The sequence below is a fragment of the Calonectris borealis genome, chromosome 14 (assembly GCF_964195595.1).
Source record: "Calonectris borealis chromosome 14, bCalBor7.hap1.2, whole genome shotgun sequence".
Lineage (NCBI taxonomy): Eukaryota > Metazoa > Chordata > Aves > Procellariiformes > Procellariidae > Calonectris > Calonectris borealis.
This window is the reverse complement of record NC_134325.1, coordinates 18172496-18233443: the sequence shown is the minus strand read 5'-3', so window position 1 is coordinate 18233443 and position 60948 is coordinate 18172496. Positions and strand designations below refer to the sequence as shown.

At 41.0% G+C, this 60948-nt stretch overlaps 1 protein-coding gene across 6 annotated transcripts; it reads right to left on the bottom strand.

The window, feature by feature from the left end:
* Nucleotides 1-3882: 3882 nt before the first annotated feature.
* Nucleotides 3883-53542, bottom strand: ANO1 (anoctamin 1). 6 transcript variants are annotated; one of them, XM_075163350.1, is made up of 27 exons: nucleotides 53364-53492; nucleotides 49380-49706; nucleotides 47010-47108; nucleotides 45299-45450; nucleotides 43955-44009; nucleotides 41050-41101; nucleotides 38295-38360; nucleotides 37741-37796; nucleotides 36159-36200; nucleotides 32550-32614; nucleotides 31862-31996; nucleotides 30375-30535; nucleotides 26527-26609; nucleotides 24718-24729; nucleotides 23796-23867; nucleotides 21803-21880; nucleotides 20645-20719; nucleotides 19124-19325; nucleotides 18282-18393; nucleotides 17586-17643; nucleotides 17376-17476; nucleotides 16785-16930; nucleotides 15158-15310; nucleotides 12847-12899; nucleotides 11011-11195; nucleotides 9128-9233; nucleotides 3883-8122 (listed from the first exon to the last, which is right to left on the bottom strand). In XM_075163350.1, exons 1-27 carry the CDS (start codon nucleotides 53469-53471, stop codon nucleotides 7862-7864), a joined length of 3015 nt encoding a protein of 1004 aa, XP_075019451.1. In that variant the 5' UTR covers nucleotides 53472-53492; the 3' UTR covers nucleotides 3883-7861. The 6 variants fall into 6 exon arrangements, with proteins under 6 accessions (XP_075019451.1, XP_075019450.1, XP_075019454.1 ...); XM_075163349.1 differs by lacking the exon at nucleotides 21803-21880 and having other exon boundaries at nucleotides 53364-53542; XM_075163353.1 differs by lacking the exon at nucleotides 38295-38360.
* Between the last annotated feature and the right edge of the window lie 7406 nt (nucleotides 53543-60948).

Sequence of the window (60948 nt, the reverse complement as noted above, 5' to 3'; positions counted from 1 at the left end):
GCAGCTATAAAAAAGGTTAGGATAACTTAAAATACAGGATAACTTAAAGTACAGCAGCACTCAGTTGCCTGCTACACAGCATTGCAGTTCAAAAAGTAGCGGCAGGGATTTTTGTTTGTGTCTGCGAATATTCCAGCTCTAATCTCCTCTGCATTAACAGGCTCTGCTTTGGACCTGGTCATTGTCATGAAAGTGGTATGAAAACCGTAACCTTTTTCCCAGCCATGTCTCTGCACCCAGCCTGCAGAATGGCCTCGTCACAGACCAGAAAATACCTTGGCCTCTAAATGTCTCCCAGAGTTACTAAAATTTTGCTTTAATAAATATATATGAATGAGCCTGGCCACGCTTGCTTGATTTCTGAGTTAAACTCAGGTGTTGTGAGCGCACTACAGTGACTAGAGAGAATGAGAAACCAAGGTGGGGTGGGGGATACATTTCCTAAAAACAACTGTTACCTTAGATACTGTGATTGGCAGTAGAATTACCCATTAGAGGAAAGATCGGTGGATTTTTGTTCTTCCCCTCAAGAATGTGCCAATACAGTATTTTCCACCTGAGTCATTATCTCACCATCACTGAAGTTGGAAGGTGTAAGTTTTATTTCAAATCCCATTAGAGAGGGAGTGCCTTGTCTGCTCAAACACAGTACGGCTATTATCCGGAGCGCTCATTTCCTTTTAAAACGTGAATAGTTTTATGCAACCATTATGTGACACCGGATATGACTAGGTTAGTTACTCATAGGGATTTAGATATAATAAATAAGAAAGCAAATCTGGTTTCGTCATCCCCCTCCCTTGATTCTTGGGGGGAAGGGGGGGGGGTGGAAGTATTATTTTCTGCTCTTTAAAGAAACACTTTAATTTGAGCTAAGTCCGCAGTGTTGTAGTCAGAACCAGATACAAGTTAGTCTGAAGCCACAATTTGGAGTTCATTTTCATACACAAACATAATGGAAACTTGTTGCATTTGTTCCCAGAGATGAAAAGTCTGTGAAGGACTGTGACTTACTGAGAGAAGAATGGATTAATATAACACAATATATAGCATTTATATATTTTCCTTACACTCCGTATACTTTAGAAGAACTAAGGAAGTTACACACACCACAGCTTTGTCTGCCTACCCTTAAAAAATTCACGTACTGCATTTTCTTTTTTCTTGACAAGCTCTTGTTCAGCGATAAGACCAAAATGAAATGACTTGCAACATAAGATCAGACCCAAGCTCACCCTCTCTCGGTACCTCAAATATACATATAACCATACGGCTTTGCTGTTATTCACCAATTTTGGAGCGAGGCTTTTTAAAGCAGAAGTAGCTTGTATCACATCTTTGCCAAGTACCTGGACCTGGAAGCGGTTAACTGTAATTTCTTATCCACAAGAAGACCCGAGATGATTACCAGCTCAGCTCTACAGCTCTCTTTGGTCAGAGCTAAAAGACAAGCATCGTAAAGATGCGGAGAAGTTTGGTTTCAGAAGTAAAACTCAAAAAGACAAAAGTGAAGAAGTTTAGTAGAATTTCAGAACTGACTCTCGGTTTTACTTCTTTCGCTCTTTGAAGCCAGGAAGAAGATGTAGCTGAAATTCCCATTAATTTAGTCTCAGGACTTTCACTGTCCCTTCCCTGCTCCCAACTCCCCCCCACTCCCAACAGTGCCCAAGTAAAATACCTAAATAACTCTAGAAGTGTGGCCCGAATCCACCAGACTGCAGAGCCGTTCCGTTCTGCACACCGTCGCTTGCCGACCTGAGAGGTCATGCAGTAAACCTGGAGTTGTCTAGCCTGCTAAGATTTATTACTTTCCCACTTGATGGTTAATTACTTGTAATTACCTACCTTCTTTACCTACAGATGTATTTTCAAGATTAATACATTAAGAAATGTGAGCTGCTCATCTAATTACATGCTCCTACCAGGACAGATGGGAATTCCGTGTTTGTGAGCACCGTGCCGCGATGACGCAACGCTGCTGCGATGATGCAACGCTGCCGACTCGGTTCAAGGCGGGCAGCACAGGCAGATCATTACCTGCACATCGCTTTGGGGCTGGAGAGACTTACCTACTGCAGAACCAAAGGGCTTGTACCAACTGGGACCAGACTTCAATGTTGGAAGCTGTGTAAGAGTTTACAAATCATTTTGATCACCGTTAAGTGTGTTCCTAGAGGAACTGGTTATTTTCGGTTGCCGACGATCATGGTATTATCTGCAATTCAGTACGTCAGTGGAGAAGGCACGGTCAGCGAGGCCTCACTCATGCCGGAGAGGTCTTCCCTTTCTTGCTCCATTTTCATCCATTTCCTTCCAAAGGACCAAAGCCTTCCAGCTTTCATCTGAACAGAAGATGGCCAGTATTGCACCACTTGGCAGGGTGAGATTGCAAATTGCTACAAAAACATTGGCAAAGGCTACCTGATAACCTATCTACGAGACGGCCTCGCCTTAGGAAGCGATTCTCTTTCCAGAAAAACAACTTCTGTGGCTCACCTGCCAGCTAACTTGGATCTGAGGACATCAGGCGAAAGCCTTTTCTTCCTCCCTTCCCTATCTGCGCCTTTTCCCAAGACTCCAACTCTTACATTTCAACTAGAGAAGATGGCCACTCTTTTTTCATTTAGAAGTAAAAATAGAGAATAACCTTTTCTTCTGCTCTAAGAAAGATTGCTTAACTACCTGCATTTAACTCTTGCTCTGAAAAATGGACTTTTTTAAGCTTTTAAGTTTGTTCAGCACAAGCAGAATGCTAAATATTTTGTATTTTCATTCTTTTTCTCATGAGCATTTGATGGATACATTTCCCATTTTGGCAGGAATTTTCTCACGCAGGTGGTATTCAGCAAGATGAAAGCTATGACCTCAAAACCGTCAAACTTGTGTAACTAAGTTCACATGAGTGTGTCGTGCCTGTGATTTCCTGAGCCCTTTACCTTGTGCAACCTAACACAACAGCGCGCAGAACTCTACGGCTTGCACAACTCACCTGCATCAATATATTTTGGCTTTAGCTGACACTCTGGGTTCTAAAAGTACCCTCGAGTAAGTGTCACAAATTTTTATTTAAGTGGAACCGATCATTCAATAAGCAATGCTTAGTCTCATGCAGAGTGCGCTGCAGTCAAAGGGAGTCAAAGGAAATATTTTCTTTGGCTTCAGATGGCCTCAAATCGGGTGGCATGCATGGTATTAAAAATCCAGGAAAGAGCTTAAAATTAAAAAGAAGACACATGAATAATTAGTTTCTTCTTCAGAAAGGCCTGTTGGGCTAAAAAAAGGTGGTGGTTAAAAAAAGAACATTGGTTTTTCTCTGCTGTACTAAAAATGGCATATTGTGTTTGGTCATGGAATAAATAGTACTCAAATGTGAAAAGAATTGAACCAGAGTTTGAATGGAATCCATATAAATTTTAAGACATGGTTTCTTCAGGGGCAAAAGGAAAAAGAGTTGTTTACTCTGAAAGCTTCCTAGGAAAATATAATTGGACTCAAGTGATCTATGAAACTTCAGGAGAGTTCACTCTCCTGAGGTAACAAGATGAAAAGTAAATTGTTTTATTATTGCTTATTGGAAATCACAACAGCCAAAAAGATCATTAACAGCTCAGGACCAGAGAGCACTGAGGGTTTAAAAATAGAAATGTCTCTGTGCCTTGACTTGAGGCTTATTCACCCTTAAGCTATTTAAGACTGCAAAATATTTGTAAGACAGTATCTTAGAAACACAATGACATGGAAATCCAGAAGATTCGGACTCGTACTGTCAACACAATAGGGTGGGTATGATTTCCTCCTCAGATGTACCAACTGAAGTTGTGTCTTTGCCACAAACTTGGGTAGCAAAAAGCAAAGAGTGTGTTTTAGCAATGGTTCAAAATGGGCTGCGCAGCCACTTCCAGCTGGAATCTTTCCTACTGTTGTTGGCATTTGCTCTTGGACTAAGTAAACCAGATTTTCCTGTTTAATACATTGATACATTGGGGTTTGGTGTTTGGTTTTTTTTTTATGATTTTGATCAAAGCGGGGCTGGGAAATGGGGTTTTGTACTTACAATTTTGTGGTAGAAGCATGCCAAGAACAGGCTGAATGCACATCATGGCGATACTGTGAAATCAATACAGAATTCAGCTGTATTTGTACAAACACAGATATTGCTATCTTTCATCAAACCTGGCCCATATGGTAGCTGTGAGTCACATCGAGGTATGTTCAGTTATTTCTTGGTCACTTCCAGATCCCTGCTTCTCTGTATTAACTTTCTTTTTTTCCCCCCTCTTCCAGTGAATCCTAATTAGCATAATCCAACAGTATAATTTTGCTGTTGGCAAAACCAAAACTTGTTTCTACTTGCATCACAAATATGAAAAAAAAAACTTTCATGAAAAGTACCACAACCGCAGTGCAAATCTCTTTCTGGAAGGCATTACCTTATATCTAATGAGCTCCTATCTACTATTTTGTCTTTAAGAACTGGCAAAACCAAACCAGTGATCAACTAGGCAGTGATTTACCTGCTTCTGGTTTTCATATCCATTATCTCGGACCAGAATACCCACCTTCTTACTAAATTTCATTAGTTAGAGCATTAATATTTTCTGGCTAGACAGGGAGAATTGGTGTGAAGCCTCATGCTTTGCCTTCGCACAGAACAGTTAAATGGGAGGAGGAGAAAAAATGGGAAACGGCAAGTCAGGTTCTGAGCCCAGCTCTGCTTGTCCAGGTCCCACAAGGCCATAAAAACGTGACAGACAGCGCAGCCATTCTGCTTCCTCAGCTACTTCCCTTCAGAGCCGAATTCCGCAAGACACAGTCGAAGGAATCCCTGAGTTTCATTCCTTTAGTTTTACCATTTCATGTTTTTCTTAATAATGAATACGTTTTCCAATTTAAATGAACAAAGCAAATAGCATTCTTCCCCGTTACGAGCCCATTTCAAATGTCTTAGTGAAAGCTCTTACACCTTACATTCTGCTAAACGCCTAAGACTAAAGTCAGAAGAAAATTGAAGCTCCCAGGATAAGATCCGTCACTTAATATTGAGTGCCTGTGGTGCAGCCATCTACCTCTGTGCTAGAAGCCAAACCTCCCTTTGTGCTCACGGAGACAGACGCGTCTTAGGTGGGATTCACTTAATCTCAAAGTGGGTATCTAAAGCAGCTCGAACACAAGATTTACCTTCGACGTTGTTAGGAAGATGTCTATAAACGAGCAGTCAAGGCCTGCAAACAAATCTCAGTTCTGGCCTCTGCTGTCTGAGTACACAAGGAGCACTGGAAAGGGCATCGCAGATCCAGTTTTAGGCAAACTGTAACAGGAATTACTGTATTTCTCAAACCTAACAGTATTCGTAGTTGCACACTCAGAGCACAAGGAGGATTGAACCTGTCCCACAGGAGAAACTCTTGCATATTTAAGTTTATTTCAAATAAGTGTTCAAAGAAAAAAAAAAAACGAACTAAACAGATGTAGTATATATTCGCTTTTCTTAAAAAATGATTCCATGAAAGAGTTTTATAGTTATCTAAGTAGCAATACAGTTTTTATATACAAAATTCCATTTCAAACAATTTACTGTACAAAAGAAAGTATAAGCAACTGTTACTATTTCATGATTTCAGCAAATAATGAAAAATTCTGATAAGTATTTGTTCAGGATATAGCTCTACCATTTACAGGAATGTCAGCATTAAGTTGGGAATACTTTCGGATAAATATTTACAGATGAAATTCCCTTCGAGGAAGTTCCCCTAGGATTTCTCTTCAGAATAGGCAGCTCACGTTTGGCTTTCTTCTGGATCTTTTGGGCTACCAAGGAATGAGAGGAAGAACACTTTTTCAACAAGATGTATGGACAGAATTCTGCTTGATTTATTCCCACTCACAGTCCTATGCAGTCAGGGGGCCTGACCTGGTAAACACTTACTACCAGGCATAACGCTTATTGTGTGAATAAATCAGGCAGGATTTGGCCCTACAGTAGTAAGCTATCATAAGTTACAAATTTTTAAAATAGTGACATTCCTGCAAGTCAAAATACAACAGAAACAAGAGTTAACAAAATATAAGCCCTTTATTAATAAAAATCTTTGGTTGGATCAATATCTTAAATAAGCTTCAAGAATATTTGGTTAATACCATTTTCTTTCTTCCACATAATTTCTTTTCTGGTACCTTCCTTGGACAGACTACAGAAAAATATCAAGTTTATCACATACTTTAAAACAAATAAATATATCAAAAGCTAAATATGGCATTTTTTTAAGAGTTCTAGCATTAATCTTTAAATTAGTTTGGCAAAGAAAAAAGAAAAGGAAAAAAGAAGTAACTAACTTCTCTTGAAAACAGTCTTTTGACGTTTGGTTTTGTAACAAACCATACAGTAGTTAGACTTTAAAGAAATCTTTCATTTTTATTTTATTTTTCAGTTTTATATTTGTAATGCAAGTGCCATGGACAAGACAAAGCAATAAAAGAAATTAGGTTAATTGCACCAATATTATTTGGAAGTGCAGTTTGACAAAGCAAAACTAAAATGTACTATGCTTAAAAAGAGTCGTACTGATGGGATTTAGCTAGGATTAGGAGAGTAAGTAAGGATTTTAGACTTATACTTTAAGGAAGCTCCTTGTACAAAAGATAGAGTATTTTAAGACAAAAGAAAAGTCCTGTAACTAACTGAAGGTCTGGTCCTGTAGCCCCAGTGCAGGCAAAACTTCCATTGAAGACAGTAAGCGGGACGTGGTTTGGATTTACTCCTCCGGCACAGCCTCTGGGAAACGCCACTCAACGGCAGAAAGTCTGCGGGAGCAACTGGCTGCGAAAAACGGGTGCAGACTCCCTTCTCCTGCAGAGGATGGAGGGCTACAGAGAAAAAAACTGGCTAAGAAAGGGACGTGCTAAAACAACGGGAAAAGGGGAATTTCCTCAGCGACAACAGTGTCCGAGTACTAGGCAGGGCAGTGTGAGTCACTGTAGCTCTACGTGTGCTCGTTAATTCAGGGCATTTAACAAAATGCTCTGCGATCCTCTCCCTGCTGGGAGGATCTCCGAAATTGTGCTGCTGCTGCCTGGCCATGAGCGAGGAGCCGCCGGGGAAGTGCTCAAACACAGCTGATGCAGCCTTCATCCACATCAGTCGTTCACTGGTAAAAAAAGAACTTTTCCAGATTCACTTTTCTGATGTTTCTGAAGAGAGCAGTGCCCCGGCGAAGGTCTCGGGTACACAGCAGATTGCCACAAGTGCCCCACGCACTGTTTGACTCTGAAGCTCGGCTTGTTTTAGACCTGCAGGTTCAAAGACAGATGTCTGCCAGCAGGGCTAACCCCTGTCTTGGAAAGCAAGCCAGTCTGGTAGGCTTTACGTGGTTTCTCTCCTGCCAAAAGGAATACTAGGGCACACTCTAAAGCTGATTTTGCATATACTTTATGGAGTTACCCCACGGACCTTCAAGCCTGGGGTTCCAAAAATATTTTAAATTAGTAGTATTATTATTACTTAAAATTTACCTTTAGTTAGTTAGTTAATTAATAGGCTAAGGTCAAATTCTCAGAGAATATCTCTATCAAGACGTACTAAGTACCTGCATTTATTAATGCACACCAACGTCAATAGTGTTATCTATCAATGAAATATAAAAATTCCCTGCATTACTGCTTGTGCAAAAGAAAAAACAACAACATTATCAGAAATAGAATGTGGTCCTCCATATTTGTAAGAAGAGCATTTCTCACAAAGATGGGAGCAAAATGGCAGCACATCCTTCAACATGCACCAGGTTGTCCATTAATCGAGTCCTGCCCTTTATGTGATGGCTTGTGTATCAGTGGAATGCCCCGACATACTCAACTCCCTCCTCTTCTATACGTCAAGAGGATACGAATGGCAGGAGGACAAGCTCCCACAGTGGCTCCTGGAGAGTCTGGGGCTGTGATTGTTACAGTTTTCACCTTTTTTCTTGTCCTTGTCTTTCCAGGTTTCTAGCATTTGCAGCTTCCCTTGCTCTTCTCTCATGAAGACCTCCACCATGAGAACTTTCTCTTTATGAATCTGCTGACTAATGTCCTTGGGAATGTCTGGGATAATCCAGTCAACAAAGTCACTCATAAACATGACCAAGTTCTGAAAACGAAATTGTGAGAAAATGTCAGCAAGGTCGAATGAAAGGATGACTGTAGGGGAAGGGGCCATTTTTTGTGTACTTAGGAAGGAAGTGTGAAGAAAGGACAATATTTGAGTTGGGCTCAACTGCGTGTCGCAAGGCTGATACTGAGCCAAACTTACCTCATTGTTCATGCTAGAAGCAGAGAAAAAAGGCAGGCACAGATCTCTATGATTTATGTACAAATACCGTCACAGCCACTTAGAAATCCAAAGGGAATACTGTCATTGATAAATGGCTTATGAGGTTTACATCAGAAAGGCAAAAGCAAACAGCAAGAGGTAAAATGATGAAAATTGGTAAAATACATTCCAATGAAACATTTGTGATTTAAAAACCTTAATTCAATGAAAGGGAGATCTTTCACAAAAAGATACATATTTTGTCAAAGAAAAAAAAAAAGTAAAAAAGGTTTTGAACCAAGTTGTTTAGATAAGGCAGACTTAAAACACTTGTGTCACAATAACCAGCATCACTGTTGTGATCAAATAATGTCATTGAGAGAAAAATTACAAGATTTTGCCTTCTTGTTCAGATGCGAGATAAACTAACTGGGAAATTTTGGAAATTTCATTTCTTGGCTAGGTCTAGAAATGAGTTTGGATGAGATTTATGCTGCTTCAGTGAATTTGTTGTTGATGTCCTACTGGAGAAATTGGTGGGACCTAATTAGTATCAGCCTTGTGCTTTGCTGCTCACTAAGGTCATTAAATTGCTTCTGCATCAAACCAGTTCAGGGAATCCCTTGGGATGAATTTTTCCACTGGGGATATACCTGGGCCTGGGTGGGTGGGAGGAAGAGGGTGCATGAGGATGGGCAAATTTCTTTGCTTTTCCATGAAACAGCTGAGAAAGAAGGTATTTTCTTTGGGCTAACAACTTATTTCCAAAGATGGCTTGCTTTATGTAGCTGAAGAAATACAATAACTCTTTCTTATATAAAAAGTGCCTGCAGGATAACCTACCTGGAAGACTATCACAAATGCTAATCTTGCTGCTAGGACAGCCCAGAAATCCTTTGAAATGTCATACTTGTTTTCGGACCAGGGGGGTTCTCGATAATCTTTGTATCTGCAAAATAAGACTCAGTAAATCAGTGATGTCATTCAGAAATTCTAGCACCATGAGGAATTAATACCCAACAATCAAACAGTAAATCGAACCATCTAAAAGCAAGTCCACTATTACAGCATGACGCTGTATTAACCTCTCAGAAATAAGACACAGCTGAAAGCCTCCCACAGCCTTCAAGTTTTACTCAAAATTAAAGGTCTTCAATCTTAATACCCTCTGATTAGTACAAATAATGTTAATTCTGCATAAAGATGGAGTAAACTACACAGCCCAGATAATTTATTTTCTTTTAAGATTGGTAAAAAAAAACCCCGTGTATTTTTCAGACTAATTTTAAAGACACAAATACTGATCTCCGATCCATAGAGTGTGTTATGCTACGTGGTGTTCTCCTTGTTCGTGATTAGCAAAAGCTCACAGCTAAATTTTGCCGTATAGAGAGAAGGTGAGAATCAACAACAACTTGTTAGAAATTGGACCAAGAAAATACGTTAAATTTAAAACCACAGCATCCTGTCAATATTTTGAAAGAATTAGGGTTCCATATTTTAAAATGATTTAAAAATCCCTGGAATATGGAAGAAATGATGGGATGGGAAGAAGAAAGAGGCTGTGACTCGAAAGCAAATGAACTTGGCATTTTTGTATTGGACCATGACACTTAACACTTCTGTTCCGTAAGTTCTGTGCTAAAAACATGCTTGCCAACCTCATTAATCCTGTGCCCAAAGATCACCAGAAGTAAACCAGGAGAAAGTAAAAGCAAGCAAAGCTAATACATATGCAATTTTGGTTGTTTTTTTCCTTCATCTCAGAGTGATTTTTCTGTTTAGCAGTCATTTCAGCAGATTAACTTGCGCTATTCAAATTTATAAAGAATATAAATGAAAAAGTAATATGATTATAAAGGTGGGGTTTTTTCCTGGTCAGTTTGTGTAATTTTTTAGTGTATGTATACCAAAGTAATCTTTCTTTTTTTTTTCCCCTGGAACGTCTCTTCCCTCCTCGTTCTCCTCTTCCTCTTTTTATCCCATTGTCCCCCTTTCAGTTTTGCTGGTCTAAGTGCTTTCACTGTTACATTTGGCGTTGGTCCCCAATTCTAAGCGTTAAAACATTTGTTTTGAAGATGATGTGTGTCTATGGAAGCCTAGGCAAAGCATGCATTTCAGCACTGACCTAGATTGCTTCATAAGCTGAAATACGCAACAATAATTTTCCTTAAAAATGAAAAGAATATGTAGAAATTGTGACAGGCATGCAGCTTTCCTGTACGATGACACTTTAAGTAGGTCTTAAGTTCCAGTGCAGATAAGGATGCTATTACTTTCATCAGGAATTGCTATAGAAACTGGACAAAAAAGAGAGGTGTGCTGTGAAGTCATGGTCATCATATCAATAGCATGTGATACAACAATAGGACATCAGAGTAACATCATTTGTTCCCTTAAAGCATCATTGTGCTGTTTATCATTATTTATCTCCTTTCCTGAAAAAGGGAATACATAATAATAAAAATCTTTGCACGGACAAACACTGAATTTAACAACGCTAATCTCTATTTCCCAAAATAAGCAGTACTTCACATTCAGGTTTTGTGGTTGCTTAATATGTAAGCCAAGACGTTCAAGGCAATGGATCCATCTGATATAAAAGGCCACCACGGTGCTAAAAAGGTATTGAAAATACAAGGGACCTGCCCCAGGAATGTAAAAGTTTGTCCCGTTCTCAGTGAGCTGTGAAAATACTTAAAATTAGTTATCATTCAAGGGAGTACCTGCATATCTGAACCTCGTAGCCAAGATCCATGGGGTCGTTTGGAGCTGTTCCTGCTTGAAAATCGCTGACATTAAAAGAGGATAGTGTATGGTTCACGAAGCCATGCATGGTGCCATTCTCACTGTACATATACAGGTACACGAGGCGTGGAATGAAGTCGGATGTGAATGAGATCACAAATGCCTAAGCCATAAGAGTAAAGAGTGAGCGCAATATTCAGGCAGTGGTTAAGTTAATAATATACTTGAGTACGTCTTGCCCAAACAACTCGCGCAACTTGGACTGCTTCACAAAACAAGGGGGGAGACTGCAGCCCTCGGGGCCCTAAAAATGGAGTATTCACTGCTGCAACAAGGTAGTATCTACTGCTTACTCTTCCCAGTTGCAGAACATTAGATGGAGTAAGTAGTTCCACGCCGACTGAGATTTCTACGTGGACAACAACTTGAACTGCCCAGAGAATGAAGCGGCCGTACCCCCCAGCACCAGAGGAAAGCAAAACACGGCGCTGTCTCCCCGTCCCCCAGTCACAGCTTGTCCCTGATGCATTGTGTAAGGTCCAACTGATGGATTTCCAAGTACTTTTCTGTTCTGCAAACAACTGACAGTGAATTGACCCTTTAAATTCTCACTGCACTACAAAAGGCCATTAATCGTGGTTTTTAACTCCATCGAGATAAAAGGATGAGCAGATTGAGCCCAGATTTATTTTTATGGTAACAAAAATTGCATTTTATTTGGTTATTTAAAAAGGTTTTCTAAAAACGTCATACAGAAAATGCAAGACAGCCAATTCGGCTGAGTTCTTCATAACTTTAGCCTTTATCATTATTATGAAACATTCTCACTGGCATAAATCTCATGTACATGTGGAACAAACACAGTACAAAATGTTTTACTTATTTTGTGATAAAGAGGGGTAGTACATAGATCAAAGAGGGAAAAATAACACTGGATAATGACGAAGAGAGACTACACGAAAGAAAAGAGAAAAAAATAGAGAAATTATTTCCAAAGGAAAAGAGGAGAAATGGTAAAGACAAATTAAGGCATACCAAATAACCAAAAGAATGGTTTGGCCATAGCCCAGCAGTCACCTGTGGGCAAAACGAAGGGATTTCCAGTCTGGCTAGTGGCGAAAAAACTGAGAGGGCCCACGGACATGTGGCCGAAAGCCCTACACGGCCCCTGTTTTGCTGCATTGCAAAAAAGCTTGTCATTCAGCTTTTTTTTTTTTTTCATTTTTCCCCAGGTGGGGTGCAACGAAGATGATCATTGTGGACGTCTATTCATATAGAATATTAGATAAGTACATAAATGGATATATTAAGGTGTGCTAACATTTTCTAAGGGCTGGGATGTTCACTGTTGAAGTAAATAAAAATATTTTCATGGATTTTCAGAGCTATCTGGAGTTCGAGGCCAGATTTTCAATGAAGGGACACTGCGCTCTGATGAGCTGAACTAATTCACATCCAGCTGACTACCGAACCCTAAGCAGGTTTTAGCATTGAAATTAAAAGTCCATCATCTCAGTGATGGTATTTCAAAAGAGCTACAGTAAGCAGCTGTGGTCTTATTTCTTTGAAAGGCAAAACTGGTTTATGAAAACATTCTGGAAAAAAGCTGCGAGACTACTTACTATTTTATATTATTGCCACTACTATCACAACTTTAAAATAAACACTGCATCCGATTCTCTACTATTTCAGAAAATTTCTAAATCATATACTTTCACTTGATTTTAAGGGATTTATGCTGAAATAAAACTAATGGAGCAGAATGGAAAAGCCAGCCTATTGAATTAAAATTTTATTCATGCCGAATTACTTACATTTATGATGACAGCAAGCTTTCCAATACCTCTGAGGATATTATACCAGATTCCTGCGGAAGGAGACAAACATGTAAATGCTGTTGCAGTCATTAAAATTAGATAAATTACATTTTTAGCTAACAGTGTTAGGAGCACTCATGACTGTGCCGAACTAGAGTTATATTTTAAATAAAAAAAAGAACAAATTTAAGAGATTAATTTAATGACCTGTAGGCAAAGAGAGCCCAACTCTGTCTTCCAAAGCTCTGTTTAGGCACCTATTTTTTTTTGAGGTTTTAAGCTAAAAGCTTCTTTGAGTAAGAGGAAGGTAAGTGTGAGACAGAGGAATGCCGGCATAGGTAGAAAAGAAAAACATCATGAAATTTCATTCAAACTTCTCAAAGCTTGAGGAGAATGAGAAAGCTACAGATAGGGAGCTGGAACCTCCACACATATGGTGCAGAACATACTGGTCTACCAGTTTTAAGGATCTGAATCTGTTTCTGCACTTTCTCATTGCTATTGATCCTACCTCAGTTTCAAGAAAGCAAAGCTCCAGTGGAGCCACTCGATGGGTTTTTTCCATTTGCATCTGGAAACGGTATAGATACGGGTTTCCACAGCATGGGCTCTGTGCATCCAACATGTAATGCCAACCAACCCCGTATTGACTCAGGTTCAAGCCCTCTGGATTTAGTCTGAGGATGATGCATGAAGTCCCTCAGCTCTGCCCCTTCCCCATCTCCAGATCCCATTCCTCATGGAAGGGCTTCTCTGAAGTCTACATAAAGTGGTTGTGCACCCTCATGCCTGGCCTCTCTAACAGTCTCCTGGTCATTAGTGACAGCCTGAAAATGTCTCCTTAGTCGAAGTACTCAAACTGCAAGATTCAGTCGTGATGGAAAAAACCAGGGCTGCTACCAGATCGGTGTGGTTACAGCCCTGATGAGCCACTCTCCTATTCCGGGTCTGAGGAGGAAGGAAGATGTAGGAGGTTTTACACAGGGCGACATCCCTGGAAGACTCCTCCAGCCTGGCCGAATCATTTGCTTGATAACTAACTCATACTTCATATAGCTTTGGTCTTCTGGCACAGCATACACAAGCCAGCCTGGACAGAGTACAGAATTGAACTTCAGGAAAAGATATTATAGTATCAGTGGAAGCAGAGATGGACCTCTGTTTGCTGCCAGTGGTTACCCACTGCCTTTAGCAGGTGGGACCTTCTCCCTTTCCTGATTCTCCTGACGCCTGCCCTAAAAACTTGTCTGGTTTGTCTGTGGCCATCTCACAGTCTCTGACTTTGGGATGTCTCTGAAAGAAGCGGGGTTCTTTCACCCACAAGAGTGGGATTGAATTGCAATAAATTGCAATTAACACCCTCTCAAAAACAACAACAAAAAACCACTCAAAAAACCCACCCCAACCAAAAAACCACCAACAACTCCCTAACATCTCCACCAGCAACCTTAGCCCGCAGCATCAAATGACCCAGCCACAAAACACCCTGAAAGCAATGTCGTAGTAAAGGCAATAGCATGACAAAACATGATGTGTTCTTCAACTCTAGGATGATCCTAGGGCACAAGGATGAGCCCAAGGAAAAACTCTGCTGGCACAATACCAGAATGAACACCGGGTTTGGTAACAGATCGTAAACTTCTCTGCTCTTGCTGACTGGCTCTGTAATACGAACAATTATTTTAATGACCTTTTTACTCATAAGTAAGCAACATTTGGGAGAAATATGGGAGAAATAGCTTCCTCGTTACATACACCTGTAGCTGTTAGCCCCCCGCAGTAAGGGGAGGACTGGTCTGTTGTCACCGTACAACCACAGAGCCCAGTTCCAGCTAGATTCACTGCAACTTTCAAGCTTCACCCTTCCGACATTCATGCTGAGTAAGGACGAAGGGATACATTTACCCACGGACTTTTGAATGTCCTCTCATTCCCAAGTGTATTTCTTCAGCCCAGTCCAGAGTTATTAAATGCAGAAATTTTTGCTTCTGCAAGAAAATTGCATTGCCAGGAAGAACTGTTGATGTGCAGAACCTATGCAAGATATTTCGCTATGCTATTGATCATTTTGATTTGAAAAGTGATATTGTTTACTTAATAAAATATTAATCTGAATTTAAAGCTCTGGTCATTCTATTTTAAAAGTAAAGCCTCAATAGGTTATGACAGTTCACAGTTAAGCCACAGTCTAATGTTTTGAATTTTCCTATAAATGTCTTCCTGTTAATGAAACTAACTCAGCATAATAATATCCTGCCATCAATCCAGAAATAAACACACAGGGATAACAATAGCAATGTGCACTTACCTATGTCCTTTGCTCTGACTGCTACCGGTCTCCTCAGCTCAGTAACAAATTTTTTTGCATCTAGACGGATTTCGATGATGTTGTTCAACAAAGCAAACAAAGGCGCCAGCGGGAAGGATGCAACAAACAAAGTTACAAATCCAAACTGAATAACTGAAAAGAGAAAACCACCATTTCAATGGCTCTGGTCAGCATTTATGGAATGCAAGCATCATCTCGCCAGTGCCATCCCCCCAAATTCTAACAAGGTGACACTTGCTGGGAGACTAAACCACATTTTCTGTGTCGGGCACGGTTTGCCTGACCGCTGCTCCATTTGGGCATTGGAGGCCAGTGGCCCCTCTTGCAAAAGCCGGGGCTGCTGAGGCAAGGCAAAGCAGCCAGAAGGATGGGGAAGCTCCTAAAACAATTTTGCCATGGGCGAGGCTGGCACCGGGGCGATCTGAAGGAGTGGGATTATGGCAATGACCGTGTTAGCTCTGCATAAACTTGCCATGCTCCACCCAGCAGGTTTTTAGCCCTCACTAATCCCACTGGAAGCTTTCTCTTCTGAAGCATAGAAACGTGGTCTTTGAAAAGGACAGGACTGGTTCTCCACCTTTACTGGGAATAACTTGCTTCCTACAACCCGGGGTCATACTTGCTTTTGTTTGATGAGGACATCACATCGATATCATACCCATCCTGTTAGGGTCCCATCTTTCTCTTCCTCTGTTATTTCCAAATGCTGATCTCACTAACTGCATCTTTTCTTATTTTTAGGAACCGACAGCATGACCTTGTAGTTTGTACTATTAAATTTCAATCTGTTTCAACTACTCTGAACATCAAGGTCATCAGATATTCTAATTTGCTTTCGCATTTGCTGTGCACGCCAATTTTGGGTATTAGTATACTTCATTATCCTGTACCACTATTTTTGCCTAGTCATTCCTTAAAATACTAAATAAAGTTGCTCTTTTAAGACGGATCTGTCAGGAATGTCTGATATTGTAGCAAACAGCATTATGTCAAACAGTTCTCAGCCTTTCCAAGATTGAAAGTAGGAAAAGAAATGTAGCTGTACAGCCACAGCAATGTAGAGCTGATATCCAGTGCTTAATTTCCATATCACTCACTCAACATTACTTGAAAAAAAAATTATATGTGATCTGTCAAGTACAACCTGGTCTACAGGCACATATGTCTCTCAGAAGATTTAGTCCAGATTTCAGAAAACAGAAACAATCTGCTGTAAGAATACGCAGTGGGAATTGTCAGATCTGAATTAAGTAACTTATTTCCAATGTAGGGTGCAACTGATTATAAAACATGCCTCACAATCTCAAGTTCATGCCATTTAACCGTGTGCATTTGAAACTTGACAGTGACGTGTCACACGGCTTGAAAGAAAATATCTAAAATACAGTGCTAAAGTAAGGGCTCGTGAACAGCAGAGAGCACAATTCATCCCTGAAGCAGCCCGTGGTTGGCTGAAACACGCTGCAGTCCGAGACTGTACACTTTAATAATGAAGTGATGCCTCGTATCGACTGTCCACTGAATCTACAGTTCAAAAACCTCAGCTCTCCATCCCAATTAGTCAGAATAATTATGGTTTAAAATGCCTTCTTTCCACCTCACTCACTCATTTCCATATATTCAGGGGTAAGCCCAGCAAAAGGCTCCAGGTTATAGTCCACTTCATAACGCTGCTTTTTTTTCATGTGCTCTTCATGGTCTAAAGAACGCCGACGCTTTAATTTCATGTATCGTATGAATTTCTTCATTTTTCTGGGGGAAATGAAAATGATTCAGTTAGCGTGCCATTCCGGTCACAGTGCCCATTTTTCAGTTATTTTACATGAACAGACACAATAAGCTCCATACCTATTGTCATAAAAACTGTGCAAGAGCCAGAATATGTTAAAAGTATCAGGGATCAGCATATACAGGTACTGAAACACGGTTATAATTGAATCACACGTTCAGTATTACACCTCCTGCTAACCAGCAGGAAAGCAATAGATTGCCTAACACTTTTCAAAGACATCTGCATTGCTGGATGCAGTTGCAGCGACGATGCAGGTATTTGCAATACAGCGGACACAGGCTTACTGCAAAAATCTTGCAGGTAGCCTACGAACCACGTTCACGTCAAGGGGCAGTGGATACACAGTGTATTGCACGCATCGTAAAAAACGTGTTTAAAAAAAAACGAACAAAAGTCGCTACTTACGGGATGCCAATCTCAAATAAATTGTTCTGAATCAGCTGCTTGCCCAACATGATAATACTGAGCTGGATACACAACTCCATTAGGCAACCGCCTGGAGCACACTAGGGTGGACAGAAGAAACGCCAGTCAGAACATCTGCTGCATCCCTCTGGCAGGGGAAGATGGTGCTCCCACCCGACGTGATCACAGACGGAGTGAAAATGCAATTACCTCTTCCATTCGGAAAGAATGGAAAATGTAGACGTAGTCTCCCGGACGTCCAACAAATCTAGGGCACAATGGTTAGAATGATAAACTTCATATGTATTTTATACTTTTAAAATTCCATTCCTAAAGTCATTTATGTCAAACTCTATGCCTTTGAGTGGGACCACCTAATGTTTAGTCCTGAAAAAGTGAATGAGAATAATTATCTTTGGTTTTGTTTGAAAAAGTAAGTCCTGTTTACTGAGTAAACAACTCCATAAAACTGCAAGTCGTGTGTCCTACAATATTATAGGCACATCTCGGCAGAAATCCTCTAAGGTAACCCTCATTCCTGTTGCATTAGCTGGAATGTGCCACACAGAGTATTTATTTTAGCCTTGTGCTTTCATGCTGGTTGCAAGAAGAGGGATGATACTCGCTATGATATAAAGTTAAGAGTGGTAAATACACAACGGTAAATAGCCTGATGGGCGATTGTATCTGAACGTACAAAGTTATCTTAACAAAATGGCTTTAACAAATTTGAAATGGCAGAGTAGCAGGTCCCTGCTTTATCCCATGGGGCTGCAGAGTTTTGGGGTCAATATTGAGGAGTTTTTAAACTAGATTTACTTTATCTTCCAACTATGGTCTTAGCTCAGCTACAGCTGTCTCATAGGCAACAAGCTGAAACCCTGAACAGCCTTTTGCATTACTCACCGGCCTTTGAAGAAAGCGACGTAGAAAATGGGTGTGTAGGCATTGACAAATTTCAGCAGGAAAGCCTTAAAAATCAGCCGCTCTTCAAAATTCTTGTCAGTTTTTGGCACCTCTGGAACCAATGTGACATGGATAAGAAACGTTAAGAAATTATCCTACCTGCAACATTTCAAGGTCTTATAAATGCGGACTTTGGAAAACATCAGCCATCTTTTAAACAAAGAGGTATACATTTATAGCAATATAGATGTATATTAATGCCATACGGCCTCACTGAAGTCAGTGATCAATCTGCTGAGGATCCCACCGTTCAGAAGTGTTACAACAGTAATTCCAATTTCATTCCACTTCTGGCTGACCTCCATGACAATCATTTGCAGATGGACAAGAACTTATCTGAAAAGATTTCTGGACCTTTTGTCACTGATGCTTTTTGGAAATGATTCAAAAAATGTTTTTCTACAGTGTTTTTTTACACTCACAATTTTGTATTTCTCAATATGTCTTACACCAAATAAAAAATGGCAGAAAATGAAAATAGTAATTGGGTGATATAGAACAGTGAAGTTCAAGATTAGGTATAGGAATTTTTGCTGTGTCCCGTATCCCCGTTGCCCATAACTGGATTAGTGATTAGTACTACCACTGCTGAAAGAAAAACTTTAAAAGCAAAGCTGAATCCATGTGCTCTTTGATATTTTTAAGCAGCTGGTTAGATCTTTAGTCACACATTTGAATTTCCTGGGTTTGCTCACCCGTTTGAAGATAATCATGAAAGCCAGTCATTTGGGTCCTCTTATTTAAACTCACTTAGCAAATATCAGTTGAAGATTTAAACCTACCAATCTGAGTTAGCCACCTTGCGATGCAGCCGTATACTTCATCCAGGATGATGATGACGACCAAATTGATAATGACTGCGGTGGCAGTGACGGTGACCCTAACGCTTGACCGGCCCGAGGGAGTTGAACTGATGGCCAGCGCCGCTGCAGTCGAGATCCTGTATATGATGACTCCAAACACTATAGCGAACGTCAGCCCAACCTGCAAGCAAGAATAGCACAGCCTCTTATGAAAGATTTAACTATAAATACTTTGCGTGGGACTTAGCAATGACCTTAAAAATGGGATCTCTGGGCCACATCCCAAGTCCACCAAATTCTGCATTAAGGCTCCCAATCACTTTGATGAACCGTGGGAAAAGATCCTCTTTTGCTACTAATTTGAATCATCATATGAAAAAATTGATATAATGATGCCACAATCACATGCAAAAGGTTTTTTTTAAAGGCACCTAAATGTAAACTACTGGCTTATATTAAAAATGTTAGTGGGCTTCCTTTCAGCCCTAATAGCACCAGCATTTATACATGGTATTTGCTCTATTATAAAAGAAAGGCAGGGTTGAAGCAGAGAGGAGTATTTCAGTTTAATTCTGCACACAAGCCTTCAAATACCCTACTCAGGCTTGTTACACTGTCATAATCCTAAACTGAAATCAAATCTGATTAAATCAACGCACTTCCTGGCAACGTCAAGGTGGACAAAATCTTACTCAATTTTTCATTGCTTAAATAGAGGAATAATTTAAAAGTGTGATTCTTCTAAGGTACTGATTCTTCAGCTGAGAAGATTAGATTTACTGCATTTCCATTCTCTGAAAACACAAATATTAAAAAAAAAAAAACCAACCCCAAACCAGAATCCCTATCCCCAGAAAACCAAATGAACTGAGTTAGTCTGGTGTATTTTACCTTTGGAAAGGGCTTAAGCTTTTTTATCCATCTGCCAATCTGTTCCAAATTTTCTTCAAAATTTGTTTTAAATGCTAATGCTTTATCAGCAAATGGGGAAAGGCTGTTCTCATCATTATTTTACCTTTTTCGTGAATTAAGTGCTCTGTTTGCAATTCTTATATGGTATAACCTCAAGTTTGACTGATTTATTAAAAATCCTTGCAATCAGGATTGCAATTGGCCACATTATTTCTTTCAGAAAAGTTTGGTATAAAAATGAGGCCATTCTCTACTTCCTGACTACTTTCTGAGAGGGCTCTCTCTACTTTTTAAGTTTTGTCCCAATGGTGGTGGTAATTTCCATTTCCGTGCCCTCATTTTTTCCCTCCCCTATTTAGGTATTCTTATTTCTTTACTGGAAAGAGAGAGCAAAGTAGAAATTCAAGTGCTTGAAAAGATTTTAGATTGTAAAACAATAAAATGCTTGAATTTTTTCACTGGGGAAAAGCCATTGCAAACCATATCAATCTGATAAAGTCTGTCACGGCTTCACTAACATTTCCATCACTTCTGTTCTATACAATGACTCGGTTACATAAATTTCAGGTTTTGCCGGGTGATGCTTACCATGAAGATAATGCCAACAAAATTGGTTAAATAGGCTGGAAAACGATCCTTCCACGTCAGCTTTTCTTTATCTGTCTAAAATTTTGGGGGAAAAAAAGGTACATTTAATAAAGATAGAGCGTGTGATTTTGCACACGTGACAAAAACAGAGGGGGAAGAAAAGCCTAGCAAATACACAACCAGTTAGAAGATGCAGACACAGTGTTTACAGTTACAATTCCACACAGGCGAATTGTTTACTCCGTATCTCAGTTCAAATTGGTCAAGCGCCTGCACTGCCAGTATAAATAAACCAGATTTTTCTGTATACTGTTTGAAGGAAACATGCAAATAGGCTGTCATAAACCATGAAGTAAGATCTCTCTTACTGTTAAATATTTTCTTTTGCTTTCCCTAGAAGAATTCTCCTTCTTCCTCTCTCCCTCCCCCGTTAACATTTGCAGTTTTGCAATGTTCCACTGAAATACAGATTAAGTATGCTACTGAGTAACTCCAAGATGAACGCACAGTTGACAGGGAAGATCTTGTTTTGGTGTGTGATAAGACGTGCAATTCCTCCAATATGAGTGATTTTTAACTACCTGACTATGCTCGTGGTATTCAGTGGACCACGCCAATAGGAGTTAAGATGCGCATGTATAACAACTCCTCCTAGGCTACCCTAAATCCAGTCAACCAGCCACCGCCTGAATTTGGCTATGAAAATTTCATTTAGCACAGTATTGCTCATCTACAGTCCTTCATAAACTTCGATGCCGGGAATTGTTTCTAAACACCAGAAAATAAACAACGAAAGGAACATTACGGAAGATGACACACACGTTATAACGAACATAAAAATATTACTCAAATTCTATTTTTATTACATGCACGTTGTCTCAGGGAAGTGAAAGCAACTCTTGCGACACATGGCCCATGCTCCACTGCAAAACGTAACCTCAGGCCAGGATGGTAAATCTAAGATTAGCCATGCAGTGCCATTCCCAATGCATAGAAACAGTCCCAAAGAGTGCTGAAGAAACAAGGGGAGGAGGGGGAAGAAACCCAGAACTGAATGTGAATATTAAACAAAGGTTCAACAGCCAAAAACCAAATTGATTTGTGTCTTCCATAATTACTCATAATTTGAGTTTCTTCATAAGTTTGAATAAAAAGAACCAATTTCACCCCAGCCATGACTGTCTTAACTCTTTGTCTCCATTTGTTTGCTGTCTCTTCCGGAAAATACCGATGCTTCTGATGGCAGTCAAAGGAAACAAAAAGAGGATGGGGCAATATAGCGTTACAAAGCATTGCTAAATTCATCTACATACTCTCTACTGACTCTGTACATAGCAGGTTAGCCACAAGGGAAGGCTCTATTTGTTTGCTTAAGGCTTTGTGTTTCAGCTTTAGGTTAATAAAACATAACAACAACAAAAGACAAACTCTTGCCCCAAATCCTGGGGTAGATCAAGCAATCCTGCAAAGGCTATTCCCTTTTTAATTGAGGATTGTGCCTGTCTCTTTCCTTTATGATGTATAAAGAATGTCCAAAAAGTTTTCCTTTAAAAAAATATTTTCTTTTAATTGGACTTCTCTTGAAAAAATATGAGCAATTTCTGGTTTAGCTTTAGATATTTTGTTCTTTAAGAAGATTTCCAAGTTGTCTTACAACTGTTGAATTTGAACTTTAACACTCTAGATCCCAATGAAAGATAATTATTGAGTCTTTCAGAAAAAACTCCTTTTCTCACGTTTCCCAAATTAGTAACATCCACATTGAACACAGGCCAAAAAGTTATAAATAGTCTGGTTAAAAAAAAAAAATCCTCTCTTAATTGCTAAGCTTTCATACTCCGATATTTGGAGGCCACCATTCATTAATTGTCCGATTACCCTACAGTCTTCCACATTTAAGATCTGAATTCCTAATATACCCAAAAGTACAGCGAGTCACAGGTTTTTAGCAGAATAGAACAAAGTCTGTGTTCCAACATTGTTTATCCAGCCGATAAGAGGGCAGCAACCCGCATTCTTTTTCTTCTGCAAGGGATTTTAAAGCAGTGCCGCGAGTAAGGTATTGCACATGACGCTGAACCGCTTACACACTGCATCCTATAGATTAACGGCAACATACATGCTTTGGAGCATCTTTTAAGAGGGGCCCAACAGTACTCAAGTACGAGCACGTAATAAAATCGGACGCCAGTCCAATCTACGTATGCTGTCTCTTAAAGCGTATTTGATGTAAACGTGGTTATTGCAGATGTATTTTCATAGGGTTTTCATAAAGTTCTGATTTAGGGCATGGTTCCATGCTACTGTGCCACTGGCAACAGATACAAAAGAAGAATTTCTGCCGACAGATTTTGTTTATGCCGGAGCATTTACTTCTCTGCTTACAAACACCGTCATACGAACGGCTAAATTCTTGCAGTTAAGGGGGAATAACCCCTGGTAGGGTGGAAACCAGTATGTGGGGGAGAAAAGGAGCTTTTTCAAATTGGTCTGCTGCTGACAAACAGTAATAGGGAAGGAATTACAGCCTTCAGCGAAAGGGCAGGGAAGCTGCTCATAGGGACTGCGCCGTCCGTTGGCGAGATGCAGGCGCCCCGGGAATGACTGGCAGCACCTTTGTCACGGTGATGTAAAGAGCAAGTTAAAAGCAGAAGTGAGCGCTACCTTATTCAGTGAAATAAAATGGAAGTTATGTTTTTAAAAGGTAGAGAGTTATTATCAAAGCTGGAATTTGGCAAGGAAATTGGTGTTAGTATTCTTCATTAATGCTCTAGTAATGTTTCTATTTACAAAAAAAAGTCTAGCAAGACAGAGAACCTCTCCTGAGAGGCTTTAGTTACTTATACTAGCCCAGAATAAGATGTTTTGTTACAGTTTTCTCAAACTTGATTCGTTAGCCTAACAGGAACTTCAATCTGGCTCAGTTAGCTAAACCACACTCCTGTATCTGATCATTGAAGACTTTTCTAGACTTAATCAGGTCTTGTGCACTGGCACACACCGAGTATCCCATGTATGCTAGGACCGAATTTAAACACAATGTGCAGTGTCTCTATTTTTTACCTATTTCTTAGTCTTGGGTCAGTGCCTGCTACAACGACCTTCTTTTTCAGTCTTTTATAAGTGAAACAAATGAATGTTTTTACCATACCTCTTTATGTTTGTGTTCTTTTCTCAGTGATTTTTCTAAAACTTTAGCTTCATATTCTGCTCTTGGATGATCCTGTCAAATAAGTCATATTTAATAAAAAGCAAAATTATTTATTTTTTGTATCAGCTACATATGAACTGTTTGCAGGTCGATTTCCTGATAATCTCCGAGTTTTCCAACTGAATTCTAATTCACTCGTTTTGTCATTTTTGTCATTTGATAGTCGACTGTAATTTAAAAAAATGTTAAATCCCATATCATTCGCAGTTCTACAGCAACAACTGCAGAATGATCTGCACTCGCTATCAGACAGCCACATGCAATGCTATCTAGGTTAAATTTAACGAGTGTACAGCACAACCTGCAGACAGCGTGGGTCATACCACATGACATTACGCTTGGATTTTAATTACCTATCTTTTTGATAAAACTTAGATTTTGCATGTCATTAACCGTCACTTCAGCGATCCACAGCTCAGGAGGGAAACAGTTATCTGCTGTCAGTATGCAAAACACTTGGCTTTGGGATCCCAGAGAATTGTCAGTTGGGGTCTTCCCCTAATCCTGTCTTGGACAGCATCCACCGATTACCCGGGTGCATTGAAGGAGAGGGTGTAGGAAACACTCAGAAGTAAGAGACAGCCAAAAGATTCAGAAAGAGTCATGGATTCAGAATTCATGATAATTACACATTCACAAAAGATTCAGAATTCACAATTATGCATCGGATGGGAAACAGAGCGGAGTTGAAAAAAGTCTGAACAAGTGGAGAGGGGGAGGGTGTAAAGGCAAAGCAATCAGTGGGAGATCTAAAGAAAACCTGATGCTTGAAAAAGAAGAGGTGGAGATCAAAAGATGGCATTCATCAGTAGACATGTAATAAAAAAGGTAGGAGCAATTAAAAAAAAAATGTTTTCCAAACCTTGACTGCCTCCTTCAGGAAACCAGAAAAAAACACGAAAAACAAGAAAAAAAAAAAAAAACAAAAATTTGATTACTGAACTGTTGCAGATCATATTGGATTTATATTTTAAAAATTACATGAAACAAGCAGCTGTACAGTGGATGGCTAGACACTACCAGAGAAAATCAGTCTACTCATGTTCTACAACATTTATTAACATTACTCTAAGTATTGTATGAACTAGGTGTCCCTAAAAACACGCGAAGATGAGACACTTTGGGTTTTAGTATATCACTTGAAACCCTGACTCTTCAACACGATACTAGCTGAAGTTTCACCCAAATCAGAAATAGGAGGGGCTTAAATTCTTTGCTAAACCCATGACTGTATTATCTAGCATTGACTACACAAACCAAAGAATAAAATATACTTTATTAACAGCTGCTGGTTTAGCTGTGTAGAGCTCTGAACTCAGACATGAAGGGGATAGACATCAGAAAGAGACAGTTAATCCTTTCTACTTTCATGTATGCTAACAACAAGTTACCAAAAATAAAAGAGCAGTACAGTATCCAGGAAATAAATCCCTATATTCTCTCCCAGTAAAATAGGTATGATCTAGCATAGGGGCTGCTGGCATAATGTGCCTAAATATATTACGGAGCAGATAAACATATTAAGAGGAGATAATTCAAGCAGAAAGATTTTGGGGGTGAGGGGAACAATAACTGTGCCAGGCTCTTCAAGCTGCATTAAACCCAGGGCCGGTGAGGTTTTTGTTTCACGTGGGCAATATTTGTTGTGTATCCATTTAGAACATCTAGAGATACGACACGGGCGGTCATGCTTCTTTTAATAAAAACAAGTAAAATAAAAAGCCGGCCAGCCAGAAACAAAGCAGCGAACGCCTGTACGACCTGCGGGTCCTAGCTCAGATCCCGCAGCGGGGTTTTCGCAGCGTGGCTCGTCACATACATAGGAAAATGGAAGGGACCCACACACCTCCGCCGCCTCGGAACTGCAGTACAGTCCAGGGCAAGGCTGCCGGGGCTGGGACTGCGTTATGGTCTAGGAAGGTGTCTCCTTTTTTTGTAAAGTGACAAAATTAAAAACAAAAAGGTGGGATACAGCTTCTCAGCTGGCTGAGGATTTTCTCTCCTTTCCTTCTAAAACTTCATTGATTTAAGACCTTTTTTCATACAGATTCAGCCCTTTTCCCTTTCATGCTATTTAGCACATTTAGCGTAAACCTGGCTAGGGATATTTTTTTTTTTTTTTTAGCAAATGGAAAAAAAAAAACCAAACCACCTCCACACTGTCTCCCTCCCATGTCCCAGGCCCACATGTCTGGCAATATTTTCTTAGGTATTTTCCAATTCAGGGCTTGATCCTGCATCGTTAAAGCTAACAGGAATTTTTCAGTGCTTTTTTACAGTGCTGTAACTTTATCAACTTCAATACATTCATTTCTGATTTACAGCAGCATGAGATGAATGAGGTCCTCAGTTGTTAGCACCCTGACATCAGCCCAGGAGCGAGGTCTGAGCTGTATATTCCATGCCTACGCTGCTAGGTGTGACCCGACTACACACTTCAAAAAAATTACATTTTGAGGCTATACAATTATGTTTCTACGGCAACAAGACGTACTAGTCATACCCTCGCTATAAAAACCTCAAATAGTTCATGCATAGGATTTTCCTTTCTTCTAAATGACAGAACCACCCCAAGAGCAGTTCCCCGTGAGGCAACATCTCTGGCCTCGGGGCAAGGAGCTATTGGCAACGCTACAATGGAAGTCAAAGAGTCAGAACTGAAGGGACAAACCTCCTCCTCTTCAAACCCAGTCAGGTCCCACCTGTAGTTGAGACGCATCTGTTTTCTCTTCCAGTGTTCCATAAAGGTGGCAGCTGAAACAACAATTTAACAATTATTTCGACATTTTACCAAAAAAAATGGCATCAGCCTCTGGGATTTGTCTTAGCAGGCAGGCTGGCCACGCTCCGCATGGCCTGCTGTACGTCTGCAGGTTCCATCTCCAAAAGGTCTCAGCAGGTGCCATATCGTGTCGCATACCGGGCCAGGTTAACTTCGATTTTGTTGCTCTTTTATTCAACATTAACGTCTATCTGGGAAATACTGATGTGCTAGGAACCAACCTTTTTATCTAGGCAAGCTAAAAGAAAGGGCATTTGTTACATCCACAGCTTCATGTAGAAAGATGCCTACAATTTTTTAAGGGGTGTAAGAAAGTCGGACACCCAAGCTTATTTAAATATTCGTATGTGTGACTAATGATATGGTTGGTCTTCATCTGCATAGAATTCCATCCATAAGTCCACACAAACCTGTGTTTTATCTATACAAAATATGAATGATTTAACTAGCCTTGTACTGATGGGACAGCTATTCCCTCAAAGATACCAAGATAAAGCATTTTTATATGGTTATAATTACATCCTTCTAGAGGTCGTAATCGTACGGTTAGCTCTACTCATCACACCCAAACCCAAAAACTCATGCCAGTGTGAAAGCTGCAGGTGGGCAGGCTGTTAAAGAGGAAGCCTTTCAGGGCTTTTATCATTAGAAACATTGCCATTTTCTTTTTGATAGAGAAGACTTACAAAAAGAAAAGAAACCTCGTTAAAGCAATTCTTGAGTCCCAACGAGCGATCTCGGTCTATATCAGTCTATCTGCCTCTGAGACCGAGCGAGTTCTCAGAGGACGTATTTAGATGCTGGGAATACACTAGTGCTGTATAATAAATAAGTGATTATGAAAGAGGCAAGTCTACCAAGAAATGGTGTTCCCAGGGGAGTTTTCCGCAGTGAGTATTAACAGATGTGCTCAGAAACATTCATATCCAGAAAAACCGGAGGCAGGGAGAGGGTAAGAAAGTCGAATAGAGAGGAAAGGACGCCCTCATGACTGGAACCAGGCTACGGTCATGACATTCATTCACCTTCCAAGCGAAACTCTCACGTGCCAAACTTACAACGGAGCCCCTTTACAAGCCATAGGCTTCCTGTAAATCGGGATGGCCATAGGTGTATCTTAAGAGGGTCTGTGTCACAGTCCTGGAATTGCCTCCCCTCGCCCCGCCGCCAGCAGTTCTCACTCCGGGGTCTGCAGTTTCCACGTACAACGGGAAACACGGAAAATGAACGAGATGTTTCTTAGTGCTACTAGAAATCCTTCCATGGCACTGACTTATGATGCAAAATGAAAAGACTGCACCTGAAACGCAGCCAGCTCATTTCAAAAGCCCTTGGCGAACGTGCCAGGTAGTGATGCACCGCCGCTTTGCCAAGCGTACCTGCATTTTCATATTTCATTTGGGCCCGTAAACATAAGTGGAGCTTAAAAATTCCCAAAGGTTACTGTCCAGATGAGCTTATCTGGATTCTCTGACATTTTTAGTGCCATTTAATACCAAACAGCACTGGGCCACGGTCCATGTTTAATGCTGAACTTCTGGCCGGGCCTCAGTTCGGTGCTATAGCTGTTTTAACGCTCGTTTGAGTGGAGTTCTGCAGGGTGTTACAATACCACCACCACACAAAGAAAGCCTGGCCAAATGATTGCTCACAATAATACCCCTGAACTTGGGCTAATTTTCTTGCTACGCTAAGGATGCCCTGGGTCACCTGAGCAGGTTACTTGGGTCTGCCTCAACTCTTCAGCCGTACATGGACCCAATAAAACTTCTCGTTACGTGCAGAGGTGCTCACAAATGGCACTGGAGACTATATGTGTGCCTACATTTAGAGACGGCCAATTTTTGTTGATACTATTTCCTTAAAAAGTGCTCGTTTCATTTTTTTAAAAATCGTTTTGACAAATTCTTTAGAAATGAAATTTGCAATAATGCAAATTCAAAACTATGTGGAAAAAATTCTGACTTTCCCAAATTCAAAAAGATATTTTTGAAACAACATTTATTTTATATGATATTGTACCACAATATAATTTTATGTTGACCCCAAAGAACTTGAGGAATTTCACATCCCACTCCAAAACTATTTCAGATATTAACCTGATTTTGTCCAGAGCACAGAAACTGGCTTCTGCCAATCCGCCTTACTTTGCCCAACAATGTAAAAAACCAGATGGGGGGACCCATAGTTGTTTGCTAAGCAAAGGGAGGCAAACAACGTTACTCTGTGGACAACAGAGCATTATGTGCCAAAATCCACGTTGGGTTCACAATAATGGTAAATGAGGGAGACCGAAACCGATACTTGACTCTCCACATGAGAGAATCAGGCTGTTTAAAGTCTCCGACACTGCATCCTGCTTTGGGGTATATCACATTTCTCCCTATATGCTACATGGCAAGACGACGATCTGTAAGACAGTGATCCCTCCTCTCTGCTGCGCAGCTGGTTGAGTTCAACCTCCCACCACCACTTCCCGGCTTTCCCTCCGAGCCTGCAGCGCTCCCGACTCCCCGCTGCAGGACTGTCCTTGTCCTTTTCCTTACAGGACTTGATAATGAGCTCTCAGCATTGCATCTAAAACATCGTTATCTCAAATGGAGACCTTGGTCAAAAAGATACTGCTTTAAATTGAATTATGTTGAATTGTACTAAAATCAGTTCAGATGAATGGTAATGTAAAAATGGTTTCCTACGTACTAGAACAAATAAAAACTCGGGCTATATTTTTAGGATTAAATATAATCCGAAACAGGTTATTTGCTAAGTCGCAAGAAGGCGTACAGGAAGGGCAAACATCATCTTGTGCTGCTCTCGCTGACGCTGGGACTATGTGGCTATCAAACTTCAAAGCTGGGGGGAATAACGCACATTTCCCTATTCTCTGTATAGGGCTCCCAGTTACAAACGGGTTTGGGCCCCCATCAGTTCCCATTTATCTTAACAGGCCCTCTTGGCCCCCAGCGAGGACGACTGGAGGCTCCTCTCCTCCAGCGCCCGTGCCTGTGCTGGGGTGCCCGAGCAAGGAGCTCCCCATCCCTCCCTCCAGCAGGGAGGAGAAAAGCCCTCAAGCTTTTCCTGAAGACACTCTCACAAAGATTTCATGAGAGGGTTAATATTTTTAACCAAGTTCTACAGACGTGCCAAGACAGGTTAAGTGACGTGCTCGAAGTACAAGGGCAGTCAGCATCAGAAAAAACACCTGTAACGCCGCCGTTCCCTTCACGGTCTGCACGCATGATGTCTGCCTGCTGATAAACTTAATTGCATCTCGGAGCACACTCAAGAATCAATGTTGGTTTGTCCTGAGACGCTAAAGGCCATTACACTTCCCTGCGGAGCCCTCCCCTCAACCCCGGAGTACATTAATACATTTCTTCTGTAATGTTCTAAAGTGGAAGCTGGCTCCGCAAATAGATTTTTTTTGTTGTTTTTTTGGCAAGCTGTGCAATCCCGTTAATGAAATTTTGACATACCACACAGCAGTTTTATGACAGATGCTTAACAATTTCATTTGATATTCATCTCGAGCAACTTTTTGAATTTTAGCCTTCAGTCCAGAATATAAATTTGGGGGTGACAGTTTCATGGGAAAGAAAAAAAAAAGAAAGAAAAAAAAGAGAAGTTCTTTATATAATTAACTGCCTGAGTATAAATATTCTGCTTTATCTCTTCTGTTTCTTCCTGTTGTATTTTAAATAATTAAAAACTTAACATGAAGGCATGTATCTTCTTACCCCAGAGAGCCATGAAGACTGAGAAGAAGACAGTTGCAGGGTTATCAAACAGATGACTTGCGCGAGCAGTCGCACAAGCAGAGCTCATCTTCCAGTAACTGCATGTTCTGTCACATAAGGGACACATGGTGATATTGTTTCTCTGGTCACACATTTCCATACTGCAACAAAGCAACAAGATACGGAAAAAGCACGGTTAGTATGGCTCCATCTTCCATGCTCCGATGATCTTTTCTCCTCTGCACAGCATCTGTTTCTGGTCTGTAGGACCATCAGATACCCTCACAGTGCTCCCCAGCGAGCAGCTCTGCCCGTAACCTACACCACTGCAGGGTGCTCATGCAAGGCTGCTGCCCCCCTCCATCCCCAGCCCTACTTCTATTCCAGGGGATGAGAGCATTATGAGAGGCATAAGGCTCTATGCTTTTTACTATAGGATCTGACAGTAAAAAAAAAAAAAAATTAAAAATCATTCTTGTTTTGAAATACTAACTACAGCAATAGATAAAGTACAAGGGAAGTGCTGAGTATCAAGAGACTGGAGTTCAACCAATTTAACTTCTCTGCACTCCATCTGTGAAATAGCAACAGTGACACTCCCTTTGACTTTCTTCAACTGTTGGAAGCAGTACAAAGCAATCTTAATGAACAAAAGAAATATATCTATTTTTCGATATCCATTATCTGCTTTGTTACTCAGTGCTCATGCTTGTACAAACGATGTAATTTTAATCTACAGCTGATGATGCATGTAGGGCAAATAATGCAAAATCATAGGGCTTTAAAAATATTATAATACAAAACTTACTAAAAAATTAAAAATAGAAGGAAATCAAGATTTTATTAATCTGTCCACAATTGCTTATTTTAGGCGTGTATATTCTTGATTCAGCTTTATGTCACACAATGCCCTCCTCAGCACTAAAACCTATCATTAGCAGTATTTCGTTGGTTTAACATAATGATCTGAGTTAGAAAAAAACCAAAACCACCTGAGTAACCGGCCAAGAATTATTTTTAGTACATCAATGCAAACTCCACAAGTAATATTAACAATAAATGCTAACGATTTAAAAACGTGCTGCAGTCCTGCTGCCCACTCTCAGCCCTTGGTAGCGCTCCATCGCTTACTGGAAGTGAAAATTGGTGGGACTGGCAAGCTCCCCCACCCCGGTGGAGGTGGCTTCATTTTAAGCACAGCTTCCAGAAGATGAAGCATGTGGGTCGTGAGGAGGAGAGCAGTGGGAGCGCGCTGCACTCCGGCAAGCGCCAGTTGGCAAACAAACCTCGGGAAGCCATGGCCAGCAAAGACGGACTGGGGTGTCGGGCTGCGGGTGGCACAGGGCAAGCCCTAGAAACTGGGAGCCACAGTTTCAGCTGTGCTCGCCCTAGGTATTAGTGACAAAACACTTACAGAGAAAGGTAATGTTTCACTTTGAGTTTCTAGCTGCCTCGAACAACAGAACCTCTTTATTTAGTTATTTTACCTTGGTATATTCTCATCCACAGTTGCACAGCCGTACAGGAAAACAATAATCCCTACAATTGAAGCTGGAATAAGCATTTGTGTATAAACTCCCAGCCAGGCAAAATATAGTCCAATCTTCTCTCCAAAGTATTTTCTGAAATGCATTAAAAAAAAGAAATGAGAGAGAGAAATGTTTCCTATTTCTTAAAATATAACATGGCTAAAATTATGAATCGCAGCTGGATTAAGCATGGAGAAAGTAAGATCTGATGACCTGTGGGAATTTTTTCCTTCTCAGAGGACTCTCTTTCTCATGATGCTTGGAGTTAATCCAGAGATACAGGCACCATGAAAGCAAGTCAGACCAGCTAGCAATTTTTTCCCCCATGTTTCTGCTGTGTAAATTGGTATCTTTGGATCTTCTGTGAAAAAGCACCTCATTTTCTTCAGAGAGTCTCAGCTCTCACCATGAGCAAACAAAATTCATTAAAAATATGTCCCCTGGAAGCTTTCACACTAGGTGGGATACATCAGCGTGTTTCTAAACCCACAGAAAACTCCTTTTCCCCCAGTGAACTTTCCATTCCCCGGAGTCCCCCGGGGTGGCACCGAGGACAGTATCCCCGCAGGGACACCCGCACGAGCATCGCTGTGCACAGCTTCAGGGCTGCCCCGGGGAAACACGACGGAAAGGGCTGAACTCTCACCTCACCAGGTCAATTGGCTGATATTTATAAAAGACTCCATAGCTCGCCCACTCCTCACACAGGAGCTGTAAAACAGAAAAGCAAGGCGAAAGCTAAAGCACCGCGTACATGAGTGTTTTCTCCTTCGGTCCCAGCAAACTGCAGAGCTCCCGCTGTGGATCTGGTCTCACCAACTTTGTGGTTTCAACACATAATCTGTCAATACACGCGGTCTGCATGAAGTATTAAAACCAAATTTGATGATTCGGCATGCTATAATACAGTGATGAACTCTAGTACGTTAAAAGGCTCTGCAGCAACTGGACGGATGGATAACTATGGCAGGGACAGGGAGAGTAGTCCTGATTTTATGATCATAGGAGGTATCTAGCAGAATGGATGTGAAAGATGAATATGCTTTGAGTTACAAGACAGAAAAAAACTCGAATAAACTGGTTTGTTTTCACTATACAAACTACAATATTCAGCATCCATCAAGAAGTGCTGTGCAGAGGCGCCTCAGAGGCTGCAGTTAGGAGTTTTTCAGCTTTAAACTAAAAGAACATCATGATTTCCACTCATCCTTTTGGTTAGGATATGGGCCAAGGAAAACAATGAACCCCATTAGTGATTTATAAAATTGAATCCCTCATAAAAATAGGTTCCTCTGAGACCTTCAACTTATCCTTTACTTCGTAAAATGTATAAATAGCACTTCTCAGATCTGATTTTTTTCTTAATTCAGTTCAGCTAACAGAGTGAACAAGAAATCAGTGTGTGTACAAAAAATACTGGAGAAGACGAAGTGTGCTCACTGGCCACCCAGCCATCACCTCCTCTGCGGGACGAGGGGAAGAGAAGCTTTACATCTGCTTGGGAAGCCAGGTCTCCCTTTACTGCTTCTCTCCCTGCTTCAACCCAGTGACGTGAACTTGGTAGCAGAATGTTCCTGGACCAACTACTGGTATTTCAAGGAGATGCTTTGATGGTCACGTCTGCTTTCATTAATTTATCTGGCAACAACATTGTCTTTTTCCTTTTTCCTCTTCTACTGGTCTCTCAAATGTAAGAGCATGAACTGATTACTGCCAAGGTATTTCTTTTCATCGAACATTGGGTAAAAAAGAAAAAAAAAGGCAGAAAATTTCAAAGCTCAGTTACACAAACCTCCATCGGTGGGTGAGGGCTGCACAACCAGCTCAGCTGTGGAAGAAACTGCAGTGGGGAACCGAGACCTAAACCAGTTATCGTTACAGGGAGGGCAACATTATTAATCTTGTTCAGAGAAGAACAGCCCAAACAGGATGTTATTGCTTATATCTGTAGGCTGTTTTATCATGAGAAACTTGACAGATGCCAGCCTCCTCCATTTCTCCAGTGAAATGCAGCAAAGCCAGGACGGGCAGGCTGGCAGCCCCGCTGCTGCCTGTACCCATTCCTACTTCTCACGTTTTATCACAGAGAAGTCATAGAGCAAACAGCATTTCTAGAACAGCTTTGCAATTCTCTTGCCAAATCATTAACACAAACTTTCCAAGCTGAACTGCTGTACTTCTCGTGCAAATGGTTTGAGTCATTCAAAAAAATACAACTTCTATACTTCTACAGAAAAATGACGTCAAAAAATGTAAGTGGACTGTGGATTTTCCCCTCTGCAATCCCAAATCATTAATCTTTATTAGTTTCCTTATAAGAGCAGAAACTGAAACCTAAAGGCAGGCCTTTATTAAACAGCAACATTCTTGCAAATTTTATTTTTATCCTGCTTTAGGTTTCTTTCAACCACGTTTTCCAAAAGTTTAAGGCCACCTGCCTATGTCTGGGAAATAATTAAAGATTTGGGACACCTCAACATCCATGTGCACTAACTAAGACCCTTCCTTTTCTTATTGTTTTTACTTCATTTTTACAAGCTAAGTTTGTGCTGGAAATCAGATTCCTTTTCTGTGATGTACGCTAGTCAGGCATATCAGGAAAATACTAAGCTACGGAGATTTTGCATCAGTGCCATGTTTCAGTTTTGTACAACACTTCAAACCAAATTTGTGCCTAAAATACAAATGAATTATCTCATTTATCCTGACATTTATCAGCCTGATATTCAAAGCACAGCTTCAAAGACATGATTAGAAGAATCAGCGCACTGGCCCTAAATATTTACTTCATTTCTATGCCTCAAATCTTTAATTTTGTTGTTAAAAAAGGCACAAGCCTGGCCTAGCATTGGATTAGATTAAAGAAAGCTTCAAGAAACCAGAAGAGACATGCCAAAACACACCGAAAGATTATTTGAGGGAACTGGAAGTCAAAAGCCAAGGTAAACATTTCCAAACACGCAGTGAACTTGTGAAATGAGTGAATTTGTGAGGTTTGAAAAGTTAGTAATAAAGATGATAATCCAGACGCTTTGAGAAAACATGGACTTTCATCCTATTTTTGGTTGAGCAATGTGTTGCTTAATAATGAAATGACAGGTATGTAGTATTTTTAACACAAATCAATGCGGGGTGCGGGGGGGAAGGGGGAACAACCGTCTCTGTCTTTTGATGAGCCGTTTGCACCTCCAAGCCCAGCAGACCTTTAATTCTGGGTACCTATTTTTATATGACCAACCTGAAGGGGTTTAGGTCTGCTTTTCCTATGACCTGAATGTCCAGAGCATTTCTTCGGAGATGTGACCATGAAACAAACTGGAAAGGCAAAGTTTCAAGTCTGAAGGCCCAACATATATGGCACCCAAATTTAGTAGCTCCTCCTGAGAGAACTGGTCGTAACTTCTCTACTTCAGTTTTTGTCTGATACACAGAAAAAAAGCCTATCTTCTTTAGGGAAGTGTGATCGGGAGTATGTAGTAATTGCAGAATCGTAGAATTAAGAAATCAACATTTCTGCAAAGGGTGAAAAATTTGCTTTTTCTTATGAAAAGTATTTCCTTAGAATAATTCCTACTCGTTTTACTACAGTGAACAAACGTCTTTCAGTACACCCACAATAAAAACACAATCTAAACCACAGACTTATGCAAAAAGCGATGCAATGCATTAGTATACATCCACAGGGCAGTTTCTGGCTGAACAGCGCATGTTAAAGCTTTGCTGAGAATGTCTCATTTCAGATAAATATTCAATCTTTATCTTTCCCAATAACTTTTATGCTTATCTTTTCAACTGCCTCCCTCCTCCCCCCCCAGTCCTGATCCTCACACTCCAGATCAGCAGCACATTAATTCAGCAGAGGTTGCAGTGCTGAGACTGGAGCTTGCCGTGGAGTGAAGCAGGATTTATGTCAGATACGGATACCAGAATATGACTGAGCATATTCTCATCAAAGCTGGCCTGAAATTACATCATCTGAACTTTAGAAGGAGTTACACGTAAATACTGTCAATGCTCTTACCAACATGGCAAGAAATGTATCATTATCGAGCTTGGTAATTTATACATATCCATACCGCATTCCACATTTGGGCAAATTTAAACACTGGAAAGTACTTCTGTATTCTACTGCTTGGCATTTAGTGCCTTTTTGCAGTATTTTCTGTGAAATCTTGGCAAACGCCCAGATTCCAACAGGTGACTCTTCCGGCTGGGACTCTTGCGAGTATGTTAAACCCCCTTTATATCAACTTACTTTTCTGTCATTAGGTTCAACGTTTTCACCTTCATAGTCACCCTTTAAAAAAAAAAGAAAAACTGCGTCATTCAGTGAGTCGCGCCCAGAGCTGCGATGTGTCTTGCATACCCATGTATCCCACTCACTTAATGCATCAAAAACAGAAAAAGCAATCTGTAAAATAATGCTGTATTTTAGGAGTTCATTTGTCATAGCACACTTTGTCTTCTGTCGTCAGGCACATTAAGAAAGAGTAATAACGTCTGTCACTGGGGAAAAAAGGAATGAATAAGTGATAAAGGTGGCCTAAAAATGTCAAGGGAAAGGATGCGGTATTGCCATGGTATTTGGGGTTCAGCTCAGTCCACTTGAAAGGGAAGAGACCAGCTGAGAGAGCTGATCCCTATCCAGACTTTCCAAACACTCAGGGCTGATTAGATTTGAGGTTTTAATTTGGAGCTATTTTTACATACGATAAAGGAGTAAACTAAGACAATAAATAACTTATATACAACACTATCAGTAGCTGTCTAAAGATGCAAGACAAGCACACGCAGAGAAGTTTATTTAACCTTTCTGGATTTCTAAGCGATATCGCTGTAGTTTAAGAGTGCCTGACATTTATGATAAACATCAGGCAGATAAAGAGGCTGTTCTGGTCTCAGTTACACCAAGATAAAACACTCGTGGTCCCGTATAAAACCAGTGCAAGTTGAGCAGAGCAGAAGACTAGGAAGACACACTTCATCTTCACGTCCCACGCCGGAAAACCGGCACCAGAGTCGACATCCCTTGTATGCCCACACAGCCAGTACATCGTGAGCAGCACAACTGCCACGTCCCCTTGACATCCGCCAAGCCTTTCTGCAAGGGTCTAACCAAAAGCATGTTTGTCACTTCTAGTCGTACCTTGAACCTCGAAGTAAAAACGTCATCAGCATCCAACTGCTGTGCACCTCTGGCAGGATGGGGATCCCCAGCTCGGCTATGAGTGCCACCAAAATTCCCTACCTCTCTCTAACCCTCTCAATGTGCAGTATAGTTGAACACACTCTTGACATCTTACTGACCTGCTCAAAAGCAGATTTCATCAGTAAGAAGGTCTGCAGTCACATCCAGTCCCATAAAATATGTCACTTCAAATTCTTGCTTATGGTTTTTCCCCCAGTGGCAACCAAACGCATGGACACACAGGCACTGACATCTCCCTACTTGCAAGAGGGATGCCAGGGATGAGGGAACTAGCCACTTGGTGCCCCAGGAATAAACATGGCTCCTAGCACTGATGCCCGGGACCTCGGGAGCAGAAGGTCAGAAAGTAACAGAAGCATTTCGTTTGCTAAGCCACCAACACAACTCTTCTAATGTTATGTTCAAATGTCACTTATGATCATCAAAGGTAGAACAGAGACGGGGAATTCATTAAAAGTGAGCAGAGTGATGGAAACAACCTGCAGAAGTTACTGCAGTCATGATAAAAGTGAGCAGGAAGTCAGGATCTGAACACTCGTGTTTGGGATGATGCCATTAATACGTAACAGATTAAGGATTTCTTGGTGTCAGATAGGAGATATGTAAAATATATTCCAAGGTCACTTACATCATGCAAAGGATATGCAGCACTGTAAACTCCATTGGCAAGCAGACTGGTGATCCCTTGAAAAATAAAGACATAACAGTTATTTACAATTTCGAGGTTAGACAGTCTCACTTTATCATCCTTCCTGGAGATTTCCCTCAAAATAACAGTCATGTGGTCAGATAATGATTTTTCTGCCATCTCATTCCTTCCCATGTAGTTTCATTTTTAATCATATAAGTTATTCAACATGACTCATTTTATGAAATGGAAAACTGCAGAGAGCAAGAGGAAGTCATATATATTTAAGAATCAAGAATTAGAAGCCAATGACTTGAAATTAGTCATTAAAATAAATTACATTTTCTGAAAAGTCAGTTTGATTTAAGGGCAAGCCTGCAGATTTGAAAGTGTGTAGCAGAAGGCTCGATCACAAGAAGAATATGGCTGGAATTGATGGCATACGGGAACACGCATACGCACGCATCATCCACACAAAGTTTTGAATTCAGATTTCAGATTGATTAGAGAAATTGTAGGGAAAGCCTTTGCGAAGACCTTGGCGTAATACTTACCATATTTACCACATTTTCGTCTTTTATTTAAAAGGGTAGTTTCCTTCTTTCTTCCCTCTCCTTTCCCTGTTTACACATCCGTTTATTAGTGACATGCATGAGGCTGAAAGCAATTAATGCTTCATCTATATAATGTATGCGGCAGGACTTTGAGGAGTCCTGCCTTCCCAGGTGTGGTATCGCTCCTTAGCGTGGGGCCAGAGTACGGGAGGCGAGGCTGGGTGGGGAGGAGTTAACGTGCAAGTTTGGAGGAGCACAACGGTGAGGGGCTCTTTGAACCTGCAGCTCGCTGCACCATTCCCAAAGGTCACTCGGATGGACCTGGACCTTTAAGGGCTGTAGCACATTACTTCTCTAATGTTCTTGCTGCAGCTGCCGGCATTAATATAGCTACTTCCAATTATGGAGTATTACCCACGTCTGAAGGTGTCGTGTGATCCGTGAAGGCACATTCGGGGATTCAATGAACTAGTCTTGGGTGCTGAATCAGAGCTAAGTCAAGTACTTGTCTTTGTGCAAGGCTAAGATGATTAATGCCAATAATAATAGAAAAAAAAAAATCTGGCCACTGGCATCGTGGAGAATTTAGAAGGACTTAGAAAAAGAAAAGAAAAATGATGTGCTACATTGTGCTCCTTGTTGCCTATCAGTTCATTGCTCAGAAACGAGTGTGGGACTGGATTTGAAGGTACAGTGACTATGAACCAGGAAGCAGATCCTTGTAGGTTCACTGAGACATTTCTGATTGTTCTTGAAATGAGAATTTTTCAAGTTCATTAACATTTTTGAGATACTAATCACCTGCTGGAGGAACGGCTCCAGCAGTGCTCAGTATCCTGCAGTATCATTAATTTTCAAAGTCCTAGTTAAGATTATACAGTACTATGAATTGTCTGCAAATGTTTCCACGCTTCTGGCAGAAACAACTAGTGAGCAGATAAATTATTTTTCTAGGGCTGTGCGACCAACGGAAGAGCTACATAGTACCCTTCTGCATATCAGTATTTAACAATGAAGACAGAGTCACATTTTCGCAAATTTGCAAACTAAATAACAAAGACTGCAGTGTTCACTGGGCAGCCGCCTTTTTCCTGCTGGGCAGAAATGTTGCAGCATTATCTGTATTTGCTCAAATCTGTTTGCAGCCTTTGCTGGGTTGTAACCCAGCATTCCAGCGCTGGAACACAAAGGACCCGATTGAGTTATGCTGAGTATACCCATGGACAGGCTGGCCTAATGACATATTTATTAGGTATACTGTGTGATCCTGCCATCTCGGGTAGAAGAACGATACAGGAATCCTAACGCTTTACTTTAGCATCTGCCCTATTCAACTAATCTCTAATGTGTTTCCCATTTCTGGACCAAAAAAAAAAAAAGAAAGGGGAAAAAAAAAAAAATCACATGAGTAACCAACTCCAAGGCAAGAATTCAAACTGCATGACCTTCCCCTTTCAAGAGTGCAAATACATAATTTGCAATGAAAATGATCCAGCACCAGACTCGAAAAGGGTCCTGAAAGTCACAGATTAATTTGGATTTCCCATGCTACAGGGAAACAGTACTTCTGTTAACACTGGCTGAACACCAAAATTTAGTGTATATAAGGACTCAACAATTGTACATTGTATGTTGTTACTTCAACAGAAAAGCCAAAGCATGGAAATCATTTCTGGCATAATTATTCTTCTATTATTTGATGTATTTCTAAGCAGCTGATGGGTCAATATTGAACAGAACTACCTGTAATTCAAGTTCCCATTGTTTTATTTAACAGCCTGTAGGCAAATAAATGCTATAACAGATTCCAACAGTTATCAAAGATTTTCTCCCATGTTCATGCACTTTTCTCATACAAATTTTTTTCTGCTGGTTGTCTGTTAAGAGGCTTGGATATGAGGGAATTCAGCCTTCCACCTTATATAATTTGGTTTACCATTAACTATTTGTTAACTTTGGTCCCACTGTCAAGTATACACCTATATATCACGATACGTATAAAATAAAGTATATAACACAACTGAACAGGAAAAGTTGCCAACAAATCTTTAAGGTGACCTGGATCTGCAATTCATGTTTACCTGTATTATGAATTCCGTTCTTCGAGCACAAGCCCTAAGGCTGAAATCCTAAAGCTACTGGCCATGGCAGTACAAACTTTGCACCCACTGACTTGCAACAACTGTTCTGAGGGCTAAGAGACGGGCCAGCTTTCAGTGCATGCCTTGGTCCTTGGCCATTGCACCGGGTTAATCTCAGTTCCACTTAGGACAGCGTTTCGGGCAGTCATCAGTTAAGACCATTTCACTCAAGTCACTGAAAAGCCACCCCACGATACAAATGTGAGGTCACTACTTAAAAGGAATGGGCCAATCCATAGACTTTCACTGCAGTTATTGAAATTCATGGTAATACCCTCATCCACTTCAGTGAGTGTAAAACTGAACCAACTCAGAGGACGTATTATCCACTGGTTTATATTACATCCAGTCCTGCTGCAGAGGACCTAACTAACATCTGCAGGGGCTATATGCTCACTTACCATTTAATTTAGGGTCAAATCTATACATTCACATTTGAAAAAATTCCAAACAGCTACATTAATTAAATTAAATTTCCAAATAAAACAATTATATCCACATACACGAAATCAGAGAGCAGGGGAAAAACCTAAACTCCACAGCCAGTTACAACTTGCAATTATTTTCAATACCTGAAAACGATATCGATCTTAAAGCTAAATAAAGTTCCTTACCCATGCTATATTTTGCTTTGGTACATGTCGTTCTTTTCAATATTTCATAAACCTACAGAAGTAAAATAAAAGAAAGGAAAGGGTTACTTCAGACACTGCCAATGAAAAGCAGAATCTTTTTTGTGTACAGCTCTAATATTGGCAAACTCAAGATGTCGATGAAGTCATCATTCTTTAATAAAAGTCATGGTATTCAGGAGAGCAGGGCTTAAAGATTTCCATGCCGAGTTATCCATACAAGAGAGAAAGGCTTAACTAAATAGCCAGCTACCAAGATAATTGATCAGGGGAAACAGGGTTACATTTAACCACTCGCACAACAGAAACGCTATTTTTGCTCATGTTAGAGATTGATCAAAGATCAGAAGCCCTCTTCTACCCGGACCAGGTGGTGTGCTGGGCCAGCTCTTCCCTCGCCTCTGACGGCACAAGCTGGCTTCACCCCCGGACTTCAGCAGAGCTTCAGGCTCATAAAGCGTACAGAGCACGCAGCCGTTTATCAGAAACTGGACTAACAAACACAGGCTGACCTTAAAATTTCTGAGCTTGCGTGACCTCAATGGCAACACAGATGTATTTATTTTACGATTTATTGCATTTATTGTCAAATAACCTTTGCACATCTCACCACGCCGCCCGAGCGGTCAAGCTTCCGCCCCGCGCCGCTCCCGTGCCGCGATGCTCTTAAGCAAGGCAAACGTTCGGCCGGCGCGAGGCTGGCAGGGGAGCGGGCGGCAGAGGAAAACCGCGGGCAAAAGCACCTGCTGCCCATTGCCTGGCCTGTCCGGGGAGTCGCGGACCGGTTCCCCAGGGATGCTCGCTAATCCGTGTGCTAACTCAGCTGCCGCTTGCCCAATTCAGGGAGGGAAGCAAGCGAGGGCATAGGAGGCAAGCCCGCAGCTCATCTGCCTGCTGTTGTCTTCCAACTCCAGTGAGTTAAAGGGCTGTCACAGAGAGATCTCCAGTTATATTTTTTTTTCTTTTTTTTAAATAAGTAAAAGGTCTTGGCTTAGTTTCTATTCATCAAAGATTCACAGGGAGTGACTAGATTCCTGTTCATTTTGCAGTAGGCAGAAGGGTCAATATTTGCACTGTGGTTTAAAAATACATGAGAGAGGCAGGAGAGAACTTTAAGAAACAAGAATACAAAGAGAAATGCACGCAGGATAAAATGATGCTGGGAAACATTTAATATATCTTTTATTACTGGGTGATTTACAGGGATTTCAAACAAAGCAACATACTGCCAGCATTACTGTTATATGCCCATTCTTCCTACGGAGGTTTAAAAAACCCCCATCCCTCCTCTTCCTCCCAGCCTCTGCTATGAGCTCCTTTTGTTTCAGTCCATTTTTCAGTTGGTCTTGCTCACCCTCATGTCCTATGGTGCCATTTTGTCTTGCTACCTTTCTCACACAGCTTGTTATGAATTTTAACTCTTCATTTGCTCCCTTAAGTTTCTTGTACTTACAAGTTTTTTTACTATATATCTAGACATATAAAAGAAAGTCGACAAACAAAAGCTATGCCTTTTTTCAATCTCAAACAAAACGTTTTATCGCAAATAAACCCATTCAGTGTTTGCCTTTTTCTTTTCCATGTCTGTGCTGCTACATCTGCCTTCCCTGGTCAAACTCACCTAGCCCTGATAACCTGCGCTCACATCAAATCAGCGCACTTCAAGCTACAGGGAGCTACATCATGGGGTCCACACACTGGAATTTCAAAGCAGGAAAGGGAAGTTAGATATCTTACACTCCTTATCACCGTACCCATAAAAGACAGCTATAATTGCGATATAAGCTCTTTTTGAAACCACTTAGCATCCAAAAGGCTAATGTTAAATATAAGATAAGAGCACGCTCACATTCCAACGCACCGATTAGCAGCAGTGGAATGAGGCAAAGAGTCCACGTTATACTTTGAAAAGTGTTGCAGCAAGTGCTGCTCGGCATGGTCCCTTCCAACTGCCCTGGATGTCATATGAGCTGTCCTTTCAATTCCCCCCTCAGTGGCTATAAAGGAGGCTGCACCTTCTCCCCCACTCGATTTTATGTTCTGTAAGTCACAAGGAAGCGCTCAAAACATAGTTTGTGATATCGTATTCCTGTATTAGGCTTCATTTCTATAAGGGAACTGCAGAAGTTTAATTACGAGAGGAAAAGTCCCATGCTAGCACTGAAGGAGTAGAGAGACCCTCCAAGACGAAGGCAGGAATGGCTCAGCCCAGTCCCAGAGCTGTGTACTTGTACATCACACTTGCTAGCGTAACAGAGGTGAACAGATGCATAAACAATCAGAACAAGATGCAATTTTCTGTCCTTGTTGCATTTGCTTCATGTAAACTTTAATGTTAAATAAAAATCATAAATAATGTTAAATAAAAATAATAAACCTCAACAGTTCTAACACCATTCTAGAGAATTGCCCGCAAAAAACTATAAATAATATTCTCTGTAAATACCTGGCTGTTCATTGGAATTTGTTTTGGGAGATTTCCCAGCATTTTATAAAAAGAGCAACATAAAAGTTACAAAAAGGTAAATGTGTCAGGGTGCAGGGGTGCAGGTAGCTGGTGGCAGAACCAGCAATAGAATCTAAAACTATTCCTTTCTGGTGATATGTCTACTAAGAAACTATGTCCCAGGTTAACTATGAACTAGAAAGAAGATCCAAATTATTTTCCAAAAGGCAGCAACCTGTTAGCATCAAAGACTGTTCATTACATAAGCTAAAGCTGGAAACGCTTTATTTATAATTTCAATAACTGATGTCACAGGCGATCCCTGGCGTTTGGTTAAGAAAGGCAAACTTGCAACAGGCATTGTACTAAAGCTGGCAAAGCAGCTATTAACACCATGAATAAGGCACTATCCACCGTAAATTATTTATATACAGTACTTACTATAGTGCTTCTCGTTTTGCTGTCAAAGAAGGAATCTCTGTCAGACAAATCAAATCTGTTAAAAGATTAGAAGGAAGCCCATTAGGTTAAAAAAAAAGCCAGTAATTTCCTGCTCTTGTTGACCCCTTCAATATTTTCATTTCTCCTGGGGATGTCTCACAGCCAACATTAAAGAACAGCTTGGAGAAACCTCGTTAAAAAGAAAGTCCACCCCAACTCTCATATTTTAAAGAGGCCGCTTATACGTTTCACTGGTTTTATATATTTATAGGTTTTTCTGCACAAAAGAGACTGTTGATGCTCATTGAAGTTGAATTCCCGACCACTGCTGGCCTGGAATTTCTCCTAATAATCCTTACATTTTGTCTGCACCTTAAACGCTGTGAGGCCACTCTTGCCTCCCTTATTCAGCAAAGACACAGGTGGTCTCACTGAAAAAAGCCACCACTGCAAACAGCGTAAGGCACATCCACGCCTAAGCTAAGGAGCATCTTTTGGGCTTTCTCTGAACATCCTACCTGCAAATAAATACATGAATACATTTCCTGCAAGTCCAAGAACGTCACATACATTGACTGACCCAACTAACATACCCAACTCCATCAGTGTTCTGCATCCCTTGATTGAAAACTAAAAAACCCTGTATGTACAGTGAAGAAATCCTGCCCTAGGACTCTTATTTGTTCCAGCTGGCACGTACATAAACACAGCCTTCAAAGCCTCTCCTCTGGGATGCTGGCCAAGGAAGAGCAGCAGCGAAGCAATCCAGGGCAGAAACTTTGGCTGGGCCCCACCTTATGATTTTTTTCCTACACCCACGGTGTAGGAAGCTATTCCTACCGATCTGAAATCGATGGCGAAGCTACCACGGACTTCACAGCGTTTCCAAAGGCACGGCCTGGCTGGCAGTACATGTGTGAGCTGCCCGTACCAGATGAATGGAATTATTCTGAAATCTATCAGCCCCCATCTCTGGCTACAAATTTTACTGAGCATTTTATTTTACATGGAAGAGAGACTATTGTAAACCACATTATAAATCTTGTTTGGCAGTCTAACAGTTGATGCGTATACTTATATAGATTATATATTATATATGTATTATATACTGCAACAGCAGCACAGAGATTTCACAGAGGGGCTCTACAAAGCCTCATTCCTCAACAATGAGGCAAAAAAAAAAAAAAAGAAAAAAGTAAATCTACTGTAAAATGGAAATATTCTTTACAGTAATCGCTAACAAAGGGTTGGCGTTCATTTTCCCTTTCACCTCGCAGTGCCTCAGCTGCTGTCAGGAAGGCTGGAACCTGTTGACAGGGACATTTACAGCAAGTTTTCACTTACAGGTGCTGCTTCTCTCTGGAGAAGGGGTAGGAGAGGCGCTTCACCATCTGAGGTTTGTGTTCTGCTACTTTTGGCTGGATGGGCTCTGTTATTTTTTGAATTACGGAGTTAATCTTTTTCAGAAGACCATGGGTCTGATTGATCTGATACATCTGAGTGGGCAAAGAGAAAAACAGTAAAACTATTGCTTTTTGGTTATCCATAAGAGGGAGTGAACTGTAAGAAATAAACCATCAATTAAATAAATACATCAGAATAAATTATCAAGGAGTATAGCTTACCTTCTTGAAAACATTCAGGAACACATAGATGGATGGGAAAGTCAAACCAAGGCAAGCAGAGGAAGCCTACTGCTCTTCCTCTGAGCCAAAGCATGGCCCGTGTTTGGTTCCAAGTAATCAGACCGGGGTGTTCAGCAGAGATGTACTCGGCACCGGCTCCTGAGACACCCACTCCTCTGGCAGTTACTATTTTCTTGGTGCAATGGGACAAAGAAACGAAGGAGCTACAGAGACCCTGTGCAAAACCGCAGAAGTGGTCTCCTCTCCCAGGGGGCTTTCCTGGGAATATTGTGCAGGTTTCAGGAGTTTCCCCTCTTCCATATAAAGGAACCAAAATATCTTGAATCATCTATTGCAGTTCTGTAGCATTAAATGCAGGAATTGTGTTAGCAGGTCACAACAGAGGATTACAGGCTTCCCTCTCTGAGGCACAAAAACTATGTGCAGATCCAGGGCAGGGCTCCCACCGCAGGAAGATGCTTGGCTGGAAATACGGCTTTAGGGGTCTGAGGGTGTTCTCAGGCACATCGCTTCTCCCGGGCAACGCCTGCAGGCTTAGGTGGCCTCTTTCACACAAAAAAAATCCCCACAAAATGCCCACCCTGACTTTTCTTTTGTGGCAAAGCAGCTTTAACCGCAGGATCACAACAGACTCTTTTTATCTAATTGTGCTTCTGATTAAAATCGGTGGCAAGTGAGGCAATAATGAGGATTAATATGAAACCCAAACCAAAAGTGTGGTTTTAGTGTTGTAATAAATGACGCTGGGCTTTAAGACTGTCTCTTGCTCTATTATAGACTTCCCTCTGCAGTCTGGGACATGCACTTAGTATGTGTTTAAATATTAATCCATCTCTAAGCTATGCTCACTGAACAGGTAGCTATCTATCACAGATGATTTAGAATTGATGAAAATATACTGTCATTTCTTTAATGATATTTCAAATATTCTGAAAGGTAATTTATTGTGTGGTAAAGTAGTCCCAACTCCTGCAGATATGACTAATGATGTATATGAAGAGTCACTAAACCCAGCAAGACTACTGCACACAACTTGTTACTCTTACGTTCACTTTTAGCAGTCTAGCATTTTGGGTGAGAAGAAACCTCCAAAACGCACACATAAATTTCATCATCAATTGCAACCTCTTCTTTTAAAACAGGCTGAGAGGATGAGGCATTGTATGAAATCACTCGCATCGCAGACAGATATTGGTAGCAGCTGGGAATTCTTGATTCCCGTTCCTCCTTCCAGTTATTCTTTCTGCTGTCCCAAGAAGGCAAGTTTGTGACTCTCATTTTCCATACAGAGTAGTTAACTATTTTAAAAATGCTTGTGGGAAGAAAAGTCTATATTTGTAAGGTGCTCACAGATGATAGATACCTTTAAACTATGCCTTCCAGAGGAAAAAAAGAAAATCAGGGCTCACCTTTTTTGTGGGCATCTTGAGCTTAAGAAATTCTGCCTCTCGACACAATACATTCCACGGTGCGTGTATTTTTACAAATCCAACCCCATGGATTTTAGTCTTAAAAAAAAGCAAGAGAAAAGGTTACTGATGAGAGGAAATCAAGTATTTTCCCCCTTGTGTTTCATACATATTTAAGGAACAGCCTATTGCCGCCAACACGCTAAATCTCAAATGAGACAGCTACTTTATAACAACAGGACAATTGCTGAACACCTCTTTGTGCTGAGCTGCTATAAAATGTGACTCAAAAACGCTATTGTCTTCCAGAACAATTACCACAAGGTTAAACAGAGAAAAATTGTTTGGGAAATAAAAGCTAATGACTATGGACACAAATACAGACTAAGCCAGTTAAATTTGAAGCGTAGGCATCCAGCCAAATGGTATGATTGCGTTGTAATTAATGGAGCTGAGAGAGTCCCTGCTGCCTCCTAAGAACTGCCCAGTATCTCAAAGGACCAGAACTGAGTAAGAAAGAAGCAGCCTCAGATACAGATGTGAGTATCTACATTAAAACACTGCATTTTAATTAGGAAAACTGCTAGGAAGGATTCAGCAAAACAAAAGGGAAAAAAAAAAAAAGGATAAATGTTAACGATAGTAGTAGCGGTATGCTTGCATCCCGCCGGTTCTCTGAGCTCGGTTCTAGATGGCTGGACACGGGGGGTTGCTTCTGGCACTCCCACTTACACCCGTATTTACACCCACGGCAGTAATCATTTCAAAGCCATTGGACAAATGATATCAAACTAGCAGGCATTCAGCAAACAGAAGAGAAAGAAACTTTAACGAATCTTTCTAATCTTGCTGCTGTATCAGCTCAGGCAGTTATTATAATAACTAGCTTTCATGCAGCTATATTCCGCACTGGCTTTCTAGAAATCGGTTACTCAGAGGACACAAATAACTGCCAGCCTTCCCATAAGGCACGGCTTCCAAACCACCTTTGAATTTACTTCATTGAAGAGAGTTTAAGTGACTTAGTAAACATCATCTGTTTAAGAAACCTCTGCTCTTTTTGCGATTAGTAAAGCCTCCAATGCAACTTTGTGGCATGCTTTTCAAGCCCAAGTGATTGCAGGTTTTTCCCCCTACACTGATGTGCTGGATATGGAAGCTGATGTAAATCCCTGCAGCTTGCTTTCATCTCTGATCTGGTTTGGTATCTTGTACGGAAAGGACAGGGTTCTCTCTCTTTTACGGTGTCCTGGCTTGAACCCTGAGCCCTTCTGCATCATTTGAAATCATATTACATGTCACAGGTGGGGACCTCCCATCTTGCAAAGGATTTAAATATCTATGAGTTGGCACAGGCAAGCTTCCAGTTCACTACAACAACTTGCAAGTTTGATGGAAAGCAAGTCTTATTTTCACCTAGGGGACAGAGAAGTGAAAGGTCTTTTTGCATTATACCATGCAATATATATATTTTATTTTTATATATATATATATATATATATCATTATGTACATGCCTGTAATTTGTGAATGATAGGTGGCAGATTTCTTTTTTTAACACTCTGATCACAGGTCTAGATGTTTAATCTCAACTTTTAGATCCTGTAAATAAAACCAGCATAAATGTTTACCCTCTCTCACAGGAGTTTCAGGCATATTGGTTGGATCAGTTAATTGTAATAGCTTCCTTTGAAATTAATACGGCTGTGCCTATTTCTACTAATCACACACTGGCAGTACTTCACACACATCATTTTTTATATAGTCTAATGGTCTTTTAATAGAATATACTGTTTTCAGGGTACAGGTGAAAGGCATTACAAGCTGTACTGTTCATATCTAAGAATGGAAAGAGCAAACTGTTAATACAGACCCACGCGCTCGAGCTCTAGAGCATGTACCAGAACCTCCTGAACAAATTTAATTCTCCTGAAGACTATACTGAGATATAAAAATGTCACTGTCTGTATAAGGTATTTTTCATCAGAACTGGAATTACCAGTGGATCCAAACCACAGCACACTGTAAACCCACCAAACTGGGATTAGGGTTCAGAGCAATTTAAGCCTCGCTTCCAGACACGGCACCACATCAACAAGCCGTGTTGCAATAGTGGATGTGCCACGAGTCCTGGCCAAGAAAAGTAAGAAACTTCACCTCATCGGGGCATTAACAACACCACGGCCCATTCCTGCGAAGCGAATTAAATCAGTGGGCAAGAATGGCACTGCCGGAACTGAAATCAAATTCTGGAAGAGTTGAGCTTGTGTAACCTTCATCAGAGCCAGGTTCACAGAAACGGCTCAGCATCTCCCAGGATTCGACCTCCAGTTATCCTCCTTATCTTTAACCGTTTGAAATGGCTCCTTACATCCTCATCACGTTCCAGTTCCAGACCAGCCTCCACGAGGTTCCCTTCGTACTCCTCCCTGCGAAACCTCTTGTCGTCTTCATGGTAATCCACGTGAGGTTCGCTTTCCCCCATTTCCAGCTGCACTCCCTTCCCGGGAAGCGGCTGGTCCTGCTTGGTGCTTCGGGCACTTGAATCATTGTGATGAACTCTCCTGGTGAGTGCCCTCCCTGCCGAGGACTTCTTGTAATGATAAACTAGGATGTAGTCTACCTTTCTCTTGCCGTCTCTGAAGTAGAGTCCATATTTGCAGTCAGCATCTGGATTTTTGGATAGGGAATTTAATAACTGGAAGCAGGGAATGGGGGTGTGGAGAGAAGGAGAGAGGAGAAGAATAATGAGTACACACGCCAACATGGACACAGACAGACCATATCCTTGTACCAAGGACTCCTTCTTGCCTGGAGCGCACAATGACCTATCTTTAAAGAGCAAGCGTACGGGAGGAGCCCCCCCATGCTACTTACTCAAAACAATTTTGCAAGTTAACACCTGCAATTTTACTGATAGCCAGCTGGGATTTTATTGGCCAGAAATAAATAGATAAAATGACTGGGATTTAATCTCATTACCAGCACACTAGTTCATAAGTCAGCTACTTGGTAGATTTGGTTTTCTCCTTTGGGGGTTAATTGCCACTAAGATCATCTGTCCTTTTCCACCCAAGACATCTGCCTTTCAATTCTGACAAACAGATTAATATCATGTGCAAACATTTCTCACTTCTCTTATCTATCGTTGCAAGTTTGAATCATCTGAGAAAGAGATCATCTTAGATACAGACTGAAGGGAACCAGCTGGTCACGAAGCGCGGCCAAAAATGCAGATGGCCCGTAGCCAGGGAAGTGGGTTCAGTGCTTACTGAGTTCACCACTTTTTTTCCACACTTCTAAAACCTGTGTTGCTTTGCAATCTGATGGTGGCAAAGGCTTTACTCCCATCTTGAATTAATGCTGTGTTAAGTGTTGCAAGATGCAAGAAATGTAAGTCTTAAAACACAATTCCATTTTCAAGCATTTATCTGAAAACTGCACGGGGCAACTGTAGAAACATACAAAAGTACTAACAGTTACTCATTTCTACTTTCAACAGCACTTCTCATGCCCTTCTCACAATTCTACCCTTGGAGATACACAGACCATTTTAAAAAAAAAAGAAAATTCACTAGTAACTTGCATTGGTTTTTACAAAAAATATTCATCACAGGAGTGGCTTTTCAGGGACTAGGGACATTTTCTGGCTTTTAATTTTACAGAAGAATGTTAAGCCTCCATGTAGGGAAAAGGACTTGTGCTCCAAATGATAACAATTGGATATCAGTTGCAAATCGTATCAGTCAAAACCCGTTTGGGATGTGTACACCACCTGCTTGTTTCATACATAAAACCGTGAATGTAAGTTTTTTGCAAACAGTTGTTTCTAAGACAGTCCAATTTTTAAACCCCAGATGAAAAGAGCAACCTCTGAGCTTACTGTACAGTATATCACAGCCAATATAGCCAAAACTTCATTGAAACCCACCCAATGTTACACAAATTTGCATACTTCTCTGAACATCGCTTTGGGGAGGGCAGGTCCCAGCTACCTTAACTACAATCAATGCCTTTGAGGGACAGTCTGTTCTTCCCTTTTTGCCTCGGGGAGATTTTTACTCAGACAACAAATTCAAGCAGCAAACCTCCTGGGTTCGGAGGGAGGCGGAAGCGCACTGAAGAAGTAATTAGACAAGTGTAATCAGATGAGCGCATAGCAATAACACACAGCAAGGAGGACTGGCAGACAGCAAGAAGCCCGAGATGCCAGGCAGTACGTGGAGCAGCCGTCTGCCGAGGTGGGGATGCCTGAAGGTTCATTGCTTCCCAAAACCTGACTTGACCATGTCTGCCCAGGGCCAGCTTGGCTGCAGGTGCCCATCTCCTCAGCCCCTCGCAGCTTTGCTCCATACCTGCCTTTGCTATCTGTTTCTCTCTCCTTTTCTTTCAGGATCCCATCTCTCTTTTCCATTTAATCTAAACCCTTTGCTCCAATTACATACCATACAATACAATATATCATAAAATAATAGAGCATTTGCTGCTACCGTGGAGTTCACTCTTTGTCCTATACCCTCTTTCCCCTGCTCCACATCTGTCTTGCTTAGCCATGGCAACAACACATTCTTCAGGGTAGGCCGCTCATGTTTGTGCCCTATCTAGATATTCCTATTTAGTTCTTAAGCATAACTACAATATAGAAGACCATTAATAACTATTACTTTCTAATTGCTTCATGATTAATGGCATGCACCTGTGAATTCAGCACATTTTTTTTAAAGCAAGCTGACAGTCTGCTTGTGGCAGGCAACTCAGTTATGCAAATTTCTACAGAAACAAAATATTGAGAAATAGTAACTAACTGGTTTTTCAGGATATAATGCCTCTTCAAAGTAAACAGTTGTTGTAAACAAGATACAGGAACACTGGGATTTCTTTTAAGATAACTAATTGTATTTAATTTTTAAAGAGGTGTTGATCTAATTAATTAATTAAACATCCATTTCTGAAAAACTAGACTGAACCAAGAGACGTTCAGGTAAGTGCAGCGAGATAAAACAGGCAAAAGACTCGGACCCCAACCACCTCCTATCCTCTTTGGACTGATTTTATGAGGGACAGCAATCAGTTGGTCTGTCCTGGGGACTAATAAATAAAGGAAAGGGGCAGGACTGAAGACGGCTCTTGAAGATGACAGCAGTGAGTGCACCAGATGTTTCTAACTGCTTGGGGAGCTTGGGAGAGAGCAGTCCATCCTGGGCACAGCTCCTCTTCTCTGGAGCACGCCTCGGGTGGAGAAAAGTGGCACTGAAAATCCCTAGCTTCTCTGTTTCTTTGAGCCACTGCCACCGGGAAGGGGACAGGTCACACTGCAGAAACTGAATGAGCTTCTTCCCATTTCTTTGAACTTTCCTGTTGCAAAGCTGACTCATAATTTAGGAGAAGGTGCTGCACCGTGGATACTAAAGCCTCAATAAATTTATTAATATATGAGAATAGCTATATCGCACTGCAAAAGGGATGCAGCCAAAAGACTCAAAGAAGCCTGTTGGTCCTGTTTTAAAGAAAGAAATGGTTAGATTCTTTTAAGGATGTGGTATTAATGCTGAAAGGTACCCATGGGCCACATCCTTTCTTGCAGTGCTGCTACGCCGAAATAGAGAGCGAGCTGCGTTGACTTAGACCATGTAAGGCTCATGTCCCTTCGGTTGCAAATGAGACACAGAAAAGGCATTTCAGTTTTACCACAGCAGGAGGGATGTTTACACTCTGACAGAATTATTCCTCCATGCTCCATCCTAATTAAGCACAAGCACAAGTATTGTTTTTTCTGGTACATCTTTCCCCCGCGAGATCTGTTATGTAGCCCACTCCACCGCAACTCCTTCACCTGAATAAACTCCTTTTTATGTGTTTATGACATAACCAACTCCTAATCCTGTTGGGTATTCATACTATTAACTTTCTTTAAAATTGGTGTTAAAGAATTTAACCAAGGCACAATTAATGACACTGGAAATCTAACCTCTATTGTGTGCTACAGAATATTAGTTTAACATTAACTACATCAACAACAGCTTTTGCATGAAATTTCAGACATTTTTTCTGTTCTACTCTGTATGGGCAAAGAGATTTGAAAGTTGCCACTGCCTTGTTGCCATATTGATTACTCTCAGAATAGCCAACCCCTTTTTATGTTACAGGTTAAACAAGGATCCCTTGCTTCCCTTCTTCACATCAAAGAACAAACTCCACTAAATCAGTATGTACTGCGGCTGGTGGCAATCCTCCTCAGCACCTCCGAGAAAGGGAGGGAGAGAATTTCAGAGCATCCTGGGAAAGAATGAGAAATAAGTTAAGAAGTAAAGCACAGTACGCCAGTTATGACATATCTGGCAAGTCCTTTACTCACTGTACTCTCATGCTGGTCATATCCTATATCCTCAATAGCTCGGATGTTGATAATGTGGATCCCCTTCTCCTCAGCAGGTAGACAGGAGTATTTCTTGTTCACCCTCATTCCTGTCTCCTCCGAAGCCTCGTTGAGATCTTCTGGCAGAAAATCCACCCCATGAAACTCACTGTCTGCGTCTGAAAGGAAAAGGAACAATTTCATCAAGCCACTTTAATCCCAACACTTGCTCCTCCCAGAGCCACCCAAGCTGAAACGTATCCTGTTCCTGCCTTCTTCTGCCAATGAGCCCTTGTGCAGGGCTCCCACCCTCCTCCGTGCCTCCCTTCTCAGCTTTCCCGCAGCCCTCTTCAGCCCTACCTAGGTCTCCTCCTCCAGAGGAGTGCTCAGTTAACTTCTTTTCTGCACTGCTGTCTCAGGATGTGTTTACTGTATGGTGTCATGGAATGATTATATTTCTTTGCAAGAGAAGGAAAAAAGGGGGGAAAAGGGGGGGGGGGGGGGAAGAAAAATAGTCTGAGAATTAGCTGGTGACGGTAGGTGGCATGGTGTTTTCCCCTTTTCAGTAGGCATTTTCTTCAACAAGCACTTGTTCATGCTGAAAAACTAAGTAGTGGGCCCCTCAAGTACCTCTGTACTGCATCTGATTTACTGAACCATTCTTATTTAAGTAGTCTTGAAAATCTGAGGTTTTCTCCCTCTCAACCTGCCAGACATCTGTACTGTTTCCAGTTAATATTTAAGTACATAGATGGGCTGAAGGATTTCATGTAAAAATTTCACAACAAACTGAGCAAGCAGATAACTGATAAAATGCAAACTAATGTTTGCACATGAGCATTTATGCAAGCAATAGAAGACAAAGTTTTCCAAGCTTTGAATCATTTTGATATTGAAGTAAAATACTGCAGCATTACGCTCTTTTTTTAAACTACACAGGAGCAGGATTTGCTTGTCTAAAGAGTGAAGATAAGGCAAGAATTTTAGAATTTAGCCTTGAATGGATACTAAATTAACTCTCCCAAAAAAACAAACAACAAAAACATGCAGAGGAGCATGCTGTAACAGTAGCTATATTACAAAACTCTGTTGCTGCAACTAGTTCAACACTGTCTCTGGGGCAGATAGCAGCAGAATTAGTCCATTAAGAAAAATACTTCCCTCCTACCTAGAGCTGCCACTAAGCTTAGGATGAGTTGAGGATAGATACCACATTTTAATTAGCTATGTCTTCCTAAGAGCATGTTACTCCTCTTCACCCAACTACCTATCTGGATATCGTTTAACTTCAGGGATGATGTGGAAGGAAGAGACAGGGAAAATCTCGTTCCCCAACAAGTTTGCAGATGATGTGAAACTGAGGAACATGGTGGATAAGTTGGAGGGTAAGCCTGCCACTTCAAGGGGTCTCGACAGGCTGGAAAAATGGGCTGAGAGTAGCCTCATGAAACTCAACAAAGTCAAATATGAAATCCTGCACTTGGACAGAAGAGTCTCAAGCACAAGCACAAACTGGGCATGAACTGTATAGAAAGTAGCTCTGCAGAAAAGGACCCGAGGGTCCTGGTGGACAGGTTCAAAGTGAGTGATCGTCTTGAGTGGTGAAGGATAGCTACATAATGGACTCCTTTAGTAAGAAAGCAAAGACAGCAGGTTTAGGGAAGCGATTTTCTCCTATATTTGACACTTGCCAGACCACAGCTAGAGTGCTTTGCCCAGTTTTGGCTCCCCAGCACAAGAAGGACATTGACGAACTTGAGCAAGTCTAGTGGAGGACTATCAAGATGGTCAGGGGGCTTGAGTGCACAAGGAGAGGCTGAAAGACCCGTGCTTATGCAGCCCAAAGAAGAGAAGACAAACGATGGGGTCCCATTCCTGCCTTCAACTACCTACTGAGTAGGTACAGACATGGCAGAGCCAGATTCTTCTCATAGGTGCACAGCAAAAGGATGGAAGGCTACAGATACAAGTTGCAACAAAGGAAATTATGACCAGACGCAAAAAAAAACACCTTAATTCTTTAACAATGAGGGTGATCACATGATGGGGAAAGGGCCCAGTGAAGCTACAAATCTCCATCCATTCCTGGAGACGGTCAGAGCTCGACCACATATGGCCCCAAGCAACCTGACCCAACTTCAATGTTGGGAGGGCACTGCATGAACCTGTGATCCAGGTTCTTCACTGCAACATGCAGGAGTTAGCATGGACAACAACCTGCAGCAGCAGAGGAGGAAGGTGTGTGGCCAAAGCCTTGGCACATTTCTTGAGCTTATCAGAGTAAGATAAACATTATTAGTATGAAAGTCATGCTTCTCTGGAATTAATAGTCATGCTTCTCCAGAACTCGCAAACACCACAAGTTTGTGGATCTTCATTTCAGTTCCTATATCTGGGAAGTTTGCTGCCCCAAGCGACTCTACAAGCTGCCCACTTTCCTAGGAACTGCAGTGCTCATTAACACCATCACCTTTGCATAAAACCTGGGCAGCAATTATATTTCATCTAACGCCCACATCTCTGCAGATCTGTGCTGCTGTTCTTGGCTTTTCTTTAAAATTCTCAAATAGTTATCTCAGAAAAGATGCCCCGCTTGCGATGTTGGGGGAGCATCCTCAAACTCAGTAAATCACTTGAGTAACAACTTGTAACAGTTAAAGAAGCTTTTTATGGGGTAATATGGAGATGCAGCCAAAAAATCAGCTGTCTCATGGGAGCGACTAGCATGTTTGTATCAACTCCCTACACATGTAGGCTCTCTTTTTCCCAACATACACATGCATATACGCACACACTCCCTGAAGACATGGGAATTGATACAAATGTGATCAGCTGCAGAATCCTATGTACTCAAGCTTTTATTCTACAGCTGTAAAACACTCATATAATAATACAACAATTTTTGGAACTTCATAAGCATAACAACCTGCGTTTTTTTTGGAAGAATGCCTGAAACAACTTTCTAGAAACAATAGCTTAAGTGCTGTAAAAGCCCTCTCTCCTTTTTCCTCCTTTCACACACGTACTAAATAAAACCTAGTTACTTCCGCAGATTACAGAGGATATTGGAAGAGAAGCACCTTTTACTGACTATGAATCTGAATATTTTGTATATCTCATAATGGACCTGCGAACTGAAAAGTGCTAGTTTAGAAATTACAATTAGGATGGAATATGTTTAGAGCAGAAAATCGCAAGCTTCATTGAGTCCAAACGAGCTCCCTGTGCTCTGGAGCTGCACTTCTGAGCAGCATTTGTTAAGTCCACAGTACAGAGCAAGGAGACCTGCTCCAATGATTCAGTACTATTGTGCAAGCCCAAACAATCGCCCATTCGCAAGCATATATTTACATTTCTGTTTACACATCAGTAGCCTGGCAGTATCGGAAAGAACAAATACTTAAGGTAGGCAATGAATCATACAGTTTTGGTTTATTATGACTACTGGAAAAGATGTGAAATATGAGAACTTTATTGATACAATCTTAATTACAACAATTTTGATTTCTGTACTTAAAGATGATGTCAGGATTTAATACAAACCACTTCGGTAATTACAAACGCACAGGGATTATAACTCGTTCACTTATGCTGATTTGGCAGAGGTCAAAGCATTCTGTCGCAGAACACAAAGCATCCTTTTATATGGAATAGAGTATTTTAAAGACTTGAAAACATTAATCTCTATTTTGTGTAATCGTATTAAACAAGGACAATAATTTAATCTCAAAATAAATTCACGTTCAGACTGATTTATGGCAAGATAGTAGATGTAATATGAAGAGCACAAAGCACATTAACGTCCTAACTCAGCTAGAGTCACATTTTAACCTCTTTGTTGGGAACTGAAAGAGGAGAGTAATGTGAAAATTGCTAGCTTTGCTGCCTTCTAACATTGACTATCCCACTCTCTTCTATTTACTAACCAGAAAACACTACAACAAAGACTTGAAGAAGTGCTCAATGTATTTCAACACAGCTATATAACCAATCAGCCCTTTCTCCTATATATCCACAGCTGATGATGTTCAGAAACCCATGGATTTCGAGACTGCGGAAATTCCTAATATTCCTGGAACATAGACTCAGACCCACCCAACGCTTCTTTTACACTTTATCATGTATTGCTTTGTCATTTCCCAATATTTGCTACGAATCGCAGAACACCCTGCCAAATATAATTGTATACTTTAAAGTATTCCTTGCCTGTCTTAAAACATCCACATTCTGTAAGAGTGCAGAATGCTGAAAAGCGTTTGATACCAATTTCAATCCCAGCCCTGAACTGGGTTTGAGAAAGTATTTGGTGAACATCAGACATGTATAGAACTTCTACCTTCCTTAGCACAGGCGCTGCCAGGTAATTCCCGTATTTGCTCTTAATAACCCTCTGTATTTTTCATAGCTGGTATAAAAGAACAGGCTTTTAGGCAGCACTTGTGTTTAGGAACAGCTCCATAGGGTACGTGACCATATACGTATCTTACCAGCTGTCCCTTTTTTGTCAGGAGTGAGGTAACATGGGAGAGCAAGACAAAGAAGACACAGAAACATGTTTGCAGCAGCTCTCAAGCTCCCTTTCTGCTCTCCATGGGAGCTTTCCCAGAGATCTTGGGATGTTGTGGATTACACTGAGCCACCAGCTGCAGTTCAGAGCACGGAGATGCCACAATGACCTTGCGCACTGCAGTAAAGTTAGAGATAACTTGGCCATTCTGAAATGATTTCTCTGTAAGATGCATCAGGTACAATGAGCTCAGTGCCATTTCCAGTACAAAATAAGCAAGCACTATATTCATCCCAAGTAGATAAACTTATATGAATCACAGAGATGAGAACATGAGGACAGGAACTGGTGAACGAGATCAGAAGAGACAAGTGCATTATAACAGTAAGGAAGGTCTGTGCATGTCTTGTGTCTTTGCACCAGTTACTTCTCCCCCTGAATCTCCAATTAGTCTCTCACTCTGAACAATATGGGAAACAAGATTAAATTAATAAAAAAAACCCTGAAATCCTTGCAAACATCTGCTCCTTTGTTCAAACTCCAGTTGCAGCTGTAGAAGTCCTCAAACTCTTGTTGCAAAAATTAACACTAATTAATTAATGATAAATTTTCCACCACAGAAATTTGGCACGTTTACTCATTTAGACAATGCTTCTTCACTGGACTTTGGTGAGCAGGTGAACCAGACCGAAAATCTGCTCTGGAAACGGGTGTATTTTCTCCATTACTAGCCTCAGACTCGAGGCTAGTTTATTAATATTATAGTCATAATCACGTATAACCACTGAATATTCTCAGGCAAAAAATAATTTTTTCATTAAAATAAATGGAAAATTGCATTCACACAATGCAGTTTTTACAGAAACATCCTGTGCTAGCTCTAAAACGAGCATCATGAAGTCAGCATGAGTATATATAAACAAACGAACAACTATTTCACTGCTCAACCTGAAACCAGTAACTTCGCTGAAGCTGCCTTCTCTTATCTCCCCTTGTTTTCTTTTTTAGGGAGTATGTTTAATAAAGTGGCTAGAACAAAAAAGTCGTAAAGACATCTAAGTTAGCTGTCCCAGTTGTTCTCAACAAGGAAGCAGGAGAGTTACAAGACCATGTGATTTAAGATTTTTAAATGTCCACATTCTTCCCTTTTTGCCTTATATAAATTGTGGTAGAATTCAGAATGAAAATTTAAGAATCATGCAGGATAAGTTCCCTGAGCAAATAGTTTTAAAGGAGCCATAACACCAGTTCTTCACAAAAGCTTCTGAAATACTAGCGTATGGGGTTTAGATTCCTTAAATTGAAGACATTTGTTTCATATGAATTAACAAGTAAAAGTGCTGTGTGCAGGTCCCAGAACTGGTAATGACCCTACTGCGATAGGGAGGAAGCATATTAAGGAAGTCATGCACACACACATACATATATATTTAAAAAAAAAAATACACACATGCATATATAAGTATAGGTTGTATATTTCGTTTATACTATGCTCTTTCTGCAGAAGAAATGCTAGTGTATGCAATATGTTGGATTTTTTTTGGATTGGGTTCTTTTTATAAAGACTTTGATAGATACTGAGAGAAAACGCCTTAGTGTGGTTTTGCTTACTATATATTGCCCCCTAGCAGCAGAACCCTCCTTCAGCACATTCTGACCCATTTCTTTACTTCCTGTACCTTCCAAATTCAAAGCTACAGGTTAATCCTTGGGCTAATAAGAAAAAAAAAATAATTCTCACAAGCGACGCACCTATCACTTCCTCCTTTTTTTTGGTTTGTTTTTTCTTTTCCCTCCTGATATATTAAAAAGTTGTCAGATTTGGAGCCCAAAATCCCTGCTTCGTCCTCGGGAAAAATAAGGCGAGGCAAATGTCACGGAAGCCTCAGTATGCCACCCCACCAGCACGTCTCATTCCTGACCTATGGGTCATTCCTCCTGGCCCATGAAGCTCTGCCGCGGGAATGCCAGCGAGGATACCCGCCGCTGGCAAAGAGGGGAGTTCTTTTTTGGGACGCTGACACCTGTTTACGAGGCGCTGGCCTGAGACCAACAGCCCGGTCAGGAACCGCAGTGCTCTCCAAGGAGCACTCGTACATGTCCTGAACTTTTGTTCTGTTCAAAATCCCGAAGTTAAGCACTGATTAGATCCACATCTGCGACCATTTGATTTAAATTCTCCCTCGCCTCTCCAGCTGCGAACAGCCAGATGTTGCCTCTAGCAGCACTACTTCTGTAGATGCCGGAGGTTGCACTCGTACCGCTGACTGGCCCGGCAGGCAAAGGGCTCCTGTAAAAGGCAACCGACCTACCCCAGGCAAGATTAACGCTTTCAGGGATGTTGACGCCTTCTGTCCACCCGCCTGCAGAGAGGTGGCTCCCTGCCCCTTTGATCGCCTGCAGCACCATGCTGAGTAGGACACCCTGGAACTCGCCCATCTCCTTTGCTTTTGCATTTATTTTAAAACTTGGCTGTAGCCTAGGTCTGTACAGGGTATTACCTTAATGAAGCAAACAGGAGGTGATGATCCAATCAATTGAAAAAAGAAAAAGATTGAACAGTGAAGTAAAACTTGGATTCCAAGGACAGTTTCCTTTACAGAATAGAAATCTTTTAAAGCAGGACAATCTTAACATAGCAGCCACTGACTTTGTTAGCACTTTGTATTATGCTGAATGGCAGAGCCCATTCAGAGACTTTTTGTCCAGTGTTTGGGAAAACCAACTCCTGTCACATGGGTGGAGAAAATTCAGCTCCTGGCAGGATTATTTGAAACATCAGCTTGCTTAGCTATATTTCTCAATACTGACTTACCAATGGTGGGTCTCTAGAGTGGGGCTGCAGCTTTCCTGGAAGGCTGGCTACAGCTTTAAAGTTATTGATCTATTATTACTAGCAACATGTTAAAAGAAGGTTAGAAGGACACACAACTATGACATCATTTCTATTTCTGCCCTTCTATTTTTGTTTTTAAAGATTAATTTACCCTGTTTGCAGTATGTAGTCTTTGCTTGAACATATCTAATCTGACACAACCCTTATGAAATGTGAGATCTAAAAACAAAGAGCAAATTACC

Coding starts and splice junctions, on each gene's coding strand:
- ANO1 (XM_075163350.1), bottom strand. CDS start 53,471: ATGAGGGTGAACAAGAAATACTCCTGTCTACCTGCTGAGGAGAAGGGG. Junction 47,109..49,379: donor AACTGGAACGTGATGAGGAT/GTAAGGAGCCAT, acceptor CTTTTTTTTAAG/ACTAAAATCCATGGGGTTGG. Junction 16,931..17,375: donor TTATTTGAGATTGGCATCCC/GTAAGTAGCGAC, acceptor CATTTCCCCCAG/AAAAATGAAGAAATTCATAC.